The sequence below is a fragment of the Mytilus trossulus genome, chromosome 5 (genome assembly GCF_036588685.1).
Source record: "Mytilus trossulus isolate FHL-02 chromosome 5, PNRI_Mtr1.1.1.hap1, whole genome shotgun sequence".
In the NCBI taxonomy this organism is placed as follows: domain Eukaryota; kingdom Metazoa; phylum Mollusca; class Bivalvia; order Mytilida; family Mytilidae; genus Mytilus; species Mytilus trossulus.
The window spans coordinates 18,642,685-18,714,773 of NC_086377.1; the positions used below are offsets into that span (position 1 = coordinate 18,642,685).

At 31.7% G+C, this 72,089-nt stretch overlaps 1 protein-coding gene across 1 annotated transcript; it reads right to left on the reverse strand.

Annotated features, from left to right (window-relative positions):
- Window positions 1–1,546: 1,546 nt before the first annotated feature.
- Window positions 1,547–50,139, reverse strand: LOC134718624 (microtubule-associated protein 1B-like). Its single transcript, XM_063581268.1, has 12 exons — window positions 49,940–50,139; window positions 42,855–48,877; window positions 18,871–19,284; window positions 17,024–17,174; window positions 15,169–15,303; window positions 12,229–12,390; window positions 11,713–11,815; window positions 9,867–9,998; window positions 8,787–8,873; window positions 7,421–7,519; window positions 6,572–6,671; window positions 1,547–5,819 (listed from the first exon to the last, which is right to left on the reverse strand). Exons 1-11 carry the CDS (start codon window positions 50,073–50,075, stop codon window positions 6,599–6,601), a joined length of 7,515 nt encoding a protein of 2,504 aa, XP_063437338.1. The 5' UTR covers window positions 50,076–50,139; the 3' UTR covers window positions 1,547–5,819; window positions 6,572–6,598.
- Between the last annotated feature and the right edge of the window lie 21,950 nt (window positions 50,140–72,089).

The window sequence follows — 72,089 nt, forward strand, 5'->3', positions numbered from 1 at the left end:
ATTTATTTAATTTCATCAAAAATTGAATTCTTCTGAGTGAGTGGGGTTTTTTGATATGCTGACTCTAACCGTGTATTTTGATTTTAGATATTGGACCAAAATAGGTTATGTCTAATTTAAAATTTAAAGTTTTTAAGTTTAAGTTCTTAGACCACTTTCATTATGTGTCAGAAACCTGTGTTGTGTCAACTATTTTTTCCCAATTCAAATTCAGAGCTGTATCAAGCTTGAATATTGTGTCCATACTTGCCCCAATGTTCATGGTTCAAACTCTGCGGTCATATAAAGTTGCACCCTGCGGAGCATCTGGTTTCATTTGTAAAGGTGCATAACCCTAGATTAGTAAAATTAGCTTTACCAAAATTCAAACTTGATCCATGTTTTGAGGTTATAAGCATTGTGTATAAGTTTCCTAACATTTGGTTGAAGCGAACTAAAGTTAGAGAACGGAATCGAAAAATTCAGCAATTTTTCCTTTTGTAAACAGGCATAACTCTTGAATTGTAAAATTGGCATCACCAAAATTCAAATTCAATTTAAGTTTTGTGGTTATGGTCATTGTGTATAAGTTTCATAACATTTCATTAAGACAAACTAAAGTTATAGAACAGAAACAATAAATTCAGCAATTTTCCATTTGTAAATAACTCGAGAATGGTAAAAGTGAGGCCACCAAATTCAAACTTGATCTGTATCCTGTGGTAATAGCATTGTGTATAAGTTTCGTAACATTCATAACGTTGAGGCAAACTAAAGTTAGAGAGTGAAAATCAATTTTGGGATGTACTAACATACAAAAGCACAAGGGAAACACTTAATGCCCAATCTGCTATGGCTGGGGGGTAACAATTAGAAGAACTATTTGATTGTCAAGACCAATTTGGTTAACACTATATGTTAACTAAACAAAGTAGAGGTGAAATAAAAGCGTCCTTGTGATGTGATGAGGGACAAATATGACAAAACCAGCCCACAATTTGATTTTTGGTGTTTTAATGCCATTTTTCAGCACCCCTTTTTGGCTATATTGTGACATATATCCGTCGCCAGTGTAACATGATAAAACTTTGGCATAGAATAACAAGTATGCACGTAGGTCGAATTCCAAATTGTATTTTTCAATGGGATTCAACTTTATCAGAAAAGTATAAGAAAACATGGTACAACGAGCTAAAAACAGTGATGGAAAAATGTGAACTTTTGGAACTATTTAACGCAAATTATAGATATTAATTGACAGTGCTTCGTAAGCCTTTGAAGGCTGGCTGATTGACGTTGTATTAATGTATGTAAAATAATTGTTTTATCAGGTTGCACTATAAATAAAATTATATATATATATTGTGGCAGCCAAACACTGACCTTTGATATGAAAACTGACAATCCTAGTCAATTAAGATTGGAGTCAAGTGCTTCTGGACGTGTGGGATTAAAACTCACAACCTCTATGTAGACTGGCTAGTGATTACTGTAGTAACTACTTAGACCACTCTTCCACCAAGGCAATTGAAAAGAAGTGAGAAATATATAAAAAAAAAGAAGACAGTAAGAATCAACAGATATTTATTTAACAAATATTCAATAACAATTTACATGATAGAGCACCTATATAACTCTTGATTAAATTACATTTTGTAATTAATTGGGTTAAAATCAAACAATATTCACTGTAACACTTCCTCAATGTTTCAGATGTTTGCTATAAAGAAAAAATTTCCTTTGTAATTATTCAATGAAATCTGTGTAAACTGGAAACTTTTCTAACCAAAATTCATCAATGGGACAATAAAGGCAAATTTCATGTGAATTTAAATTATGTGAATCTCACATGAAATTCACATGAATTTCACCTCAAACGAGATTATACATGAAACTCACCTGAAATCAATTTTTTATGAGTTTCAAGTGAATCTCATGTGAAACTGATGTGAATTTCGCATGAAAATCAAGTACTTTTTTTTATGTGATATTCACATGAATCTTTAAAATAGAGTATTTCAAATAACATCTTAATTTTCAAATTTAATCAAAACCATGAAAAGTATAATTTTTTGTTGTCGTAAATTTCATGTGAATTTCATGTGAAAATTTCACATAAGATTCATGTGAATCTCAATTCATGTGAAATTCACCTAAAATTTTCACACGAGTTTCTGGTATAAGCTCAATTGAGGTGAATCTCACGTGAATTTTTTATGTGAATTTCATGTGAGATTCATGTGAAATTCTTGTGAGCAAACTTTCCCTGTGTAAGTCAAATAGGAGGAATCCAAAGGTTTCTCTGTATGGATAAATTTTTCAAATAAAAATTGAAGACATGAGAAAATTCGATAATCAAATGGGTTGATACATTATCTCCTAATATTTTATAGAAATATGTTTGCCAAACAATTTTTCTGTTTAGTACTGACTTAAATTCTTTGTTTCAATTTTGTCCATAATTATCCCTTTGAAAAACAATAGTTTCTCAAAAGTAACTTCCCTTTGGTTGACATGAGTTGTCTTTCTTGGAATTGTAAGTATTTTCTTATTTTGATGCAAATAAACAGTTTCTTATGTGCTTTTTTTATTATCACAAAGAAGTTCAGTTTTACACAGGTTAAGTAGTCTCGCGGGTATAGAAAATCAGAAAAAAATTAAATATTTTTTTTTTCATTACAAATTTTATTTATTACACAATTAGCTATTACTTCATAATATGGCACAAAAATCACCAAGAAAAATCGATTTGGTTTGTCCACAGATGACTTTTAAAATGTTCATATCATTGAAAAAGCTCCAAATTATCTCCCTTTGGTGCAAAAATGTCATTTTTGGACGTTAAAATTGAAATATCTTTTTCAACTCATCGGTGACCTATATTTTTTATTACTATTTTCAAACAAACTGTACATAAACTAAATAATTGTAAAATGTTAACGATTTCTGTAATTTAGTTCTTTTTTTATTTCGATATTACCAATATTTCTCCTATTAGTTCAACAGAAAAAAAGGACATTAACAAAAATGTATGCTTTTTTCGGAGGCAAATTGTGAGCTTAAATGAACGGTGACCCCATATTTTTATTTTATATTTCCATTAGATATAAGATAAGGTTTAATCATGGAAAAACATAGGAAAATCCTATATTAGAAAAAAAAAGTTGATTTAGACCCGCGAGCCCCCTTAAATGGCTGAATAACTTTTATTGCATGCTGTGACTGAGATGGTCAGATTGGACATGATTTCAGTTTTCAGTTGAGACAGATTTCATTGATTTGCCAAAGAAACTATTTTCAGTAACAACAAACAAAATTATGAAGATTATAACAAACACTATTGCACTCAGCCAGTTATAAAATAGATATTAACCGTATGTATAAAGTATATATCAACTTTGATGGTGAAATCCTTGAAAAAAGTTTAGGCAAACCCTTTACAATTCAGGTTCTTGTAAAAATATGGCAAAATAATTCCTTATGGAATAATGATTTTCAAATATGAATATAATATAAAGTAGTTATCTCAATATATCACACAAACAAGGAATAAGCCTGTATGGACAATCTGGTATTTAAAAACATGATTTACATTTTAAAAATATGTTTCAACATTGAAATTAAAAAATTATAATGAATTCAAATAAGATTAAGTGTGATTCAGAACAAAAAAACATCACAAAAATTTGCTACACTTATTCAAGAAAATAGTTTTCAAGACACTTAAACACAAAGCACAATTATTCTTTAAGATAAGTTAAAGTCAGTTAAACAAAAATCACATAATACACACTAATGGACAAGGGCTTTGATGTATAGTGTTCCATCAATGAGTCAAGCAGTTTATATATTGTGTAATTTTATCAATCACTGTTTTCAGTGACATCTTACAGCTGAATAATTCAATAAGGAGAATTTATTAGACAATCTATATTTACTTGATATACATTTATATTATATTTAATCTAATATGCAATGAAATTTTGAAACATGTTTTCTTAAAGTTGATTAATTTAATATCTTAATTGCAAAACATTATTAGTAATCAGTACTGCCATTACATATACAATTATTTTAAAGTATTTCATTTAAATTGGTCATATTAATAAAGATTAAGATAATATATATTTATAGTTCATAAAATATCAAACCTATTTTGGCTTACTGAATATGTCAAACAAGGGAGATAATTACAGTAAATTGCCTAAACAAGGGAGATAATTACAGCAATTTGTCTTTCATTTTATTTAGATATGATAATAATGCTCACTTTTTTTTATATACTTCACTGTTTCAGAATCTAATGCATTCTGGGTAATATTAACAAAAGCGTACACCAAAACGTGTGATTGGTTTAAAACGTGATAAATAATATACATTTAACCAATGATGTAAGTTAACGTTGTTTTCATTTTGGTGTACAAACAATGAGACTACCCATAGTCCTTTAGTTTCTGAATATGCAAATTCAGAGGGAAGAACATGTGAACCTTAATTTACTGTCAAATGATTGAAATTCCTTAAATCCTTTAAAACATTTTCATAAATAAACGGTAAATGACAATTGCAAAATCATCCCCAAATTCATTAACTAACAATATCGTCATAAAAATTATATATCAATTAAAAGAAAAAAACAATGCTTTTCTTTTTGAAGGCAACAACAGTAGTCTACATTTTTCAGTTTCAAACAAAAGGTTGCACACCTTGCTTAATTATCATACCTTAATTTCTAATTCAAGGTATCGAAAACAGACAGATATTAAAAAGGCTCACACATTTCAACTGGTGATAACTGTAAATTCAGAAATTATTGCGAGGTATTTATTATTGCGAAAAATGCGACAGAGTTGTAAACGCAATAATTTAAACTCACAGTTTGAAATATTTTACAAGAATTAAACAGGATTTTACTCACAATTGTAAAAACTAAAATCACATTTCAGTCTAAACTGACAAAATCATTATAATAAATGCACACAATAATTTCTGGATTTACAAGTACCAAGCTTCTGACCAAATATGAAGACAATACTTTCATAAGTTCCTGAGACAAGTGTTCTTCAACATATGAAAGAAAAAAGAAGCAGCAGCAAAAAAGAAAAAGACCTCTGAAGATATGAAATCATATTTTAAATCTTATCACTCTCAAGCTGTTGACCATATATGAAAGGGTCAAAAGGTCATAAGAAAAGTGTGATGAAAACATGTGGTGTACGAAAAGCTGGGGTATCATCACCCTCATAATGGAGTCATTCAAATGTAACATGTGCTATCCAAAAATGGTCGGATGTTGAAATCAATTTCTATTAAAAGACAATGCTTGAATCACATATGTTAATTTTAAAATAACACAAGCATTATTTGATAATTTCATTTGAACATTGGCAAGAGTAAATAAATAAATGACTGAAATTTAAATTGAACAAAATGACCGCTTGCATGAGAGTTATTTGTTTCTGGTGTATCATATATCTACAGCAGTATGATATTGATATATCTTTCTCTATATTTGTACCAACTTGCAAGAAAGTTTGTTTTCATTAATGAAATGGATCTGTTAAAAATTACAAACAGATATATTCCAATAAAAAATTTCATCTCATTCAAAATGTCAATAATCATTTAAAACAAGATCACAATAATAATCGAAAGAATGTATAATAAAATAAGTAAAAATATTAAAAATTATACAAATTAAAAGTTATTTCTTTTTCTTGGCTTTTTCTTTCTTTGCTTCCAGTTTCAGTTGTTTCTCATCTTCTTTTCTTTGTCTCTTCTCCTCACGAGTTTCCTTTTGATCAAGATAATTTGGATTCTTCTTAAGAAGCTCTTCAACACTAAAATCACACATAAAATAAAGTAGGTACATTTGTAGTATGATGAATTCATATTATAATGTCGTCTTTTTTTAAAGACCTTGGTCTTATGTATAAATGTTCTAAGTCCTGACGCACTTTATTCCCTGAATTACCCCAATCTTCTTAAACTCTTATTGTTGCAATTCTCATCCAATACCAATATAGGCATCAATGATTTTTTTTTTGAATTTACAGTATTTGTGTTGTTTTAAGTCATTCTATTGCTTGTTTTCATCAAAGGCTAATTGTGGCAAAAGGTAATTGAGTGTCATATTTTGTGAAAATATACATTGCTGTGCTCGCCTATTTACAATGTATACAAATGTGCAGTGGCTACCTTTTGACAAGACAATGTATACACATATGCAGTGCTTAACTTTTCACAATGTGTGCACATGTGCAGTTCATATCTTTTTACAATATGCACATGTGTAGTTCTTATCGTTTTACAAGGTATACATGTGTAGTAATTTTGTTTTACAATGCATACATGTGCAGGTCTTATTATTCTACAATGTATACATGTGCAGGTCTTATTATTCTACAATGTATACATGTGCAGTACTAGCCTTACAATATGTACACATCTGCTGTGCTTACTTATTTACAATGTGTATACATGTGAGGGCCTTATCTTTTTACAATGTGTACATGTGCGATACTTGCCTTACAATGTGTGTACCTGTGCTGAGCTTACCTATTTACTATGTGTATACCTGTGCTGTGCTTACCTGTATACGACTGTGCCTGTGCTGTATTCAGGAAGGAGTGTGAGGAGTAGAGGAAGAGGAAGAGTGAGCAGGGGAACGATGCTGAAGCAGGCTGTCATACCTTCAATTAATCAAAATAATTCATTAAAATACAAACAATTTCAGTTCAAATGTTGTGCCAGTCCAATGTCAGGAGCCTCTGGCCTTTATTAGTCTTGTATGTTTGTTTTTAATTTTAGTTCATTTATGCGCTTCAGAGTTTAGTAATAGATCCTTTTTCTTTGAACTAGTACAAATTTTTGGTTAGGGGCAAGCTGAAGCCAGCTTCTGGGTGTCAGATTTTCTTGCTGTGTTGAAGACCCATTAGTGGCCTTTGTCTTTTTTGCAGCTGTTTGGTCTGGTTGTTGTCCCTATTACATTCTCAATTCTATTTTCTTATAAATCAGATGATTCTCAAACCAATGAAAACTATTCAGTGCTAATTTTTAACGAAAAATAAAAGATTTTTCAATTTCGTGTTATGCCATTTATTATGATAATGAACTATTTTAAACATTCTATTGATAATTGCAAAACTTACTTATCTTAGCGAACCAATTATTAACCCGACTTTGGGAATACAAAATTTATGTAAATATTGTTTGTCATGAATTTGCTGAGCTGGAATATACTCTTATATGCATAAATTAATAAAGATAAAAATTGACAATGATTGAGGTGGAAATGCTTACATTTCGGTATTTTTTGAAAACCTCATTCCTATCCTAATTTTTCACTTGCTTGGTCAAATGTGCTTGTGGTTAGTGAAGGCTACCCTAATGGAAGGAGCAGATGATTACCTTAAGTAAAGGTTGAGTGTACAAAACTTACTTTTTAACTTGATCTGGGATGTATATATAATCAACAGGGACTATATTGGACAAGTCGTGCAATGTTCGCACAAACTTTAACTTGGAACTAAATTTTGAGCTGAAAAAAATAAAATAAAAAATATAAGTATTATTTAACGTGTAATAAATATTTCATCATTACTACATTGAAAAATCTGTGTTATTCAGATGCTACCTTTTAAATCAAAATCAAACACAAATTATTTCATTGTTGTGATGATTTTCAGTTTCACAAGCATTTATTTTCCCGTAAAATGCCTATATTCTGAGGTCAACGTTCTATGACCTCAAGTAGTTCATTAATAAATAAATCCTAAGGGTTCCATCGAACCCAGTGTCTGGCCTACTTTTGCTGAAAATCGCAGACTCAACAAAAATGAGGAAAAAAATCAATAAAAATATTCCTCTTGATACTATATTTTAATTGTAAGAAGCTTCTGTCCAAGTTTGGTAAAAATCTAGGATAGTTTATGAATGTAATAAATGTTTAAAAATTTAACTGCAGACTGTATGTAATGTTAACTGGAAGAAAATTTAAGTCCATTTAAAAGTAAAATACGGAAAAAATGGATTAATTTTTTTACAAAATTTACTTCTGTATACAATCTTTTGATCATAAACAAGCTTCTGTCCAAGTTTGGTACAAACCCAGGATAGTTTAAGAAAGTTATTAAAATTTTGAAAACTTTAACCACAGAGTGAATATTTGTGGCCACCGCTGCCGCTGACAGAATGTAGGATCACTTAGTTTCACTTTTTTGACAAAAGTTGAAGGTTTGACAAAAAGCATATGACGTGGGAGTAAAATCGGAACAGCCCTATCAATATATTCATATTTTAACACAGGTGTGTACTCAAAGTGTTGAAGGACGTCATGTTAGAATAATAGATATAAACTTGCATGCATCTTAAATCACATATTTTTTTGCAGGCCTGATTTAACGAAGTATTGGGGATTTATCTATTTTCAAAGATATCAATTTTTGAGGATTTAGAATATATCACATTTTCATGGATAATTGATTACATGGTTTTGTCTGCAATCAACAAAATACAAAATTTCATCTATACTCAGGAATAATAATGAAGCCACCGCAAAAGATTTACAAAAATATTGTAATGTACTGATAAACATTTTCTACTCTAATTAGTACCCTTCCAACATTTTTAAGAAAAGACCAATTGAAACAACTTTCTTTACATAGCTGTTATTGTAATTCACCAGTTATTTACCTTTTTTTGTGATTTATTATCTCCCCTTTTCTAAGTCTCTTACTGTCATTTCATATTTATTTGTCTTTGTGGCTTTGGGTTGCTGTCTCATAAACCAATATCATGTGACTTACCTAATAAATGGTTTTGTCATCAAGACGATTGTCCTCAGCCACAATGTAGGATGTATTAGTAATAGACCTTTTAAATTTTTCTTTAATCTACAAAATACATATAGTTTATATATATAGATAAGCATAAAATTGAGAATGGAAATGGGGAATGTGTGAAAGAGACAACAACCTGACCATAGAAAAGACAACAACAGAAGGTCACCAACAGGTCTTCAATGTAGCAAGAAATTCCCACACCCAGAGGCGTCCTTCAGCTGGCCCCTAAACAAATATATACTAGTTCAGTGATAATGAACGCCATACTAAACTCCAAATTGTACACAAGAAACTAAAATTAAAAAATAATACAAGACTAACAAAGGCCAGAGGCCCCTGACTTGGGACAGGTGCAAAAATGCGGCAGGGTTAAACATGTTTATGAGATCTCAACTCTCCCCCTATACCTCTAGCCAATGTAGACAAGTAAACACATAACAATACACAAATTAAAATTCAGTTCAAGAGAAGTCTGAGTCTGATGTCAGAAGATGTTACCAAAGAAAATAAACAAATTGACAATAATACTAAATAACAACAGACTACTAGCAGTTAACTGACATGCCAGCTCCAGACTTTAATTAAACTGATTGAAAGATTATGATTTCATCATATGAACATCAGGCACAATCCTTCCCAGCAGTATTTATTTTGATGATATTCCCCAACCAAATAGGGTTTCTATTTCTTAAAGTCCTAGTCATTTTATTCCACATTCAAATTCTAAGTGGTGATTAAACACGTGATATTCAAACCCTCAAACATGAATGATTAGACCGTTGGTTTTCCCGTTTAAATAGTTTTACACTAGTAATTTTGGGGCCCTTTATAGCTTGTTGTTAGGTGTGAGCCAAGGCTCCGTGTTGAAGGCTGTACTTTAACCTACAATGGTTTACTTTTTAAATTGTTATTTGGATGGAGAGTTGTCTCATTGGCACTCACAACACATCTTCCTATATCTTTGAACTAATAAAGTAAATTAGTTAAAAAAATTCTTTTGAAATTGACGAATTACAACTATGTTGCAGATTATTAAATGATTACCTTCTGTCTATCATTTGATAACATTTTTTCAGCCAACCAAAACTTGGCATTTGTCTCCTGGGTGTGGCACCATGGAAATAAACAATCATATAATCTTCTGCTACTAACAATTCTAACGTACTTATCACATATCTGAAATTAAGTCAGAAAGATAATTTTTGATAAACTTCAAATAAGCAATTAATAAATGTACACATCATCATGTTTTAACAAAGTCATACATAATTTTCTACTAACATCTGATTTTTCAAATTTTTTAACCAAAGGGTTATCTCCCTTAGAATATTTCAGATTATTTTCACATATCAGCTCTTACAATCAACTTTAATGCTTATACAGTGAAACTTCTCTAAACCGGTCCCTCTTAATACCGGTTCTCCCTTTATACCGGCCAAACCAACAAGTCCCGGCCGGCGAGTATGTAAATAAACGGTCAGGTAACCTTATTAAACCGGCCACCCCTTTAAACCGGATACCGGCCGTTATTTGTGTATTTGTGTAATCAAAATCAATAGAATATCACCTCATAAAACCGGCCTTCTCATTTGTAATCATTAGTCCATACATAATACTGTTATATAAACAAAGAAGTTAATCCGGTCAATTAGACACCTGCATGGCCACTGAGTAGTGTTTACCTGTCAATGTCAAATCAATACCCGAATAAATTATTGGTTGAGAGATTATGATCTTCACCCACGCTAATCAATGTTCATTAAATGTTTTAGCTTGGCTTCTTTATTTGATCATTTAAAAAAAATGTGTTTTAGGCAATTACAGAAATAAATCACTTTTTTCTTTCACAATAATTCGTAAATAGATATCGTCGGGATTAACTATTGCTGTGTAATTTAAAATAATGATACACGCATTAAAAAGAAAGTTTGAAGTTGTAATGGACATGTGTAGTGCTTTAATGTTTGTGTAGTGCTTCTGATAATTATGATTAGACATCGCATGGTACCGATGATGACAGAATGCCAACAACTTACAACAACATAATATAATTTAAAACTGTTTTGTTATATAGTTGCATTTTATTTGTTATTCCTGCAAAATAAAAAATAATAAAGATACAAATGATGTTTTAATATTTATTTCATAATTAATTTAGAATACAAAGCTAAATTTACACAACAAAACACACTTAAAGATTGAGCTACAATACATGGTTGAAAAACACAAATGCACACATATTGAAGGGAAGTAACTCTTATATTGAAGGGAAGTAACTCTTGTTTACTTCAAATTCACCAAACCGGCCACCCCTGAAAACCGGCCGAATCCCGTGGTCCGACGGGCGGCCGGTTTTGAGAAGTTTTACTGTATATCCAATATGTTTAACAACTGTTGGACACTCATCAATGTATCAATAAAAATTTAAGAATAATACTGTAAGATTTTCTGATACGCTTGTGTTTTTTTCTTTCATCAAAGAGCACTAGTTTCTGAACATAGTGGTGGTGAGTTTGAACCCTGTTCATGGCAAGGTGCTCTCTACTACCATTTTAATTGACTAGGATTGGCTGTTTTCAGCCAAAGATTGGGAATCTCCAATAGTTCTATGGCTTCCAGGTTGGGGTCTAAGCGTGCACGGGATTTTTTGTAAGCGTGACACGTGAAAGTCAAATTATTGTGTCGTGAAAACAGGAAAATAGGTCTAGCGGGACCCGTGAAATGACAAAAAATGAGAATTGCTTACGTACATAGTGTTAGCAGGATACAGGAATCTGACAAAACAGTAAGCAGGATCTGGGATCAAAACCCCCCAATGAGACCCCCTTTCTCATAACTTTTAAAAAAAATATGTTTTAAGATCAATGCACATAAAATATTGAAGACTTACAAAAATAAATTATCCATAACATAATTATAATCTTTACGACTTCTATCAGGTAAATAACAACCAGAAAATACTATAATAGCATTCAGTCCATCACCATAGTAACCTGAAAGTAAACAAATATAGTAGTCAGTCAGTTAACAAAGTAACCTGATAAAAAATGCAAACGTAACAGAAGACATTTCGCATAGACACCCCATATAAAATAATGTTAGCTTTCATTCAAAAGTGCTGACTATGCAGTATTGGTTTTGCTCATTGTTGAAGGCTGTACAGTGACCTATAGTTGTTAATTTTGTCATATGGTCTCTTGTGGAGAGTTGTCTCATTGGCAATCATAAAGAGAAACTTACTATATATTTATTATCAAAGGTGAGATAACAGTTTTTGTGAATTTATTCAGTTTTGGAAAGCTATGAGTTTCAATATTCAGTAAATTTCACCTTTTTTAAAGACTTGTATACAGACTTCAACAGTCACGAAAATATATTTTTCTTAATTCACAAAACTGGTACCTACCTCCATGTGTGAGAACTTTTTTATATGGGTCAATGACCTTGAGGTCAATCTTCTGTTGTTTCCCATTGATTTCTACACCTCGCCAATGTTTGGCATCCTGGTACTCGTCTTCAGCGCTGTATTCTGCGATAGGTTCTTTTGGAATGCTTACAGGTGTATCATCTGCGAAAGAAAATTAGAAAAAATAAAATTGAGAATGGAAATAGAAAATATGCCAAAGAGACAGCAACCCAACCATAGAGCAGAGACGAAGGCCACCAATAGGTGAATAAATCCAGCATCAGGATGCAGGCCTTAGCTGGCATGTAAATAAACATGTGTATAAAATAATGTTCAAAGTAGCTGCTACATCACTCGATCTTGGATATAAAGTTGTTGCATTGGCAATCATATGATATCGCATCTTTTTTTTAAAACTAAATTGCCAGCAGCAAAGCAGGTTTAGTAGCTGTTCCACTCAGTACGTTTGTCCATTGTCCATCTTTGTATATTTTTATTTTTTTTGCTGTATGGAATTAAGGTTAGAATTTTGTATTTTGTTAAGAGATCAATAATATTGAGCTATTGATTGTAAGCAGTTTTTATGCTCAAACAATTGCATTCAGCAACCCATATACGGTATTAAACTTCTTGTTATATTTACAAACTATTGCTATTCTATGCAGACACTAATTTGAAATTCCAAACCAAAAATCTATACTTTTTTAAACTGCAAAATAATTATTAAAAACATGAATATTTTATATTATCATAATACAGTTATTCTTAGTAATTCAATCTCTTTTGTCAATATTAAGAATTTTGAAACTTCAAGAATATCGAGTAATTTGTGCTTTATACTAAAAATTTTAGAATTTTGTTAATGTTATAAATCACTATTAAAATCTACATTTCTGTAGCTTTAGATTAATGTCTTTATGATTGGAAGTGTGATGCAACACATATCTGTAAGATTTATGGCATTTCAATACTTGCAGCTTAATTCTGACTGTGAATAAAAAAACAAAACTAAAAAATTCCTGATTTGAAGTAAAAAGCCATAAATGTCTGCATGATTTATGATGATTTAAGATTTGCAGCCGAAATCTGACTGAATAATACAAAAAAATAAAGAATTTATGAATATTTTATTGCTTTATCTTTATATTGAGATGTGCATTAAAACACATTCCTTAAGATTCTAGAAGACATTTTTTTTGTTTGTTTGGAAATAAACTTGATTAGTTTATGACTGAAAACTCCCATTTTATGCATCTCAATTTATCTATCTCTTAACTTAAACTCATTCCATTCATTCCAAGGCTATACGGTAAATAATTACTGTGGATTTATTTAGTATCATTGGGTACAAGTTATCATGGATTGAGATTCACTTGTATTTTATTTTATTTAAAGTAAGCCAAACATTTCCAAACAAGAATGTGTCCCCAGTACACGAATGCCCCACTCGCAATATTATTTTCTATGTTCAGTGAACTGTCACATTAGGGTAAAAACTCAAATTTGGCATTAAAATTAGAAAGATCATATCATAGGGAACATGTGTACTAAGTTTGAAGTGGATTGGACTTCAACTTCATCAAAAACAACCTTGACCAAAAACTTTAACCTGAAGCGGGACAGACGGACGAATGGACACACAGACCAGAAAACATAATGCCCCTTTACTGTCGTAGGTGGGGCATAATAATCAGTTTTACTTAACCTGGCTCCTTTTTTCTTCTTCTTACAAACAAACTCTCCCAATGAATGACTACAATAGCTAATTTTCTGTGGCCTTTATGATTTAGTACAACCGAATTAGTTAATCACTGATTAGTTTTCACTGATTAGTTTTTCAAGGAAAAATGTACAGTTCCTATTTAAGATGGTACCTAACACCTTGACTAAAATTAATTTGCCTTGTTTAATTCTCATAATTATTTTTACAAAATATTAACTTTTACCCTTTGAAAAGAATATAAAAGTTTCAATAAACTTCAATCAATCACTTCTCGCAAAAAAGTGGTTGGATATATAGCAGTTTAAACAAGAATGTGTCCAAAGTACACGGATGCCCCACTGGCACTATCATTTTCTATGTTCCATGTACCATGAAATTGGGTCAAAAGTCTAATTTGGCTTTAAAATTAGAAAGATCATATCATAAGCAACAAGTTTCAGGTTGATTGAACTTCAGATTCATCAAAAACTGCCTTGACCAAAAACTTTAACCTGTGGACAAACGAACAAACAGACGGACGGACGAACAAACAGAGCCACAGACCAGAAAACATAATGCCCCTCTGCTAATGTAGGTTGGGCATAAAATCATTCAGAAGCTTAATATTTCCTTAACAATACAATGTTATTAAAACGTTCAGCTGATTTTACAGAGTTATCTCCCTGTAGTGTTAGGTACCACCTTTTAAGGTTAACTCCCTATAAAAGCTATTGTGTAAGTTCACAGGGAGGGTTCCTTTTACCATAATTAAATAGGCTAGGTAAACATTAAGTAGTTTTAAATAAGCTTTTGTTTTCTTTGCAATATTGGTTTTGCCAAAGCCTTTTAGAAACTTTGTATTTAATTGAACAATTACATCATATTTCACCTTTATACTGGGCCCTGAAATTGGAACTCTAAGAATAATAATGAATCCAAAGTATGAGATTTGTCTGAATATATCATTATTCTACAAGGGGAGACAACTACTTACTTTCCCATTCTAAATCTCCAGGATTTTCTGTAGTATCTATATCATCCGGGGAAGCATAGTCCTCCTTAAGAATGTTGAAGTTAGCCGATATCTATAATCTACAAAGGGAGACAACTACTTACTTTCCCATTCTAAATCTCCAGGATTTTCTGTAGTATCTATATCACCCGGGGAAGCATAGTCCTCCTTAAGAATGTTGAAGTTAGCCAATATCTATAATCTACAAAGGGAGACAACTACTTACTTTCCCATTCTAAATCTCCAGGATTTTCTGTAGTATCTATATCATCAGGGGAAGCGTAGTCCTCCTTAAGAATGTTGAAGTTAGCAGATATCTTTTTCTTTTTACGAGTTGTCTGTAAAGATGTTGGCCTGTTTGCTAAAATAAAACACAAGACTATCATTCACATATCAATTTGCGATATACTTAAAACTGAACAAGAACTTGAATGCTTGAAAAATGGCATCACAGTGTTCAAAATCAAAATGATACTTGAATAACTAGTTTCTATCTAAGACATATTATTTTTCATGACAGAATTTCATCAATACTTGTGTAATAACCTTCATTTTTTTTTACATAAATAAGGCCAATAGTTTTCTCGTTTAAATTGTTTTACATTGTCTTATTGGGCCCTTTTATAGCTGACTGTGCGGTATGGGCTTTGCTCATTGTTGAAGGCCGTACAGTGACCTATAGTTGTTAATGTTTGTGTCATTTTGGTCTTTTGTGGATAGTTGTCTCATTGGCAATCATACCACATCTTCTTTTTTATATTTCAATATATTGAGGTAAAACTTGCAAATTGACTTCATCATTAGTTTCAGATTTCTGATTATTCAATGAAAGGTATCTAAGATGTATATGGCAATTCAATAAAGCCATGTTCTATCTCAAACCAAAGATTTGCAGTTTGACAATTAGGCAGGAAAGGAAACATAACTATAAGAAAACCCTCAGTGGAAATCATACCACATCTCCTAATTTGTATAAAGAAAATCATTATAAGTAAAGCCTCATTTGCAATCCTTATTTTTAAATTGAAAAATACTACCAGAAAAGCATCATGAGTGATCCTTATTTGTATAAGGAAACATCACTATAAGAAAAGCATTATTGGCAATCATATAGGAACAAAAACTTCACTATAAGAAAACCCTCAGTGGAAATCATACAGGAAAGGGAACATCACATAAGAAAACCCTCGGTGGCAATCATACAGGAAAGGGAACATTACTACAAGAAAAGCCTCATAGACAATCATATAGGAACAAAAACTTCACTATAAGAAAACCCTCAGTGGAAATCATACAGGAAAGGGAACATCACTATAAGAAAACCCTCAGTGGCAATCATACAGGAAAGGGAACATTACTACAAGAAAAGCCTCATAGACAATCATATAGGAACAAAAACTTCACTATAAGAAACCCTCAGTGGAAATCATACAGGAAAGGGAACATCACTATAAGAAAACCCTCAGTGGCAATCATACAGGAAAGGGAACATTACTACAAGAAAAGCCTCATAGACAAATCATATAGGAACAAAAACTTCACTATAAGAAAAACCTCAGTGGCAATCATACAGGAAAAGAAAAATTACTATAAGAAAAACCTCATAGACAATCATATAGGAACAAAAACTTCGCTATAAGAAAACCCTCAGTGGAAATCATACAGGAAAGGGAACATCACTACACATGCTACAAGAAAAGCCTCATAGACAATCATATAGGAACAAAAACTTCGCTATAAGAAAACCCTCAGTGGCAATCATACAGGAAAGTAAACATCACTACAAGAAAAGCCTAATAGACAATCATATAGGAACAAAAACTTCACTATAAGAAAAACCTCATAGGCAATCATACAGGAAAGGAAACATCACTATAAGAAAAGCCTCAGTGGCAATCATACAGGAAAGGAAACATCACTACAAGAAAAGCCTCATAGACAATCATATAGGAACAAAAACTTCACTATAAGAAAAACCTCAGTGGCAATCATACAGGAAAGGAAACATCACTATTAGAAAAACCTCATTGGCAATCATACCACATGTCCTTATTTGTATAAGAAATCACTAATCCTCTTACCAGGTCTTGTACTATCACTACTATCAGAATCCCCACTACTGTGTCTGGAGCGTGAATCACTGGAATCTGAATCATTGTCGGCGGTGACACCCATACCAGGTATAGGATCCTCGTGCCATTCTTCTGTCATATCCATAGCTTTCTTTACTGGCTACAAAACACAAATTGTACAATACTATAAATTCAGGAATTATTTTGAATAATGCTAGGTTAGTAATAAGAATTCATTTCTAAATCTGACACATATATTTGTCTGTGGCTTTTCCTGTAATAACAGTTCTATCATTTTTGTTTATCATGCAATAATTTCTAACTTGACAGTATTTGAAAGCAAAATTGCTTGATGAATTTTCTTAATTGATAGCAAAGAAACCATTCATCTCAAAAGTTGTCTTTAATGTGTCTGTACCAATTCATAAACCTAGTCAGTAGTTTTCTTACCGGTATGTAATATCTTAATACTTTTTGCTATTTGAAATATTAAGTGTCGATGCCAGATTTTTGCTAGTTTCTGTTAAATTAATTCACAGCTTTTAAAGATTTGGGATGAGTAACACTTTGGAACAGTGTATAGACACCTGTTTATTGTTGAAGATAGTATGCTTCCTTCTAAGATATCCTTTGGTTTTTTTATCATTGAGTTGCTATCTCATTGAAATTTTAACCCCATATTTTACTTTCGGAAGTTTTCCACCCCCTCTCCCCCACACTATTCAGTCCACTCCTACGACACAGTTATGATAATATAGGGTAAACTTAACTAGGAATTAAGGTTGAATAAATCAATAATGCAAAATTTTCTATATGCAGACTTTTGTAAAACTACAAAATCAAATATCCACAAGAAAAATACATTTTTTTCTAAAACCATAAAAATTGGTATCAATGAAAATAAATGAATTCATAACATCAATTGACATTAAGAAATTTTTTGGTCATGAATTTTGTTTCCTTTTTTCGTGAGAGTATAAAGCACTAGCCCTGTTCAATCTTTTCAGATCTTTGTCCCTTTGAAAATGATTAAAATGGTTGTTAATAAAAAAACAAATTGATCAAATGTGCATACAAGAACAGTTCAAACAACTTCAATGTAAAATACATCTCAAGCAATGAATTCCTGAAATCATTATATCCTGAATAATGTTTACTTAAAAGTTTACATATATCATGGAATTCATTTGATAACTCTCAGGACGAGGAATAATTGATGTATAATTATTATATTCTAATTATATTAATGCTATTAAATGCTAAACATTATTTTTTTGCCCAAAAATAAGTTGTATTCGACCCCTCATGCTTTAAAGTAAAATGAATTAAAGAATACAATTATACATACATTTATATATCATGTGTTTTGCAACCACCTTGAAGCTGTGCACCTATATGGTTATTAAAACTATTAGAGGAATTTTCCCACATTTTCCAAACTTGTTTTTAGATATTATTATTTTTTTTAAGCAAATTTACAAAAGGCTTCAATTTTATGTAATGAGCAGATGACTCCTCCTGCAGATTCAAATCAGAACATTGAAATTTTACAGAATGATTGTTCATGTATTAATTTCAGTTGCGCACCTGCTAATATTGAATCATTTGAAAAAAAATTCCCATTTTTACAGGCGTGGGAACTTGTCTTTTCCTAGAAAGGATCTGCTCATTTAGTCTGTTTAGGGGCCAGCTGAAGGACGCCTCCAGTTGTGGGATTTTCTCGCTACATTGAAGACCTATTGGTGACCTTCTGTTGTTGTCTCTTCTATGGTCGGTTTGTTGTCTCTTTGACACAATTTCCCCATTTCCATTTTCAATTTTAAAGTTACATTTTTCTATCTAATACTCTAACTTACCTTGACTACTTTAGGTTTTTCTGTTCCTTCATCTGTTTTCTCTTGTTGTTTCGCTGACGATTCTTCTACTTTACTGACAGGCTCTTTTGTCTTGTTCTCTGGTTTTCCTGATGTACCAACAGGTTCTTGTGTCTTGTTCACTGGTTCTTCTACTTTACTGACAGGTTCTTGTATGTCATTCGCTAGATCTTCTGATGTACCAATAGGTTCTTGTATGTCATTAGCTAGATCTTCTGATGTACCAATAGGTTCTTGTGTCTTGTTCACAAGTTTTTCTGATGTACCAACTGGTTCCTCCGACTTGCTCTCAGTTTCTACTGGTATGTTCTCATGTTCTTTGCTGACTGTTTTAGGTTCATTCTCAACACTTAATTGATTATCAACAGTTTCAACTTGTGTTTCTTTTAAATCCTCCTAAAATAAAATTAAATAGGATTGTCATTTCATCTGCATTTAGATGTTCTGGGACGTTACAATCTTTAAACAAAATCAGGTCTTGGCAAAAACATGAAAAGTTGCTTACAAGTCAGGAAAATATTGAATTATTTTTTCCCAATTCCAAAGTTTCTGATATCAAATGCCATCATTTCAACAAAATCAGGTCTTGGAAAAAACATGAAAAGTTGCTTACAATTCAGGAAAATATTGAATTAGTTTTTCTCAATTCTAAAGTTTCTGATATCAAATGATATCCTTACAAAGTGAAAACATCATTAAATACATTATAATCAAATTTACTCATTCCCATTGGAACATTAATCAAAGTTATCAAAATATAGTTATTGGATCATAATGCAATATGTTTCTATTGATTGGAAAAATTAGTGTCTACATATTGTATATGGTTTTTACTTCCAATTAAGTTAATAGATTTAAGTTTGACATGTTTGATGAAAGACACATGCTGAAGTTAGTAAAATAAAATGATTTCAAAAATATATTTTTCCTCAGAATTTGAACTTATTTAAGGAATATCATAGTGGTTTCATTTTTTTTTATCATTTGTTATCAGAGGGGGGGGGGGGGTAGGAGGGGTCCTGATCCCAAAATCCCAAGCTTAAAAACACGAAATCCCGATCTCCCGGATTTAAAAACTCGAAATCCCCAAGTACCAAAATTCGAAATCAAGAATTCCTGGATCCCGATAGGGTCAATTCAAAAATCTCGAGCTTAAAAACACCCGATCCCGTAGTTCCAATAAAGGTCCTATCCCCCCTCTTATCAAATACCAGTTTTATACAACCATAATTAAATTTTGATTGTGGGATGTGAAATTTTTTGACACAATAATTGCAGTTTATTTTCTACTGTAAAAAATCCTTCTCTAGTAAAAAGCATGTTTTGACCTATCGGCAATCCTCAAATTAAGCCTACCTAAGGCAGCAGAATACAACAAATGTCAGGCAGTGATTTTGGTACATCAAAAGAAATATCATAAGTGGATTCAAATAATAAACTTCAATGCCCTTTGCAATATTTACATAATCTGACATTTTCACTTTATATTGGAAATATCACATATACATACAAATTTTATTTATTAACTTTTGATAGTGGGCTTCCAACATGCCAATATTTTCAGTGTAAAATAAAAATTAGAGCTTTGTTTTTCCACAAATGTATGTCTCTGGATTATTTTAAATATGTTCAATCATTGAAAAGAAAAGCAAAAACAAGGCTCCGTGTTGAAGGCCGTACATTGACCTATAATGGTTTACTTTTTTTAAAATAAAATTGTTATTTGAATGGAGAGTTGTCTCATTGGCACTCACACCACATCTTCCTATATCTATATTTATTAATCATCCAAAATAACCCAGATATTTCAATTTTGGTAAATGCGTACTTAGAAAATTCCTTAAATTCATTCAATCTTTCATGATATTCACCTAAAGGAGCCTCACAGCATCATGGTTTGGCCTAACACCAATATTTATTTCATGAAACAATATTGGACAACAATCAACTTTCTCGTCTAGACAATTTCTGGCAAATGATACTTACAAATGAAGTCAACATACTTAATGGACATTTTATATACTGTATCAATACTTATCTCTACTACAGTGAGTTGTAATGACCATTGCTTAATGGACATTTTATATACTGTTTCCAATACTTATCTGTACTACAGAGAGATGTAATGACCATTGCTTTAATTACTTTTCCCAGTAATTTACAAGAGTTTTATAGCTGTGGTCTTCTGAGGGTGATTCTGGCTATTTTATTAAAACCAGTCTTGTCAATGTTTTTTTTTCTCTCTCATTAATTAAAATAAAAAGTAATTATCATAAATGTTTTAAAATTGTATGGTATGACCTCCTATGACCTTGATGTTTCTAACTCTAATTCACCAAAAATTCAATTCCTCACCATGACTGCTTTATAAGTACAGTTTGAATTTTGTGGATTAGTATGTTTATAAATCTACATATAAATGCCAACTGGAACAAATTTTCACCACAAATCAAAGACAAGATTTGACCTTTGACTTTTGTACATTAGACTTTTCAACTTTCAACTTGGTACAAGATTAATTGAAAGTGATTTGTTCCATTTTCCCTTTAAATTCAGAATTAAGATTGTTTGATAAGTTGTTAGTTTCTTAATGTCCAGAGGCAAGTATTATGTTATAATAAACAGAGGTTTCAAGTTTCACAATGATGTGACCAAAGTAACTACAACTACTGAGTACTGTAACCTGGTACAAGACTGATAGACAGACTCACGGACCAGAAAACTAATGCCCCCTTCTCCTATTGGTCGGGCATAAAAATAACAAAAAGAATCAGCTCCTCATTGCAATAAAAAATCACTGATGACAGGCATTTTCTTCATGACAAAGATATAACTGTTCTTTCTTTCGAAGTTACAGTCTTCAACATGGAACAAAACCTCGTTCTGTCTTACAAGTTCAATTGCAAGACAGACTGTGTATTTGTTTACAAAGGAATTATAGAATTTGGCATTAACTCTGACATATAATCTTAACATGTACTTAATGAATCCTAAAAAAATATAACATTTACAAGTTTTCCTTGATGATTATTAATAATACATGCAATCGCTGGCAGAAAATGTGAAAACGCTGGCAATACATGTGAAAACGCCTTCTCTTAAGTCTTCAGCATGCTGGGATTTCATTTTTTAACAATCAGATAAATTTATCAACAACCCACCCTGCCTCCTACAAAGATATTAAATTATTCCAGTAAATTTTGATTAAGGAAACAAAACTATGCACTTTGTTGATCTGGTATTATCTTAGTGAATCTTATCTCTGTTTGATATTAAGCATATTTATGATGCATGCTGGGAAATATGCATGGATTTTGCATTATTTCATGTCTTGAAATGTTAAACACACAAACTCAGATAAGTGCTGAATGATACCAGCTGTATATTTTATCACAGACACCTGTATGTAAATATCTCAAGACTGGCATAAATTCTTAGGTGTCAATTCTTCTGAAATCAGCCTCAAAATAAAATTGAAATGGAAATGGGGAATGTGTCAAAGAGACGTTACAACCTCAGCAGACCAAAGAGCAGAAAACAGCCTAAGACCACAAATGGGTCTTCAATACAGCAAGAAAATCCCCTACCTGGAAGAAAGCTTTTTGTTCAAAAATAGATTTTTGTGTTTGAGTTTAATTGGAAATCTACTGAAATTTTAGAAAGGCAAAAGTGGTCTAGTGGGTTCATCCTATTAGAATTCAAAGGTTCAATGAATTACACATTTTCAATAGGATTTGTATAGAGAAATTGGCTAAACATAGAAATCAAGTATACATGAATATGGAAGTTTTTCTTAATCTAAGAAAACTGATATCAGCGAAATTAATGGACCAACAGTATTGGTCTTTACAATCATGACAATAGGAACACATTGTCTGGATCGAAACATCACAATTATTCTTCAGCAGCTTTTAAAATCCAGACAGATGTTATTCATTTGAAAATGATTTTCTGATCAATGAAAATGTTTCTCTGATCAATGAACATGTTCACCAGATTTACAGTACATAAAACTGTAATGATTCTATCATCAACATACTTTTCTATTTATTTATGGCTTTTAATCCTTAATTTTATCAAGTTTTATCAGTGATATGTGTTAATTACCTCCCTTTTCTCCTGATATGCATTAATTACCTCCCTTTTATCAAAATTGTTTATTGTTTATTTGAACATCTGTAAGTGATTATTTGCAGTTGTTGTTTTGCACAGCACTAAAACTTATCTACCCAAAGGTTGCAGATTACTTTTTCATCTTTTTATACTTCATATGTAAAACTTTGAAGACCTATACAAATGTGAAATCAATCACACATTAGGGGACCTCCATTTTCAAACCATCAACGATTCAAGGATCACCGAGCAGCTTAAACATTGTTAAAAGAAATTCTTCAATATCAAAATGAGCTCCATTTTGTCATCAGTTTTGAGAAGCATTGTTTGAACTGCATGTTTAATTACCTGTTTACAAATTAGGCAAAGTTCTATTTTCAAATCAATCAAGAACCATAAGTGTTCTTTGTCAAAGTTTATGTTGATTTTTTGACAGTGACAACCTTGAAAGAAAACTTTGATCAAAAACTTTGAATCACAGAACAGTTTTTCTTATACTAAGGTTTTTGATAAAAAAAAAATTGGTGACAAATGATGACTTAAACAAAGTTTACCAGTCGAAGAAAATTTAAACATTAAGATTATTTCTGGCAAAAATTGAACAGACTTTGGATCAAAGAAAGTAAAAATCTATACACTTATTATCTAATCTACGTCACAAATTATTGTCTGGCAAAATCTTTTATTTCACTTTTCTATCTGTGGTGTATTCAAAGTGCTTAGGTAATAGTTTTGTTTATTTCATTAACAAGTTTTATGATATTCTTAATTGGGAAAGTGCAAGATCTGGATTGGCTTAAACATTTAGTAAAACCCATATTAATTGTCTTGAGAATTTCAAATTAAGGATTTAATCCAATTAAGCATGTAGCTAGATTCCCAGATACATATTCCAATATCTGTTTCTGTCTTTAGAATGACTTTTTGTAGACTTTCACTTAAAATAGCAGTTCTGTAACAGGAAGTTAGAAGTAAAATGAATGAATTCACAAGACAGAATTTAGATGAGAGTCAAATAGATATAGGAAGATGTGGTGTGAGTGCCAATGAGACAACTCTCCATCCAAGTAACAATTTAAAAAAAAGTAAACCATTATAGGTCAATGTACGGCCTTCAACACGGAGCCTTGGCTCACACCAAACAACAAGCTATAAAGGGCCCCAAAATTACTAGTGTAAAACCATTCAAACGGGAAAACCAACAGTCTGATCTATAGAAAAAAAACAGAAATGAGAAACATGTATATTACATAAACAAACGACAACTACTGTACATCAGATTCCATATATGTTTTTTTGAATACTCTTTATACAGTCTTCAATCTATTAAAGCCCTACATAGGGAAAATTTCATATCTTCTCTCCATTATAAAACGGTTACTGTGGATATATAAATCGTATAACAAGTTGCTGCATTAACAGTAGTCATCATGAAGGATGATTTTAACAACTGTATTTAATTTTGCAAAGTCAGAAAACCATTTGTTTTTTAACCATTCATTCATTTGAATATTGTTAAAATTTCTATTTGAATATCCTTTTTATTTATGCATATTTTACGTTACAATGGAAAACTGGGTTATCCCCATTGGATATAAAAGTACCATGAGTAACAAACAACCCTCTTGTCTAGTCATGTTTAGTGATCTATACCTTTGTACATGTTGCAGAGCTGTCAAATAAAGAACAAGCAATTAGTCAGATTTGATGGACTATCTAGTCAGTAGACAATCTGTAGAGTTGTAAAGTCTAATTATTGTACATTTCTGTCATAATTCATGACCAATAATGTACTGAGAAGGGGTTATAAAAAGAAGGTTGAACAGATGAAACCTACTAAGAGGTTTACAAGATACAATGTAGATATAAGAAGATGTGGTAACCTATGAGGGCCAATGAGACAACTCTCCATCCAAAAAGCAAACCATAATAGGTCAAAGTAGGTCTTTAACACAGAGCCTTTGGTTCATACCGAACAGCAAGCCATAAAAGGGCCCAAAAAAGAGCCTGAATTGCTCATCTGGTAACACCCCCTTTTATTTTTTGAATCAACCCTTCTCCAATGAAGCTGTGGTTTATATATGATCTTGCAACGATTCTCACTCCTGAAGCTGCCTTTTTGGTGCCTTCCCCACCTTTCAAAATACAGTACATATATGCTAATCTGATCAACACAAGATCTGCTTGTTCTCAATTTTTTAGTGCCAGAGTGGTCATAATACAAATATAATGGCACATTTTCCTGGTCTTAGGTCATCAGATTTTGTTATTGAAATAACACAACCAGCAATTGGTCCTCATGTCATAATATCACAATCCATTGACATAGGTTTAAAACCAGCTGTATAGATAAATTTTCTATTTAATTTAGCAAAGATATTTGGATGCACCCACTGTATTAAACAAATTGTATGTGTCATGTGTGTGGGGTAGGATGAACTTGTGAATTGGCTTTTTTTTTTTAATAAAATCCCTACTACTAGTATTTGATGCAGCATGTACAAAGTGCAATCTCTGTACATCAGTATGTATGACTAAAAATATGAACACCCTGTCATTAAACATGTTAAAAAATTTTTTTTGTGTACATATGTTTAACCTATCCCTGTATCATCTGTTTATTATACATTCTTCCTATTGAATCATGATGGTGACCAATGTTTACAAACAGAACACAGAGGTATGCTGGCTATCAACCAGATCCAATAATTAACTGTATAGCTTTGATCTTTAACATCATTTATAGCTTCTACTTTGATAATTTCTTATAAGATATCATAAAGCAGAACTGTCTAAACTCTCAGATTCATGTAAAACAAAGAATAAATCTTCTCTTCATTGTAATATATTCTTTAAACTGACGTTTATAATGCATTGTTACATGGCAACAATTTCTATTCATGGTAGAAACAGGGTTAAAAATTACGTACATTTGGATGGTATATTTAAAAGCTCAGTGAACATAATTTGTACAGAAAACCACTGACCTTTGGAGGGTAAAACCAACAGAATATCCAAGAAAGTCAACCACAGACCTTAATTTGTAGGGTAGATTTCACAGAACATTAGACAGTACATATCAACGACAAGTCAACCACCATAGGCGAATACAGGGGGCCCTGCCCCCCCTTTTTCGTAGGAAAAATTATTTGATTATATAGGGAATCATTGAAGCATGACTGGAGTGGCCCCCCCTTAGGAAAAGTTCTTGATCAGCCACTGACCACATAGAGCAAACCACTGACTTTTGGAGGGTGAACCTCACTGAACACTGACCTGTGGACAGCTCCAAAAGAACATTTGACTTAATATATTAACCACTAACCTTTAAACAGCAAACCCCACAAAAGGTAGAAAATAAACCTAACTAACCTTCAAAATGAAAATCGGCTCCAAACGCACAAATAAACTCCAAAAAGCATATTGGCTGCACCAAAATTGAAGCTTTCAAAATATCAGCATATTATATCAGCATATACAATTCTAACTTTCCAGACTATTTCTGTAATGCTATTGCAAAAACTGCCCCTTTTTATAAATTCCAGAATCTGTGCCTATTTATTATCTTTGAAAAGGAGAAAACCATTAACTTTTTATATGTTTTCCATACTTTTTTTAATTCAATTCTTCTTTCATAACAGATATAACAAAGGAAAGGTAATTAAGTGTCAAATCCTAAATCAATCATCAAATCATAAACAGCTTCTGTATAGATTATAGAGAATTAAACTAGGTCTGAGAAGGAACAGATTAACCTTCCAGATGTTTAACACCTGGATACACAGTGGCTGGCAATACACTAAAGAGGAGGCTGACATGGCACTGTGGTAAACTGTAAAACATGGGGTGGTCAGATGATCTGGATCAGAAAAGACATTAAAAGTATTAAATATGGGATAATTTGATTATTAAGATTATAATACTTCAGGCAGAGGAAAAAAAATGTTGAAGACTGGTTGTCACAGTAAAAAAGTTCAGTGTTAAATAAAATATTAAAACTTGTCCTTAAACACAGGAAGTACAATAATCCAGCATATGTGTTATCCTAGATATATGAAAAATTGTCACTTTAAAAATTACTGAAATAAAACTACAAAGAATAAGCCAAAATGACATACCCAGTCAAGTATAAAATCCAGAACAGTACTTTGCTGTATATAACATCCAGGATAGCACTATGTTGTATATTATTTATGAAATTATATATGAAGTCATCCTAATAATAATTATCACTATAAGTGGGAAATGCTACATTTAAGTGGGATATTTGATATAATTAGATGTTTAAGTGTTATATACAACAGTACACCATGTAATTATCTGACAGGACAAGTTATGGTCAATTACAAGGCCGTCCATAGCTATATATACATATAAACAGGGAGGTCATTAGTTCTCATCATACTCCCGCTTTACCATTTGTTTATATCTGCTCCAAATTTTACTTTTATGGGTTTATAAATACATTAATAATTAAAAGAGAAAGTACCTTATAACCAGGAACTATTTATTTTCATCTAAAATTAGAAGGGCAATAATTCATACTTTAACTACCCTCACTAAAGAGAGTAAGCCATTTTAAAGAGGGGGGGGGGGTTCTAACCCAGGACAAAGGGGGGTTTAACTACATGTCCCTATTCAAATGCATTGATCGTCCAAAAAAAAGGGGGGTTCCTACCCCCGGAACCCCCCCTCTGGATCCGCGCCTGGTAAGCTATGGGGATAGTTAGTTTGATATTTTACCAATCTTAAACTTTTAGCCATACATGCATGGCTAATTCTTTACTTACAAAATGTAATAGTAGAGTTAATAGATTATAGACCCAGAAACTATCAACAAATGATGAATTGGTTTTCAATTTTTCAATTAAAATTATACCAGTGGTTTCTTCTTTCTGATTTTTACTTCATACAACTATCAGTGGTTTGAATTTATTTTTTAAAGAGACTGCTTTCAGTTTGTAAATATAATAGAAATAAACAAGAAGCTCTGTTCACAAAATATCTTATATAATAAGTAAACCTAAATGTAAACCAAACCTAAATGTTAACGAATTTTCAAGTGATTTTGCTTGCATTCATAGGTTCAACTTTAGGATTCATTAATAAAAGTAATAATATATCCTACCATGGCATCTATTTCTATAAAGGTCCACTGTGAAGACCAATTTGTTTCCTTGTTTACATGTTTACAAGACAGATATTTTAGTTCTAGTTCAATAATTTAACTGATGAAAAATATAAAAACATTTTTGTGTACAATTATACAATCCGGAAGCTTTCAAAAGCATATATCTTTATATAGGTAATTTAAATATTGAACAAAAGATTTAAAGGGACAAATAAAACATTGATAGCATATATAACCTCACCTATAGCATATACTTTCTTTTTAAAACAGGTAAACAAAATGTATTATATTTGTTTATGGTCTACCCAGCTGTTTGCATATGTCCATATCAAGGTGAAATCATGCCAATTTTATTCTACACCAAAAGATATACATTTTTTCTTGCAGAATATATTTCTTTAATTTCTTTTATTAAATAAGACTGTTTTGCGTAACCATATTCAATTTTAATTCGGAGAAGCTTATTTCATCAGGAGGGATGCCTGCAGGCCTGCTTGAACTGTGAGGCAATGATTTATGACTTATTGGAACAGGCACAAGCCCATCTATTGTGAGAAGGTAAACCTGGTAGTGATCGAGTGCTAGCTACTGCTCACTGATGATACCCCACTGAAATATTTTGGTAAACAGGAAGTTGTTGAGTTACGAATATAAACCCTGAAACCAAATTTCAGAAATCCTTGTCAAGTTGTTCCTGAGAAAAATGTGCAAAAATGTTCAACTTGGCTATTATGAAATGTTCGGTAAACAGGAAGTTGTTTAGTGATGAATCTGAAATCACATCACACAGTATAACTGAATTATATAAACCCTGAAACCAAATTTCAAAAATCCTAGTCTAGTAGTTCCTGAGAAAAATGCGACGAAAATATTCATGGGACCGATAGACTGACGGACAGACAAACAGAGTTAAACAGTATACCCCCCTTTTTCAAAGCAGGGGTATAACTAGATTTTCATTTTCATCCCATAATCCCATTAAGTGGTTTTAGATTTTGTTGCAGCTAAATTAAATTCTGCTTTTTTATATTAACAGTTTTGCAATAGACAGAAAGGATAAACAATTTGCATTCTATATTTAACCAGATGCTCCGCAGGGCGTAGCTTTATACGACCACAGAGGTTGAACCCTGAACGGTTGGGGCAAGTATGGACACAACATTCAAGCTGGATTCAGCTCTAAATTTGGATTGTGATTAAATAGTTGACACAGCATAGGTTTCTGACACAGAATGAATGTGTTCTAATGAACTTAAAATTTTTGTTTTCTCTTACAGCAATTCACTATGCTGTTGAATATTAATCCTCTCAAAAAAATGTTTGAAGAAATTTTCTTTTTATATATGAAATTTCAAATGAGAAAAATTGAACCAAATTTTTTTCATCACATCCCCCTTTCCCTTATTCCAAAACTAATCTCAATTAAAATTTCTTATGGAGTTTGCAACAATAACTACTCATTTAAATACATCATAAAATATTAAGATGTAAAAAAACTGCTTGTTATCACTGAATGGTAAAGATTATTTTAATTTATCAGTTGGTAGTAAAAAGTGAATATACATTGTATATTGTATATAACAAAGATTTAAGTTGATTCTAGACAAAGAAAGATAACTCCAATTAAAAAAAAATCTTGCTATTGCACAATATTGTGCAATTAGATATTTCTTGCTTACTATTCTGGACAAAGAAAGATAACTCTAATTTAAAAAAAATTTGCTATTTCACAATATTGTGCAATTAGATATTTCTTGCCATTGTGCAATACTGTGCAATTAAAAAGACTTGCTATAGCACAATACTTAATATAATAATTTTAGATCCTGATTTGGACCAACTTGAAAACTGGGCCCATAATCAAAAATCTAAGTACATGTTTGGACTCAGCATATCAAAGAACCCCAAGATTTCAATTTTTGTTAAAATCAAACTTAGTTTAATTTTGGACCCTTTGGACTTTAATGTAGACCAATTTGAAAACAGGACCAAAAATGTAGAATCTACATACACAGTTAGATTTGGCGTATCAAAGAACCCCATTCATTCAATGTTTGATGAAATCAAACAAAGTTTAATTTTGGACCCCGATTTGGACCAACTTGAAAACTGGGCCAATAATCAAGAATCTAAGTACATTTTTAGATTCAATCATTTTTTGTCAAAATCAAACTAAGTTTAATTTTGGACCCTTTGGACCTTAATGTAGACCAATTTGAAAACGGGACCAACAGTTAAGAATCTACATACACAGTTAGATTCGGCATATCAAAGAACCCCAATTATTCAATTTTGATGAAATCAAACAAAGTTTAATTTTGGACCCTTTGGGCCCCTTATTCCTAAACTGTTGGGACCAAAACTCCCAAAATTTCATAGATTTCTATTAACTTAAACTAAAGTTAATGTGCAAAAACCAAGAAAATGCTTATTTGGGCCCTTTTTGGCCCCTAATTCCTAAAATGTTGAGACCAAAACTCCCAAAATCAATCCCAACCTTCCTTTTGTGGTCATTAACCTTGTGTTAAAATTTCATAGATTTCTATTCACTTTTACTAAAGTTAGAGTGCGAAAACTAAAAGTATTCGGACGCTGCCAACGTGAAAGCAATATACGACGAAATTTTTTTCAAATTTTGCGGTCGTATAAAAATAGCTGTGGTGTACAGTCAACGAGATAGCAACTAACCAAAAGAAATTTTATTATACACATCTCTATACATTGGCGAATCCAGGGGGGGGGGGGGGTTCTTGGGGTTGGAACCCCCCTTTTTTGGCCGGTCAATGCATTTGAATGGGAGCATATAGTTGGACCCCCCCCCTTTTCAAATGGCTGGATCTGCCCCTGCTATACAATATGTCAGATTTGAAATTACTAATATATTTCAAGTAATTTTACTTCAGTAACAGATAAAATTGAGAATGGAAACATGGAACCTGTCAAAGAGACAACAAAAAGAGCAATCAGCAGAAGACATCCCAAGGTCACCAATGACATAAAAAGGAAGATGTGATATGATTGCCAATGAGACAACTGTCCACCAGAGACCAAAAAGACACAGACATTAACAACTATAGGTCATCGTACGGCCTTTAACAATGAGCAAAGCCCGTACCGCAGTAATGAGTCTTGAACACAGCAACGTAAATCTGCACCAAGAGGCAGGCTTCAGCCCGAGGCTTCAGCTGGTCATAAACAATTTTTTTCCCTACTCAGTCTAAGCAGCTCAGCGAAAAAGGGACTCCACAATAAACATAATGAACCAAAATTAAAAATACATTTATGACTAAAAAAGGTAATTTGAAGATACAGTCTTCACGCCGAGTGGCAGCCCTGGCAGCCCAGGCTGGTAAAATTGCTCTTGGGCCTGTAAAAATCAGACCTACAGGCCAACCCTTACAGAAATGAAAAGTTTGCTGCAATATTGCAACAATATAGCGGCAATATTGCGGCAAACAAATTTGTTTGCAAGAAGTGTTTGCAAGAAAGTTGCAGGTTGTTGCAGCTACCTGCAATATTCCCGCAATGTTACTGCAACAAAATTTGTTTGCAAGAAAATTGCAGCAAGTTTGCTGCAATAATGCAAGAAAGAATTTGTTTGCCAGAAAGTTGCAGGAACCTTTTCTTTTATTATTTAAGGAAAGACTATTTGCAACAACTTTGCAAGAAAAATTTCTTTAATAATGTCAGACATGTAGTAATGCACCAATATTTCAAGCATTTTAAAATATTACATTTTTAAAGATTTAAGGTTCAAATAATACACAACGTATGGTTTCTTTGAACATTCAGTTATGGAATTACTTCAAATTATCTAAATTTGTTATGGTCATACTTTATTTTACTCAGATAAATCTGGATATTTGAATAATTTATTTGAAATAATCTTCAAATAACAATTAATGCTGATAAAGAATTCCTAAACTGCACGTTTATTACAATTTTAGATATTTTGTAAGGAAAGAATACTTTGGTATTCATTTCAACAAATTTAATCTAAATAATTGAGTCATAATACTTTTTGTTCTATATGTATTATTATGCCTTTTTGTCACTTTTTTGTGACATTTTTCTATAAACAATATTTTTAATTCTAATATTTTCCATCAAATGAATTTAGCCTCACCTGCAGTTTAATTTCTAGTATCATTATTTTAAAATTATTTATACACAAATTATCTTTCTCATCTCAATTAGTAATATGAGCTGGTGATAGAAATGTAATGTGCACATCTGGTTTTCATTATCTGTGGAGCTGTAGAGACAGGAAGTACCATAAATTAATGTACACAGAGTTTGAGGCCAAATTAAGGGCAGAGCATTTCTTGTTAGTATATATTTCCATTATAACTTATAAAACCAAAGATAAAAAAGATGTATTTATAATTATTTATATATTATAATAAATAACAAATATTCAAGATTTAGGCAATGGATATTTATAATTATGGGCAAATTTCAAAGGGATCACATTGAAACAATACCCTAAGCAACCTTGATCAACATATATTCAAAATTTGAACTGGACATGAACATGCATACAACAAACAAAGATGTCTTCTATCAGGAACAAAGTAATATGAATTTTGCAATGGATGTAGACATGTTAGATCCAAAAGATCCAATTGATTCTATTGTCACTGGGTAATGCAGATGCTAGCCTTCAGTTGACATGACTCTTGGATTCAGGAAGATTGGTGTTTACACACAATTTGGACAACATCTTTTGGTAAGTAAAATGGAGTTGAATGTCCACCATTTTGAATAAGTGCATGCTCTTTAACAGTTCAAATAGTGATAAATAAAGAGTCTTCTTAATTTAATAGAGTTGGCAAAAGTATTAGACAATAGATTTATGCACATGAATATTATCAATATTGTGCAAGACAGGAGATATTTTTTTAAATCTTTTAATTACTGTATGTTTTAGAAATAACATTACTTATATTGAAACAAGAAATCTTCTAATAAAAGCAGTTTGGTATTAAATGAGAGATCTGTGATTTAACTGTGCCAATAAGAGGTTTGTCAACAAATGGCAACAATGTATATAGCTTTCATATATATATATATATATACACAACTTATCACAAAAATTAACATTTTAAAGAATAGACTAGACCAATTATGTTATAGTTCAATGAAAAACAAATATTCAAAAAAAAACAATAACAACCTAGTACTGACATGAGGTTAAATGTATTCTATAGTTATATGCAATTTCTAGAAGGACTTGATCACTTTTAGACTTTGGCGCTTTAAGTGAAACAAATTCACGCGTAGCGAGTCATTTAACAGTGAGCACCAAATTTGTTATGTTATTTTGAATAGACAGAAAAAATATTACAGTCATTTCTTATAATTTAATACTAAATTCCATTTTAAACCGTAAAAAGCTATGATAAAACGTTGATGATATCACGGTCACAAGACTAAATTATGTATATGGGCTGATAACAAAATAACGTCAGCCAATCAGAAGACAAGTTACATCCAAAATTAAACCATATAGTAGTAACTTATATCTGTGTATCTTTATAATTTTAGTTATTTTTTTTATGTCTACTAATTAAAATTCTTCAACTTTTATTTTGCAGTATTTTTGAAATCAGAAAATTCAACTTTAAGGACAGTGAGACTTATAGAGAAACAGAACTGAAAGCTACACAGATGTAACACGACAACCTATAGAGGACAGAGACCATTTTCAACCTACAGAGGACAGAGACATTTTTTTTTATTATTAAATCATAAATTATTAAATGTTTAGTTTTTAATTCCAAATTTTACACCTGAATTGTTGAAAGATTTGCTGCAATGTTGCCGCAATATTGCAAGAAATTAATTTTCCTGCAATATTGCTGCAACATTGCAGATAATGAACTTGCCGCAATATTGCTGCAACAATCACAGCTACTGATTTTCCCGCAAACATTTGCTGCAATATTGCCGCAATTTGTTGCGGCAATGTTGCAGCAACTGTTTGCAAGAAAACTAATTTGCATACGAAAAATGAATATTTGCAGCAATATTGCCGCAACTATTTGCAGCAACATTGCCGCAAATATTTGCAAGAAGCCTTATTTTTCTGTAAGGGAACAGAATCTAACTAAAAAAAAAATCAAAAATTGAGCTCTGGGCCTGTAAATTTAGCAGTTCAGCGTGAAGACTGAGATATATATAGACTTTATTCAAAGTTAAAATTAAGAATATTAGCAAGATGTAGCAATGAAGATCACTGAAAGGGAAGAAATATAGATATTTCTCTCTTGTGATGAAAGTTCCCCATCATTAAAATGTGATTATGAATAAAGCTATGTTCTCTATCTGCCCTCAGCTACCTATTGTTCAGTCTTATGGCACAATGACAAATATTCTGCAAAATTCAAGCATATATATGTAACAAATTTATATCTTTGTTCTGTTAAAATCTGCAGGCAGCTGCCATAAATCTTCCAGATTACATAATCTATTCTCACACTAGCACTTAGTTCAGAGAGAAAACTTTCTAGGGTTATTTGTCATAATTATTGACATTCTTGGCATTCTTTGAAACATTTTAAAAAGTTTTCAGCAATGAATCATGAATTTTATTTTACATCTTCACAATCAATTTAGTTTGTCACTTTTTTTATGAATACATTGTAGTTGATATAAAAAAGAAGATGTGGTATGTTTGCCAATGAAACAACTTTCCACGAGGGACCAAAATGACACAGAAATTAACAACTATAGTACTATAGGCCACCGTACGGCCTTCAACAATGAGCAAAGCCCATACAGCATAGTCAGCTATAACAGGCCCCGATATGACAATGTAAAACAATTCAAACAAGAAAACTAACCGTCTTATATGTATAAAAAAATATGTCTATCGAATTTCTGGCTTAAAGATAAGTGCCATCAGAAACTGAATTTGGATCTCTAATAGTAGTAAGTTAATAAACTGAAATGACTGCTGTTGACATGGTGGAAGAAATTTTCATTTCAAGCATTGACTCATCAATTGGCGGATCCAGGGCATGGACCCCCCCTTTTTATTGGACGATCAATGCATAAGTTGAATGAGGACATATAGTTGGAACCCCCCCCCCCCCTTTTTGTCTTGGGTTGGGACCCCCCTTTTTTAAATGGCTGGATCCGCCCCTGCTCATCTGACCACCACAAAGATCAAAAAGCATCTTAGATAGACAAAAGAAACAAAGAATGCAATCTGAGAGTTAACTCACATTTACTGACAACTAGTTGAAGACCATGATTACAAATAAATAAATCATGTTCTCCCAGACGACATTATCAATCAGTACACATCCACAAGGAATTGTGTTTAAAGACATCATTAACTGTCTGTGAAAACATGACCCTATTCAATGCCAAAATATAAGTACAAAAAATTGGCATGGTTTAAAACCAATAGCTTTCATAAATGCAAGGCAATACATGTGCAATTGCTTTTATTAAAACTTTAATTTAGTTCTTGCAACAAGAGCATAAGAGACAACAACATTTTAATAATACCATAGGCGGATCTCTGGGCCCCCTTAGTGGGGAAAATTTGGTTGATTATAAAGGCAATCACTGAAGCATGACCTGTCATCCCCCTAGGTCAGTCAGTGCCCTCCTTATGAAAAGTTTTGTATCCACCACTGAATACTATGAGATTTAACTGTATACATTACTTTTTTGTTCTTAGAAGGTCAATGATATCTTATTTAAATCAAATATACATAGAAGAATCTTGGATGTTTATAAATGGTTTCACTGTTTTTGTATAGGAATGATCAAATAAGCAATCTGTTTACAGTAGACTACACTAAATTACAAACTGCTTTATTGCATAGCTCTTCTAATTGCAATTTTCTTCTGCACAAAACCATTTTCTTTTCAACTAATGTTGATATAACCATCTGCACAAGTGGCTTTTCGTTTAATTGCACAGAAAATACAACCATTTATAATTTGCAAAAATCTTTAATGTAAAAATAAGAAGATGTGGTATGATTGCCAATAACACAACTCTCCAGAAGGCACCGAAATTAACAACTATATGTTACTGTAAGCTTTCAACAATGTCAGAGTTACACCCATACTGCATAGGAGTCTGAGAAAAGAGTAAGCCATAAAAGGCCCTGAACTGACAAATGTGTAAAACAATTCAAACAGAAAACTAATGGGCTGATTTATGTACAAAATAATGGTTTGCAAGTCATGTTTCATTCACAGTTCTCACCAGAATAAAGTGTCATTCAAACCAGATGTCATATCCACTTCAAAGTGTTCTATATCTATCTCATTAAACATACCATAATTATCTACACATGTAAAAACAGTTATACAGATCCCTTCAACAGCCATGACACAAATCTCATAACATTCTCTACACAATGGAACATGATTTCCCAAAAAGTATCAGTGGGAAAGTCAATACAGAAGTGACCATATTGTATTGTATTGTAATATAGATTCCTAGCCCTAAAATTTAGCACTTTTAAAATGCAGTTCATTAAATTGGCTTTTCTGAATTATTATACTGCATGGAGATTGTTTTTGATAATAGCATCTATGTCTATGAAATGAAAAGTCAACGAAGTGGTTTAAAACCACTTGGTTGTTTGTTCAAATAAAGTGTACCAAATATTTCAATTTCTAGTAAATGCATGTATTAGCTTTGCCCACCTCTTGGATGCTTGGTGAAGACCAATTGTTTTTCTATTTTATAGAAACAGAAATTGTATAAGAAAGCGGGGCCTCTTTCATAATTTTGGCTGTTATCTGACTTTTAACTGTTGCTGAGGACCCTTCGAGAAAGCTACAGGGTTCAGAAATATAGTTTCAGACATTTAAATTAGGCTTCAAGTAAATCATTCGCAAACATTGAAAAAAAATATTGTAAAGAAAATAAAACCTAAAACAACACATACATGACATACATGACGTTACTAACTGTAAATTCAGAAATTAATGCGAGGTTTTTATTATTGCAAAAAATGCGACTGAGTTGTAAACGCAATAATTTAAACTCGCATTTTGAAATATTTTATATGCATATAACAGGATTTTTCTCAAAATCGTAAAAATCTAAAATGGCAAAATCGCAATAATAAATGCACGCAATAATTTCTGAATTTACAGTTTTAAGAATCTATTTCAAGCAACATAAGCCTGTCAAATCTTACAATCTTTATGGACTTGTACTATTATAAGGCAGACATCAGTTACAGTTCACAGAAAAATGTGCATGTAAATATTATGCACCACTGACAAATGTACTGCAGATATCGGGCTCGTAGTACTAGAATTTAATTTACTCAACTTTTAGTAGATCTGAGACTAGCCAAATAATATGTATGTGACCAGTTATTTAGGGGATTAAGATTCATAAACAAACCCAGCATGATACATGGTCCAGGGTAATTGGCATCAGCATCATGTCTGATAAGACCACAGCTACATTTATTTTAAGTAGCTGGAAATTCGGGCTTATGTCTAAAGAGTGCAAAGGGATTCAGACCCCAACTCTCTTGAAAAAAAGTATGTAAAACTAGACTTTGAACATTGAATTTATCCCAAATATCCCCTTTGGCATGTTTGGAGACAATGTGACTACAGTCTTGAGAGACAGGATCATGTTATCTAAATATAGTCACTTGCATGATAACTTAGTACCATATTAAATTTAACTTTTCAAAAAGTTGCTTGACACTTGCAAGAATGGAATTATATATCAGGACCAATAGACTATAGTCTATAATGGCTTTTTTGAAAAAGGATAGAAAAACAAAATTATGTACTCCTCTCATTAGTCCATAGAATAACATCAGCCCCACACAAAAAATAAACAATAAATATTTAACTTACTAATTCTGGTATTTCTTTTATTACTTTAAGATAATTCAAATATCCTTAAACCATTTACATTAACTTCTCATTCCTAACTGCTGCTACGGAAACTGATTTCACAAATTGTAACAACCTGTTAATTCCAGTCTGGCATATATTTATTTCAAAGTCACGAATATTGAAAAATTAAATCAACTCACCCACTAAAATGTTATATCTGCTGACATTTATAACTATTCATAACATCCATAAAATATGTTCCAATTACACTCACAACAAATATATATATCAGTGGAAAACTTAATAAAAGCCACAAAACCTATAGAACCACTTTCTATGATGAGATCCCAGTAGAATATGCAACATATCCCTCCATTATGTAAAAGACTGTCCTCAGTGATGTAATGAGATAAATAAATACTCCCAATGTTTACTGGTCTCATTAACTAACATGTAAATAATCTATGTTTCCTGTTGCTGATGATGTGTGAGGCTTCCCACAGGGGATTAGGCTAGTGGGTGATGATGAGTGAGGCACAGCAAGGGGGAGATAATCTCATACTTCCTGCTAAAAACTTCTTTTTAATTAACTTTGTGCAATGAGTTAAGGATGAAATTAACCTTTTCTTCATAAATGAACAGACAACTTCAAAATATTGCAGAAAATGTCAAGAGGTCAGAGTCAAAGGTCAAGCACTTTATTTGACATTTTGTTAAGTTGCAGTGAATAGTGTAGTGTCTAGTTAAAAATTTAACATCCTTATAGACACTTTTTAATAATAAACTGCACCCCTGCAATTAATATGAAGCAAGTTATATGACTGAACTTTTAAAAAAAAATTCTGAGTCTCAATTGTTTTAATATGACTACATTACATTGACAAATGATTATCAATTAAAGTTTAATAGAAAGAAATAAAATTTTCACATTGTTTGAAGGCTGTTGTTGCTTAATTAAACTAAGTAAATTTTTGTCAATCTAACTATTTGGAACAAATTATATAAAATAGAATAAAAAAGCTTTAATGCTGATTGAAAACTAAAATTATACTTTTGCCTACAACAAAAAGGAGGGGGTAAAAATACCAAGAATTTATTATCAATTTTCACAGTTAATGTTTGATATAAAAAGGAGATGTGGTATGATTGCCAATGAGTCAAATATCCACCGAGTCAAAATAATGTGAATGTATACAACTTATCATCTGATATTATTAAAATATATAAACAACAAAATTTAAAATCTAACCACATAAATAATAAATTAAAAATATTTTATTTTTATCTGACAGATCAGTGGTTTCCTATGAATACATTATAAGTAGAGAATTTCCTGTATACAGATTTATTTCAAGGGCTTTTAGATAAATATTTTTATGAATAACGAAGATAAAACACAAAAAGACAATTCTATCAAAATATAATTCAATTTTGAATGTAATGCGTCTTCTGATTGGCTGTCGTTATTTTGTTATGAGCCCATAATCATAATTTAGTCATGTGACCGTGACGTCATCAATGTTTTTTCATGGTTTTCTACTGTTTTAAATGGAATTTAGAATCAAATTATATGAAAACTGTAATATTTATTCTGTCTATTCGAAATAACATACAAAATTTGGTGCACACTGTTAAACAACCCGCTACCCGCGTTATACAGTATGCATCAAATTTTTTATGTTATTTCTTCATAGACAGAATTTTTTTTACAGTCATTCCTTAAATACTTATACATGTATAGTTAGTTGTTTCCTTTATTTGCCCCACAATTTTTTTCATCATCTTTTTTTTTTTTTTTTTTAAAGTTACGTAGTTTGATGTCAATTCCTATTGAGTTCATATGGGAAACTGAGGACAGCGTGGAAACTTTAATTAGCTTTTTGCACTTTTGACAATGACAGCCGTATGTAAAATGATATTTGATTGGAGATGCTGTGGGATAGGATTATGACATGTCAACCCTTATAGTGTGCAAGATATCAATTAAACTGATTATGCCATGCAATAATTTTATTATCAAATTACAAGTATATTGGTCAATATTCATGGAATTGTAAAATGAGAAAAATTATCATTTTTGTCTACTGTGGATTCATTATTATTCGTTGGATACCAATTTTAGTGGACTTTGTCGGTACAGGGCAACCATGAATTTACATGTTCAACGAATTGCAAATTTTCTGTATGAACAAATGCAGACTTTTGGAAAACCACGAAATCAAATATTCACGTAAATGCAAGTTTTCCTCAATCCACAAAAATTGGTACCCATGAAAATAATCCACAGTATGTTTCATGAGGTTTTGTCTTGTTTAGGTTGCTGACAATGTATACTTTAACTATCCTTTTGTTCATGTTTATTTAAAGGGCTGTTCAATAAAAAAAAAAAACAGAGACAGGATGATACCTCTTTATATTACCATGAATAAAATTTTAATTGTCTTTTTCAGGCACTTGCATCAAAATAAATGTCACCAAGCAAATGTTATTAGCAGTCCACCCTCTCCCACCCCTAGTACAATAAATACTGAAACAAAAGCAAGAAGGGCTATAAATCTGTTTATATTTCAACAACCCAGGCCTAAAATAGAATATTGTTTGTTTCCCCAATCCCGACCGAACCTGCAAAAATTGTGCTACCTGTAAAATTTTATTGTCAAAATTAAGTCAAATCTTATTTTAATCATTTTGGATTTTCAAACTTGTCAGATCGTCCAATAATGTTCAAGTTTTTTGGAAAAGTAATATTATTTCCCTACCTACCTACCCACACCTTGCTTGGCAGGGTCTGGATTGGGGAAACAAACAATATATTACTTTAGGACCTAGTCCCTGACTGTCCCATTGCCTGGTTGGATATATTTCCTTGCTTATCTGAATTCTTTAATGTGACAAAAGACTGCATTCTAAAATCTAAACTAAGGACCAACACCTAAGAAAGACAACTCTAAATATTATTTTGCAAATAAACACAGACAAAAGTGATCAAAACACTTTGTTCAAAATTAATTGTACAATTTTGATTTTTATATTCTCATATGCCTTTCAAATACACATGTTTCTCATTGATAGTATATCATATCTAGATGTTCCAGCATATGCTATTGAATATATGTTTGTGCTGATAAACAGAGAAGCTAAGTACACACCAGAATATCCAACCTTTCATTTTTTCCACTGTCTATTGAAATTTGATGAGAAAAGAAATTAAAGATAACAAAAGAAAAACAAATCCTTTCTTTCAAAGCTTTTTGTGGATCCCCAAAAAATAATTTCTATAGCTTATAGCCAAGTTCTGTAGAAGTTAAGTTGAATCATATAGTACAGCTGAAAATGATCATTTCATATTTCATAACATAAGAAATGTAAGGCCAAAAAAAATATATGTGTTTCCTGCATCCAGTCATAAACAAGAGGCTCTCAAGAGCCTGAATCGCTCACCTGAATTTTTTTGGTTTAATCTCTCATCAATGATTATTTTGGCTTTTCAATTTATTTAAATGTTCTTTGAATCGTCCTTTTTTCTTCAAAAGCAAAAAAAAATCATTTTCTCCTATGTTCTATTTTAGCCATAGGAGCTATGTTTCTTGACATACAAGGAAATGAAATATAAAATTTATACTAGATACTCTGAAACTCTGAAACTCATTTAGCCTAAGTTTGGCTGAAATTGATACAGCAGTTTCAAAAGAGAAGAGTTTTTAAAGTAAGTCAACATGATGAACAAATTGTGAAAAAAGTCTTTAAAGGGCAATAACTCCTAAAGAGGTCAATTGACAATTTTGGTCAAATTGACTTATTTGTAGATCTTACTTGCTGATCATTTTTGCTGTTTACAGTTTATCTTTATCTATAATAATATTCAAGATAATGACCAAAAACTGCAAAATTTCCTTAAAATTACCAATTAAGTGGCAGCAACCCAACAATTGGATGTTTGATTCATCTGAAAATTTCAGGGCTGATAGATATTGACCTAATGAACATTTTTACTCCATGTCAGATTTGCTCTTAATGCTTTCGTTTTTGAGATATAAGCCAAAAACTGCATTTGACCCCTGTGTTCTATTTTAAGTAACGGCGGCCATGTTTTTTGACGGATCAAAAATCGAAGCGCACATACGGACGCCAAGTGATGAGAAAAGCTCACATGGCCTTTTAGGCCAGGTGAGCTAAAAACTGTTTGGGCTTCAAGATACTTTTAGTGTATTGACAGAACTTAAAAGATAACATGTTTTCTCCAATTCTTATCACAATTTTTACAGTCCTGAAATTCAGGGGAATGGTTTATTTTTAATTTCCAATGTTCTGACAACTTTGCAATGAATTAAGTCAATCATATAATTTAACTGAACAATTAAGCTGAAACAAGACTCCCAGATTTATCAAAATGATTCCAAATACTTTCTCTTAAATACTTTCTGGTAAAGGAATACAGGGGTGGTGAAAGGTGATTGAAATCCTTAACAGTGCTGGTAATCAAAGTTGGGGTTGGTTGTGAACTTGTGAGGCAGGAAACGTATATATATTTTTCTTGGTCTGAAGGTAAAAATTCTTGATTAACAAAAAGCATGCAATAACCAATACAAGCAGGCAAAAATGATAAATTTATTAAATAAAATATATAAAATATAGTTCATGCAGTGACAATACAGAAGTGCTTGGGATATAAGCATGCAGGTTTGAAGAAACCAACCTTAACAAAAACATCCATGCATGAAAAGTCACCGTTAATTGAACTTAAAGCATTCCCGTTGGTAGGATTGGTACTATTTTCTTCCAAAGGATTTATATCTATACATGCAAGGAGTGTGTCAGCCTCAAATACAGTTTCATCAGCTTGAGCAAGGGTTTCATCTGCCTCAGCTATTATTTTTCCTACCTCGTTGTGGGTTTCTTCGATGAAATTATCCGTTACTGAAAATCTCTGTTTAGTGTTCTCTGAGTCGCCATCACTAGCGATGCTGATACGCCCAGCGCTTGTCATGTAAATTTCCTTAGTTCTTTTTATTGAATCAATAGCACCATTTTCATTTGAATTAATTCCATTTTCATCAATCACACATGTCTCTGATATTATAGTATGTGAATTGTTTGAAGAAGAGTTTGATTTTTCTGAATTATCTCCCTTTAATTCATCATGTTCTATTTTAAAACCTTCAGTTTCAGCACCTTGTAAATTTTCATTGCTAATAAACTCTTCATCTTCTTTATTTAAATCAGTTTCAGTTTCATCAAATTCATTTCCTTCATCAACAAATTCATTTAATGAATTGTTCGTGAATTCTAAATTACTTCCCTTTAATTCACCATGCACTTCATTAACATCTTCAGCTACTGCACTTAGTAAATTTCCATTGCTAATTAATTCTTCATCGAGTGTATTCAAGTCAGTTTCAGTTTCATTTTCACTAATCTCATTTCCATCACCCACAAGTTCATTCAATGAATTGTTTGAAAATTCTAAATTATCTCCCTTTAATTCACCATGCACTTCATTAGAACCTTCAGCCACTGTACCTAATAACTTTTCTTTGCTAATTCCATCATGTTTATTTAAATCAGTTATATTTTCACTAATTTTATTGTGTTCACAAACAAGTTCATATGATGAATTAATTGAAAATTCCAAATTATCTCCCTGTAATTCGCCATTTACTTGCTTATCATTATCTTCCACTACTGCACCTAGTATATTTGCGTTGCTCATGACCTCAGCATTGTGATTATCATTTTCAGTACCAACAAGTTCATTTGATGAATAATTTGTAAATTCTAAATTATCTCCCTTTATTTCACCATGTTCTTTATTAAAAACATCCACTTCTGCACCCAGTAAATTTTCATTGCTTATAGCTTCTGAATCTTGATTATTCAAATCAGGTTCAGTTTCATTTTCATCAATTTTATTTCCTTTATAAACAAGTTCATTTGATGAATTATTTGTAAATTCTAAATTATCTCCCTTTATTTCACCATGATCTTTTTCAAAAACATCAACTTCTGCACCCAGTAAATTTTCATTACTTGTAACTTCTGAATCTTGATTAATCAAATTAGGTTCAGTTTCATTTTCATCAATTTCAACTCCTTCATGAACAAGTTCATTTAAAGAATTGTTTGTAAATTCTAAATTGTCTCCATTTAATTCTACATGTTCTTCATTTAAACCTTCAGCGGCTCCATCGAGTAAATTTTCATTGCTTATAACTTCTGAATCTTCATTTTGTTTATTCGAATCAGTTTTAGTTTCATTTACATCAATTTTATTTCCTTCATAAACAAGTTCATTTGAAGAATCATTTGAAAATTCTAAACTATTCCCCTTTAATTCATCATGTGCTTGAATCTGATCTTCAGCTTCTGCACCTAATAAACTTTCATTGCTCATATCTTCTTCATCTTGTTTATTTAAATCAATTTCATTTCCTTGAACAACAAGTTCATTTGATGCAAAGTTTGAAAAATCATAATTATCTCCCTTCAGTTCAACATTGTTCAAATGTTCATCTACTCCTCCTGGTAATTCTTTGTTGCTCATAAATTCTTCATCTTGTTTATTAAAATCAGTTTTAATTTCATCATCAGTTTCAGTTACCTCAACAACAAGTTCGTTTGATGAAATATTAGAATCCAAATTATCACCCTTTAATTCATTATGTTCAGCGACTCCTTCTGGTAAATTTTCCCCGCTAATAAATTCTTCTTTATGTTTATTCAAATCAGTTTCATTTTCATCAATTTCAGTTACTTCAGCATAAAATTCAATATTTTCTTTTTCTTTCGTTTCAAAAACATCAGGGTTCAAACCACTAAGCTCCATTTTTATATCAGAAATCATATGAGTAACCTCCCCTTTGATTTCTGAATTTATCAAATCAGTTATCTCCTCTTTGATGTCTTTTATCTGTTGGTCAGGTGATAGCACCTGATAGCTACCCTCTGTTGTAGTTGACGTCTGCTCTGAAGATTGACTACTATACATTCCTTGGAGGGTTTGGACAAATTCAGTATCGTTGCCCTCCCCCTCACTTGATATATAATCCAAAGTTTCAGCCTTATGATAAGTTGATCGAGCGTCTGGTGTAGAGGTCTCTGCCTCATTCTGTAACTTCCCGTAATTATCAGTCTCTCCCTCTGATGATATGTAATCCAGTGATTCCTTTTTTCTATCGCTATAAGGCACAGAATCTTGGGATTGTTCCAGAAAATCAACATTTTCTGATTTTAAAGGCGACAAATTTCCAGCCTCATTTTCTGATGATATAGAATTAAAAGACTCCATTTTATCTGTGTTTTCCATTCCATCATTGGTTTTATCTGAAATATTATTTAGTTCATTAAAATCCTCGTCTGATCTTACAGGTAATAAATTTTCAGCCTCATTTTCTGTTTTTAAGGTTGACAAATTTTCAGCCTCATTTTCAGATGATATATCAACAGACTCTATGTTTTCTATTCCAATAGCAGGTTTAGGGAAAATATCACTCAGCTCATCAAATGCATTGTCTGATTTCAAAGGGAACAAATTTTCAGCCTCATTTTCAGATGATATATCAACAGACTCCATTTTATGTGTGTTTTCTATTCCAATAGGTGTTTTATCTGAAATATTACTTTGCTCATTTAGAGCATCTTCGGATTTTAAAGGTAAAATATTTTCAGCCTCATTTTCTGATTTTAAAAGTGACAAGTTTTCAGCCCCACTTTCAGATGATATTTCAACTGACTCTGTTTTATCTGTGTTTTCTATTCCAACAGCAGGTTTATTGAAAATATCACTTAGCTCATCAAATGCATTATCTGATTTCAAAGGTGACTTATTCTCAGCCTCATTCTCAGATGATATATAATCCACAGACTCCATTTTATCTATGCTACCTTCTCCAAAAACAGGTTTATCTGAATTGTTACTATCTGTAATATCACTTAGTTCATTAAAAGCTTCCCTATATTTAAAAGATGATATATTGTCAGCCTCATTTTCAGATGATATATCAGCAGACTCCATTTTATCTTTGTTTTCCATTCCAATAGCAGGTTTATTGAAAATATTACTTAGTTCATCAAATGCATTGTCAGATTTCAAAGGTGACAAATTTTCAGCCTCATTTTCAGATGATATGATAACTGACTTCTTTTTATCCAAGTTTTCTATTCCAATTGCAGGTTTATCAGAAATATTACTAAGCTCACTTACAGCATTTTCTGTTTTTAAGGGTGACAAATTTTCAGATGACATTTCAACAGACTCCACTTTATCCAAGTTTTCTATTCCAACAGCAGGTTTATCGAAAATATTACTAAGCTCATCAAATGCATTGTCTGTTTTTAAAGGTGACAAATTTTCAGCCTCGATTTCAGATGATTTTTCAACAGACTCCATTTTATCTGTTTTTTCTATTCCAATTGCAGGTTTATCGAAAATATTACTGAGTTCATCAAATCCATTGTCCGGTTTCATAGGGGATGAGTTTTCAGCCTCATTTTCAGATGATATATAATCAACAGACTCCATTTTATCCAACTTTTCTGTTCCAATAGTAGGTTGATCGAAAGTACTACTTAGTTCATCAAATGCATTGTCTGATATCATAGGTAACAAATTTTCAGCCTCATTTTCAGATGACATTTCAACAGACTCCATTTTATCTAAGTTTTCTATTCCAACAGCAGGTTTATCGAAAATATTACTAAGTTCATCAAAGCCATTGTCCGATTTCAAAGATGACGAATTTTCAGCTTCATTTTCAGATGATATTTCAACAGACTCCATTTTATCTAAGTTTTCTATTCCAACAGCAGGTTTATTGAAAATATTACTAAGTTCTTCAAATCCATTGTCCGATTTCTTTTCAGATAATATTTCAGCAGACTCCATTTTATCTTTGTTTTCCATTCCAATAGCAGGTTTATCGAAAATATTACTCAGTTCATCAAATCCATTGTCCGATTTCAAAAGTGACAAATTTTCAGCCTCATTTTCAGATGATATTTCAACTGACTCCATTTTATCTATGTTTTCTATTCCAATTGCAGGTTTATCCAAAATATCACTAAGCTCACTTAAAGCATTTTCTTTTTTTAAGGGTGACAAATTTTCAGTTGACATTTCAACAGACTCCATTTTATCCAAGTTTTCTGTTCCAATAGTAGGTTCATCGAAAGTACTGCTTAGTTCATCAAATGCATTATCTGATTTCAAAGGTGACAAATTTTCAGCCTCATTTTCAGATGATATATCGACAGACTCCATTTTATCTATGTTACCCTCTTCAATAGGAGATTTATCTTGAATATCACTTTGCTCATTTATACCATTTTCTGATTTTAAAGATTCAGCTTGAATCAATTCACTTCCTTCAAAATCTAAAATAGTTTGATTATTTATCTGGTTTCTGTCATGTTGATCTAAGTTGGAACCAGCAGAAAAATCAAGCAGTGTTTCTGATTGGTTATTGAATGAACTTTGAACCAATTCCTTTTCATTGCGTACATCCATTTTTAAATCCCTTGCAAAATTTTCCTCAATTTTTTCTGAACTTTCAACTTTTGAATCACTTGACAATTTTGAACTACTGGTGGAAGATAGGTAATCATTTGATTCTTGCGTTTCAAAAGATGACATCTGACCATTTTTTGCTGACTGAGCAAGAAGTAACAACTCATCTGATTCCAAGCTTGCAGCACCAGAATTTTTATCAATACTTGACCGAGGAGTATCTAAACTTCCTTGATTAGACCAAATGACAGTTTGTCCGTCTTTACTAGGAATAGAAGACACAGTATCAAAACTGGTCTCTCTTGACCAAGTGACTCCACTTTCTTCAGTTATATCACTACTACAGTCTGAAACAATATCCTTGGTTACAGTAGTAGTTGCCGTAGTAACAGTTGCTATAGCACCAGATATGACATGTTGGATAAGCTCTGCAGCATATTCATCAATAGCACCATTGGGTTCATCCATCTCAGGTTCATTGGATTCTACCATCTTATGTTCACTGGGTTCTTCCATCTCTGGTTCATTTGATTCTACCATATTTGGTTCATTGAAATCTTCTATCTTATGTTCATTGGATTTTTCCACCTCAGGTTCCTTGGATTGTTCCATCTTGAGTTCATTTGAATGGTCCATCTCAGGTTCATTGGATTCTAACATCTCTGGTTCATTGGATTCTACCATTTCTGGTTCATTGGATTCCTCCATCTTAGGTTCATTGGATTCTACCATCTCTGGTTCATTGGATTCCTCCATCTTAGGTTCATTGGATTCTTCAATCTCTGGTTCATTGGATTCTTCCATCTTAGGTTCATTTGGTTCTTCTATCTTAGGTTCATTGAATTCTTCCATCTTAGGTTCATTTGGTTCATCCATCTTAGGTTCATTGGATTCTACCAACTCGGGTTCATTGAATTCTTCCATCTTAGGTTCTTTGAAATGGTCCTTTGTTTGTTCAATTGATATTTCAATCTTAAGTTCATCGGATTCCTCCATCTTAGGTTCATTGGATTGTTCCATTTTAGGTTCATTTGGTTCGTCCATTGTAGTTTCATTCAATTCTTCAATTTTAGGTTCATTGCAATGGTCCATTGTAGGTTCTTTCGATTCTTCAATCTTAGGTTCATTGGGTTTTACCAACTTGGGTTCATTGGATTCTACCATTGTTGGTTCATTGGATTCTACCATTGTAGATTCATTGGATTCTACCATTGTAGGTTCATTGAAATGTTCCATTGTTGGTTCATTCGATTCTTCTATCTTAGGTGCATTGGAATGGTCCATTGTAGGTTCATTCGATTCTTCAATCCTAGGTTCATTGGATTCCTCCATCTCAGGTTCATTGGATTCCTCCATCTCAGGTTCATTTAACTCTTCCACCTTTGGTTCTGTATCCTCATCAACTACAATACATCATGTTCATAAATTATTTAAACTAACATATAAATGAACATTTATAACGTAGTATCAAATATTTCCTGTGTATTTCCTTGTAAAATGAAAAAGCAATATTTGCCAATAGTTTTACTAATTACATCTATAAATATGCCAAAAATGAAGAGGATATTCAATGAGTAATAAATGTTGTGTCTTGACTTATATTTCATTCTATACTTCTTTTTTATGGCTGGTACAGGCAAGAGAGGTTACGAATAAAATGATATTTGAATGCTATCAAACAAGACTGAATCAAAATGAAGTATATGTGGTGTAGGCCTTTATCTTATTTTGTCAATATCTCGGATGGACAGAAACAAACCATTATTTTTCAAGTTACCTGACAGACTTATTTTTACAACAGACTTAGACCTTTTAATTCCAGATGGGAGTCATTTTGAAAAACCCTGTCGGCTTTGGATGTCAAAATTAGATTATTGTTTGCCTGGCATAACTTTCTGTAATAATTTCATGATATACTATTGTGTTTTTGCTTTGTATTTTACTTTATTTACTGAGTGAAGAACAACATTAATAACATGAGCAACATGACGGGTGCAACATGTGGAGCAGAATTTGCTTCTCCTTCCAGAGCACCTGAGTTCACCCCCAGTGTATGGTGGGGTTTGTTTTGCTTAGTCTTTAGATCTCTATGTTGTGTCTTGTGTACTATTATTTGTCTGTTTTTGCTATGACATTGTTTATTTTTGATCTATGAGTTTAAAATGTCCCACTGTTTACTGATGGTATTTTTCGTCACTTTTTTATGTGGTAATTTTCCATAAGTCAATTATAAGTAACATATTGAATTAAATCAGTTCTTCATTTAAATTATATTCTATGAAACAAATCAAAAACTGGAAAATCAAATTCAACATAAAAAAAACAACCTTACAAAACATATTTTTTCATTTATGGAATCTACCAACAGAAGATTTTATACCAGGCGTTGGTTCACTAGTGTTTTAATTTGTTTAATTTGTTTATTTTTTTTAAATATTTTGCATTTGTAATTAGGAAACACATACCTTTGTCTGGCGTATTTCGTAGAAGTATTTCCTGTCTAACAGTCTGTGGTTCCTCTCCACTGATTTTACGGAAGCTTATACTCTCTACAATTTCTTTTTCCTCTGATGCCTTCACAAGGTCAAGGTTACCAAGCATTGGATCCACACTAGACAAGTAATCTGTTTCAACAGGTACTTCCTCAGGTGTACTAATTGAACCTGTAAATTTGAAATAATAAATAAGATTTCTTTAGAGTTTTGTCACAAAAAATGATATCCTCAGGCTTATGACAAGTCTGAATTTCGATAGAATATATGAACAGAAATCAATAAAAAAAAATGTCAAGAAAAAAATGTATATGACTTGTCACAAGCCTTTAGATACTATGTGTTTTTAATGAGATTAAATTAAAAAAAACCAAGTAAACCAGAAAATGATGTGATTATGATTCAAACTGGTACATCAAGCATGCTCAAATATACTGGTACATTAAACACTTGCTATTAAACAAAATACAGTAAAACCTTAGAAAAGACAACTAGGTTCATTGTCATTAATTAATATGGTTCAGTGGAAAATTCTTGTTCCTCATTTTTTTTATCATAGATTAGACTGTTGGTTTTCCTGTTTGAATGTTTTTTTACTAGTTCGTTTTTTGACCCTATATTGGTGTGAGTCAATGCTCAGTGTTGAAGGCTGTACTTTGACATATAATGGTTTGCATTTACCAAAGGCGACTTGGATGGACAGTACTAGTTGTCTCATTGGCACTCATACCACCTCTTCTAATATATTCAAATTTCAAGATAATGTGTCAGAGATTTTTTCCTACAGCCTCTAAAGTAACTGAACCAAAAAAAACAATTTGAAAATCAGACTTAGTCAAACCTTTATCTAAAGATAATTTAGGTCATTTACTGGTCAACCTGTAAAGTGGAAAGGGATTAATATAAGTTGCAATAACTTGTTTCCCAATCCACTATAAACAAACAACTTAAACCTATTTAATTTATGATTTTGTAATTTTATAGTTTTGAATTTTGTACATGTCAATTTTGTAAGACACCTGGTATAAAGACAAGTAAATCAAATAAGTTTGAAGGTTTAATTAAATATTCAAGCTAAATATATATATGTTTCCCCTGATCTGTAGGAGACATACCTGTATAATCAGCAAACTTTTGAAGTGAATTTATTTTGCAAGTTTGGAATTTTTGTCCTTCTTAAGGAGCCCAATTTCTATCCTTTCTTCACTTTTAGAAATATTTAGGGAAGCAGATTTGATTGATACATAAATTGATATTAAAAAACCTGTGTATGTAGAGAGAAACAATTTAGAAACAATTTACCTGTAGAAGATAAAATAATTTACCTGTAGAAGAAGAAACAATTTACCTGTAGAAGAAGGGTATTCTAGTATTTCCAACATTTTATTCTCTTTGAAATAGTTTTCCTCCATACTAACAGGTGATATGGCTGTAAATTCTTCCTTTTCTGTTTCAGAAGGTAATTCATTCTCTGGAAAACTATTTATAGCATCCTCTATCAAATTATCAGTCAGATTTTGAGCAAATTCATTTATACTCTGGTGTAAAACAAGATCCTCAGTTTGTAAATGATCAGCATTACCTCCCTTTGATTCAACATTCTGAAAATTATTGTCATTGTTTGAACCTTTTGCACTGTCGTTTGGTGACTTTCCATCAAAACTTGATGAACTAGAATCGGTTAATCTACTGCCTCCATCAGAAGGTGCATCAAAAAAAGAAACCAACAGATCCTCTGAAGTTGTCTCCCTTTTAACCATTTCCTGAGCAATGCCTACAGCTACAACATTATTATCTATATCTGTAGGATTTAACATATCTGATGTATCAAACATCAACAAACCAGAATCAGTTATTTCCTTCACTGCAAGACTATCTTCATCAGCTTCCTGTTGAGTGTCAGAAGCATCATCTTCAATATTTCTCAGAGTTTGATGTAATTTATTTGTGTCTAAAAATGTTTTGGAATTTTTTTCTAGCAATGATAAGTCTCTATAGCTATTATGAGGGGTGAATGGTGTCACTTCACCACTTTCTGAACGTAATCTTACTATATCATCTTCTTCGTCTAACCTTGACATTTCCATTGATGATCGTTTTTGTTTTATCCTTTGCACCATTTCCATGCTGTTGAAGCTTGGTAGCTGGTGATCTTTAGCATACTGGTCAAAAGCTCCATCCATGTAGCTGTTTGATGGTGTGTAGGGTACACTATTGGGATCATTTTCTGTTCCATCTGCACTTGTACTTTCTGTTGATCGTAATCTGCCTTTTTTCTCTCGTATTTTCTCCAGCATTTCTGCACTATTCAAACTTGGTAATACAAATTCCTTGACATGAGCATGACCTGTAGAATCTATAAAACTATTTGGCGGAGTAATTGGATAGCTGGCAAAGGCTGACCCTGGTTCAGAATTATGTGCTGACGACCCCTGAGAAACACTGTTCATCCCAGAGTGTGGTGTTTCAAGTGTTTGTGAACCAAACATGATATCAGCTTCATTGAATTCATCTGTAGCTTGCTCACTATCAATATTAATTTCTGGGATATTACTGGGCAAATTATTGACAATTATTGGCGTGTTATTTGATGATGAACTAAAAGGGTCGAATCCTCCAAGTAAATCAACATTTGAAGATGAATCGAATTGACTGGTTTGTTCTGAGGTCCCTACTAGGTCAAAGTTCAAATCTAACTGATTCTGGGAGTCTAAAGGCGACCCATTGAACACATCTGTATTGTTAATTTGAGCATTATTAGTAGAATTTGTTCCCGTAAAAATATCAAATTCATCCACTAAATTCTGGTTTGTACCAGTTTCTGACTGGCTTTGACTAGACTGTTGACCTGCAAAATTCAACAGGTCAAAATTGTCCAATGGCACTGAAGCTGCAAACTGGTTTTGACTAGTTTGATCCCCTGAGAGGTTAAAAAGGTCAATACTATCCAATGGTTTTTCAGCAATCCTTGATTGTTCATCACAATGACTAATCACTTTTTCATATTCATTGACAATAGATTGAACTATGGGTAGAACAACTTTCCGTGAGGCTCTCACACATCCTTGTTTATAGCAATTTAGATTTTGTTTATCTGTTGTAACAACAGTAAGTTCCAAGACTGGATCCTTGTTAGCTGATAACTGATCACATATCTGAAATATACAGAATAAAATGAAAATCATGAAAATCTAAAGTGAAGAATTTTAGAATTTTAGAATAAAGGAATTGGTGCTAATTACAAAAAGGATTTAATTTAATTAACTACTGTAGTGATTTTTTTGTTTTCTAGATGTTCTTTTAATTTGTTTTTTTCAAGCTCATCTGACTAGATGATCATTGTCTTTTTTGAATGTTTTTCACCGTAATAATCTTAATTAAATGCACTATCCAATTTTTTAGTAAGGGTTATTAATAGCTTTTCTGACAAAATTGAGAATAGAAATGGGGAATATGTCAAAGAGACAACAACCTGATTTTTTTTTATATTTATGTCCATGCAATTAAGTCTTTTAATCAAAACCGTGAATTCATAAAACAATTTGTTACTCCTAACTGTTACAAATATAAATATCATTTGGAAGCCTGCTAGTCAATGACTTAATTTTGTTAGCAGTGAATAATTGTTCGCTTTTTGCTCAAAATCCACTTCTGTAGAGTATACAACTACTATTAAGCGATAATTTTCCATCTTAAGGTGGTACCTAGCACTACAGGGAGAAAACTCTGTAAAGTCAGCTAAACGTTTTAAATACGTTGTGTTGTAATGGGGACACTAGGCTTCTCTATGATCAAAATTGGTGTTTGTCAAACTGCTATATAACCAGTGTAATTTTTCTGACAAAACGATTGGTTCAAAATTTTTGATTTTTTTCATATTTTTGTTAAAGGATCAAAATAAATACTTTGTCAAAATTTTATGAAAATTAAACGAGCCAAACTAATTTTAGTGAAAGTGTTGGGTACCACCTTAAAAGCAAGTTTCTAGACTGCATCTCTTCACAGTACATTTGTACTATCATCTTTCTGTCATCAAAGTGAGAGGTTTAGCTAGCTTTAAAACCTGGTTTAAACCACCATTTTCTACATTTGAAAATGCCTGTACCAAGTCAGGAATATGACACTTCTTGTCCATTTGTTTTTGATGTGTTTTGTCATTTGATTTTGCCATTTGATTAGTGACTTTCCGTTTTGAGTTCAGTATTTTTGTGATTTTACTTTTTCAATTAGATTGAAGTTGAGAAACTACCTCTTGTTTTCAAGTGAGAGGTTTAATTCACCAGGTTTAATTCTCCATTTTTTACATTAGAAAAAGCCTGTACCAAGTCAGTAATATGATGGTTGTTATCCATTCGTTTGATGTGTCTGAGCTTATGATTTTGCCATTTGAATACAGATTTTTCCCAGAGTTTGTTATTTTTGTATTTTATATTTTTTACAACCATAGAAAATCTACCAGTATCTCTCACCTTTTGTTGTAAAGTCATTTCTGTAGAATATACAGCTATATCTCTGACCGGTTCTCCTTCTGTGACCTCATGAATCATCATTACAATGACCGCTATCACTGACCGGGACTGGACAAAGCTGGACAAATCTTCCATCAGGTTCTCTCTTGATAAAAAATCCTGTAAATGATAAAGAAGATAGGGTTAATTAAAGAAGTAAGAGCAGATTTGTCAACAAGACAGCAAATATGGTTATTGCATTATAAATGTGCAAATATGTGAATGCTGTAAGATAGGAATAGTATATGGGGCTGAAATATGGTCAAATCGGAACTTCGACATTGGGGGGTTTGGCGAGCAACATTGTGACCTGATGTCTCATTTTAAAAAAATGTAACTTAAATTAGAAATGTTTAAAAATTTACTCAGCAAAATATTTATATATTCTTACACATAATGATTATGTATAAGATGTTAGCTTCATTATGAGATGATAGAACAGGTTTTTTACAGAAATTTATGAAATTAATGTCAAATTTGTCTCAGGAATTTGGAATCACACTTCCTAAAATTTAGTGCCAAGCTTAATGTAAGTATGCTTTACATGCCTGAAGGACACCTCTGGGTGCGGGAATTTCTCGCTACATTACAGACCTGTTGGTTGGTGAACTTCTGCTGTTGTTTTTTTCTATGGTCGGGTTGTTGTCTCTTTGACACATTCCCCATATCCATTCTCAATTTGACTGATTATGTTATGCATTTTCATATATCTAGTTTATTGAATATTTTTTTTATTCTTACACATAATGGTCATGCTCAAAATATCATTTTAAGATATGATATAAAAAAAAATCCTGATTTTTCCAAGGGAAATTTGGAATGTAGATTTGTTGTACATTACAAAATTAGAACATGGTATAATTTACTCTATTTGCATGTTATTAACAATGTTTTGAAATTTATTTCTTAATATTTATAAAAAGTAACAAAAGAGGTCAAAGGTCACCATTGGAGAGTAGGTAACATTCATGTTTAATCCATTAATTCAGTACTTTAAGTTCAATATCCAATGGCAGCAGACCTCACAATACATCTGTGTTCATTGGTTTATATAGTAACTATTTCAGGTGAAGAATGCTTATGGGGTATATACTCTTCAAAACTAATGCAAATACTCCAGAATTATTACTACATTTTTCTTGCATTTTTACAAGATATAAATAAAATAGTTTAATTATAAAACTTTTACAGTTATTTTTAAATAACCTTTGCTAACATTTAAACATGAAAGGAAATTAGTTTCTGATCAAAACAGGGGAGATAATCCAGCATTTACCTGTATCAATCAATACAAGTATTACTAGTAAAACTACCGATTTACTTTTCATGTTCAATTAAGATTAATGTTGTCTTGGGGCATTTTTTTTTTTATCTGGTCAGATATTATAATAACAATATAGTTGTATTCATAGAATTTAGATACTTTTTAACATTCATTATTACAAAAAATTGAGGTAGAATTCCCCCATCAGACAAATAAGTAAAACATTTAAAGGGATGCTTGTATACTAACAAAATTAATTTTAATCTGACAACATAATATGCCTGTCACATGTTAGAATTATTATCTGCTATATAATCACTTAATCAAGTCTTACGTTTTTTTATTGAGTTAAGCCTGCCAATTGATATTTTATCGTAGGTTTTTCTATGTTGTGATATTATGCTATTGTTTCAGAAAAAGGGAGAAGGTTTGGTACCATTAAATGATGTTTAATCCTGCTGCAAATGTTTGCACCTGTCCTAAGTCAGGAATCTGATGTACAGTAGTTGTCCTTTGTTAATGTAATTCATACATGTTTCTCGTTTCTCGTTTTTTTTATATAGATTAGACCGTTGGTTTTCCTATTTGAATGGTTTTACACTAGTAATTTTGGGGCCCATTATAGTTTTTTGTTTGGTGTGGGCCAAGGCTCCGTGTTGAAGGCCGTACATTGACCTATAATAGTTTGTTTTTTTTAAATTGTTATTTGGATGGAGAGTTGTTTCATTGGCACTCACACCTCATCTTCCTATTTCTATCATATATGGTATTTGACTTATTTTTTCATTGATATTTTATTACTCCATTACTTACATTTATATCATATAAATAAGCAGCATAATACAATTGATGTCAGAGACATGTGATCTGTATTAAAGGGCTTTTTGGTAAAACGAATCACTGGAGCTTTAATGGGCGGCAGTTAGTATGGGTCATTGTTTACAAAATTCATTGGAAATTTTTTTCAACATTGTAAAATCTCAGACTTAAATCTTTTAAAGTTATAATATTTTGCATGTAGGATGTAACATTGTTCTATAAAAAAGAAACAAAATATTATTTACCTGTAGACTTATACTGACAGAAGACATGGCTACTTTAACACTGTTCCCTGGGACAATCTTTAAATCTTTCTCTAACAATTCTAACGTTGTCAACTCTGAAAAGTATACAATGTCGAAATAAAATAATGTTTAAGGAGATTATTATTCATTTATGATTGATGAATAGATATTTATACCTGCCAACTTTTCAAAATGCGCATGCCATCGGGGTTTTGCAAGCAAAATGGCTCTTGTAGTCATATCATGGCTATGAAACCTTCAAGGGGTCTTCAAATGTATTTTAATGTTGTTTTTTTGGCTTCTTCATACTTTTAAAAGCCTATAGCAATTATACAACTACTGTTTTGTTTAAAATTGTGGACAAAAATGTTCTCACGAAATTGCCATTTGAGAGCTTCCATGGAAGAAATCCCCCGCAAATAGTGACAGTTGGCAGGTATGGATATTCAACAATCATTTCATGCAAAAAAAAAGAAAATTAACATATGCATATGATATAAGTATCAGTTGATTAATTTTGTTTAGGGGCCAGCTGAATCCCACCTCTGGGTGTGGGATTTTCTTGCTGTGTTGAAGACCCATTAGTGGCCTGCTCTTTGGCCAGGTTGTTATCTCTTTGACTCATTCCTCATTTTCATTCTCAAATCTATAACAATGAATAACAAAAACTTCAGAATACAGGAGACAAAAATTAGATGTCAAATTGACAGCAAACCAGTTCTTTTGTCAGCGCTTTTAGGCTTGTTTGACCTGCTACATTTACTGTGGATTCATTAATATTCGTTGAATACCAATTTTCATGGATTTCGTGGGTACAGGGAAACCACGAATTCAAATGTCTAATGAAATACAAATTTTCTAAAGGATTGTATGCAGACTTTGCCAAAACCACAAATTTAAATATCCACGAATATGCAAGTTTCCCTCAATCCACGAAAATTGGTACCCACGAAAAATAAATGAATCCACAGTAGTGTATATTTTCCAACCTATCAAGGATCATTAAACTCATATTTTACCAAATTATAACTTGATTTTGCCTTAGGAAAACCCAGTTAAAAATCTTCCAAAGTGAACATGCACTTATTGAAATGCTAAATAGTTTTCTGTTTATAAAGTTTCTAAATATGACGTAAGGAACTTGATACGTCTGAAGAGAATGTAAATGTTTCCTCTTTTGAAGATAATAAGCGAGTTTCTAGACAATAAGACATTGTTGTCATCTCAAGTCAATTAACTGATGAGGACAGCATCAATATAATTATCATTATACCTTGAACAATACCATGGATATATATAAATAAATAAAATTGGTTAGGAGCGTTGTCTGTGTAAATATCTCTTTAATGTCTAACTTACCCAGTGCTAATCAATGCCAAATATAGGACTTAAAATGTGTTCAATGGTGAACAATTTGTTGATGTCATTAAGACATCAAACTATGCAACATATCAGAAGGTTTTGTCAGAAGATTGAACAGCAGGACACAGGACAACAGATCCATTACTGTTAATTCAGAAATTATTGCGGGCATTTATTATTGCTATTTTGACATTTTAGACTTAAATGCGATTTTAAATTTTACGATTTTGAGAAAATATAAAATATTTCAAAATGTGAGTTTAAATTATTGCGTTTACAACTCTGTCACATTTTTCGCAATAATAAAAACCTCGCAATAATTTCTGAATTTACAGTACATGACAGGTTATTATGGATGCATTGAAAAATGCTTATGCTGAGTTAAAAATGATAGAAAGTAAAGGTCAAACTAGCTCCAATAATTCATGGCTCTCTAATATCATTTTCTACAGTGAAAAATTGGGTATTGACCTAAATATATGTAAAAATTTAGGAAAAAATAAATTTAAAAACTTATTGAAAAAACAGCTCAAATTAAATTTTCAAAATGATTGGGAGAAAATGCGAGATTTTTATTTACAGAATCAAGGCAAATTATTTTTCATTCAAAAGGTCATTTGACTATGAAAATTATTTAGATTTAAAGCACCCACAAAAACATTTGTTAACAAAATACAGACTTAGCAATCACTGTTTAAGAATAGAAACTGACAGACATGAACGAATTACCAATGTATGTGGTAAATATGAAATATTACCTCGACATGAGAGGATATGTTTATATTGTAATTCAAATTGTATTGAAAATGAAATGCACTGTCTTCTGGAATGCCCTATTTACAATAACCTCAGAAGAGATATCACTGATTATATCAAAAAATACCCCAGTTTAGATAGTTTAAATAGAAATGATCTTTTTGCATGGATCATGATTAATGAAGATAGCAGATTTTTATCTATTTTATGTGCATACCTTGATAAAGGCTTGCAACTAAGAAAATCAGAAAATTAGTAAAATACTCTAAAATATATCAAAATTATCTCCCCTTGACCACTGATCCTTTCTTCATGCATTTGAATTATTATTTTATGTTTCTTTAATCACTCTGTAATGTTTATGTCATGTTGTAATTAATGTTATGCTCTTAATGGGCCCTTTAATTTGGAAAATAAAAAAATATTGTATTGTATTGTATTGTATAACTATTCCCATGGATGCATAATTATTCCCATGGATACCAATTTTCATTGACTTTGTTGACAGCAATGAAAGCACTATTCTTTTGGTATTTGTGTTTATTGCTGTGTATAAAAGGAATTTGTATCAAAAATGGATTTTGGAGGCCCTTTATAGCTTGCTCTAAGGTGTGAGCCAAGGCTCTGTGTGAAAGACTGTACATTGATCCTAAAATGGTTTACTTTTGCAAATTGTGACTTTGATCGAGAGTTAATTGTCTCATAGGCACTCAGGCCATAAAAAGGAATAGGTTGGTTTGCCCTAACCCTACCTACCCAGAAAATAGCTGCCTACTCAAAATCTTTTATTGTCCTGATGTTGTTTTTTTTTATATTCAGATAGGCATGAGGACTAATAAACATCTGATACTTAAATTTCTCTTTGTCAAAAAAAAAGAAGAAAATGCTTACCTACCTACCCACTGTCTCGATGTTTAGGTAGGGTTTGGGCAAACCACAATATTTTTAAGTGTGGCCTCATACACATCTTCTTATATCTACTCAGATCTTTCTTTTCTATTATATATATATTACCACTAATATCTGTTTTAGCTTTCTGTATGGTGTTGTAGAGATCATCTCCATTGACCTCAGGTAACATCTCCTTCAGCTTGTCAGCCATGGCTACGTCTTGGTCTGTCATCTTGTGAGCGGCAGGACTTAAGTTCACTGTATCAATAAGGATAGCACCTGAAAGTAGATGTTTCATTTTAAAATACTACAGTGAAACCTGTTTAAACCAAACCTCTTCAAGACTTAAGATTGTGTTCGGTTTGGGCCAATATTTGATTTTATCAGGTTCACTACGCATACAAATTTATATGACGGTGCTTAAGAACATGTTTGGTATATACAGGTTTTCGGTTTATGCAGGATTCGGTTAAGCCAGGTTTCACTGTACCATACATTTGGAACTTTTCATTTCAATTATTATTTCAATTGTTTACTAGAACAATGGACACACGTATGAGGTTTGTTATTTGCATTTAGGAACATTAATTACATACAAATAATTCTATCACAATATGAAACGCTTGCAGTTTTTCATTTTTCGTAAAATCCATGCTGTCACACGATTTTTGCAAATATAAAACATTCCAAAAATCTATTGATTTTTTTTATTAGAAAGGGATGGATATAATACAAACATATCAGTAAGATGACCTATAGTTGTTAATGTCTATGTCATTTTGGTTTTTTTAGGACAGTTGTCTCATTGGCAATCATACCATATCTTCTATTCAATTCAATTCAAAATATTTTATTGTTCAAATTTCAAATGTACATTGAAACAAAGGGATTGGACAAAAGGCAGTGCCTATACAAATCCTTTCCCATACAAGATGGATTAAATAACATGCATGATAGTATATAATTTTCTGATAAGTTAATAGATCATACGTTGTTGCAGTGAGTCAGGGGAGGCAATTCCCCCACTTCTTGAAGTATTTTCTTTTTTATATATACCACCAGTAACCACTTGCACTATGTATACAATACTGTGAAGTAACGGCATAAACAAACAAGTTATGAAACAACAATTTTGAAGTTCATATCTTTTAAAAGACGTATTTGACTTATGCCAAAAAATTGAAGGGATGGGAGGAGTGAAACATAAAAAGACCTTGGCACATTGTATCTCCTGTTGATAGGCTTAGTCATTTAGGGGCCTTTTATAGCTGATGCGGTATGGGCTTTACTGATTGTTGAAGGCCGTACGATGACCTTATACTGTGAACCAACTTATTTTCGCGGATACTTTATTTCGCGTTTTACCCTTTGTAGACCACTTCGCGGCTATTTAATTTCGTGATTTTCTGAGTAACTTGATGAAGTTTAATAAGGAATGATCCATGTTTTACATTTCGTGAAGATTTATATCCACGTTATTTTTCTACTCGCAAAAGTCACGAAAATAAATAGCTCACGAAAATAAGTTGGTTTACAGTATCTAGAGATATCTAGATGGCAACATAATGCCTAAATCAAGATCTAAATTGTTATCATTATATTAAGCTCTAAATTGCTCATGAAAAAAGTCATGAAAATAATTAAAACAGAAACCTTAAATGACTTACTTAACCAGAAGACATCTTGAAGATAAGGGGATGGACCTTTATTGGGACGCCAGGGATTGGGCATTTTTAAGCTCAGGATTTCGGGATTGATCCTTTAGGGATATAGGAATTCTTTTTTCAAATTTCAGGTTGTCAGGATTTAAATTTCTTAATGTGTCTAAAAACTGTTCTGAATAAATTAAACAAAAACTTAACAACTTAAAAACAACAAGAATTTAATATAAATTACTCATATTTTACTCATTAATGTACTGTAAACAACGTAAAAAGCGTACTGAGTCTAGACCAATTATGAATAAACTAACATTTATTGATTGACCTAAAAAATACCATTCTCCAAATAACAAAAAAAAACCAATCAGTTCAATAAAACATGTCTTTACTGTACTTACAAAGTAAATTTTCCTATCATTGAACTTTTACTCGAGCACATGTGTTACATACATTTTCCTGTTAACAACTCCATGTTAAATTTACAATACTATATGAATATTATTTTCAATCAAATTTATCTTGCCATCTTAAACATTTTAAATCTAATATTTGGATATAAAATAAATGACCTATATATAATTGTAAGATCGATTCAGGTGTCATCTGTTTTGTATTGAAATGCGAAGATAGATAATACTCAATGTTAGGGCTATTCAAAAGTGTTGTATTAAATTATAACCCTGATGTTACGGCTATTTAAAAATAGTTGTATTAAATTATAACACAGATGTAACGAAAAAGGAATGCGGAATGTTTGAAAAATTTCAATTTTAAATCCGTTCAAATGTATTTAAATTTTATAAAAAATTAAGTGTAATTTCATCAATAATGAACTAAAGTAAATATAATATGAATATTAAAACTAGAGGCTTCAAGGAGCTTGTGTCGCTCACATTATATTTTTGTTTACAATTGATGCATGAAATAATGCAACCATCATACTTTTGCTTTAGTTTCAGAGATATTAATCATATACTGAATTTTACCCCTATGTTCTATTTTGAGCCATGTGGGCCATGTTTGTTAGTTGGCAGGGTCATTGGACACATTTAGATACCCTATTCAAAGGTGACATGTGTTTTGTATTGAAATAAATATAGATAGCACTCAATGTTACCGCTATTTAAAAGTGTCGTATTAATTTATAACCCTGATGTAACCAAAAAGGAATGCTGAGTGTTTGAAGAATTTTAAATCAGCTCAAACATATATTCAAATTTAATCAAAACTTGAGAGTACAATTCCTCAACAATGAACAAAACCTATTCAATAAGACTATAAAAACAAGATGTTGTACTATTGCCAACTTCCAAAGTTTAAATGATGAAGTTAAAGGAATTATAGTATGTCAGAGTACAGGGCTAAACACTAAGAATAACCTTTACTGTATAGCTAACTACAATAGACCACTTTCGAGTTCATCCGTCATCGGATAAACTTGTCAATTATGCACGCCTTTGTGAAGTCATTTACCAGATAGAGATGGGTCGCCTGTATCCCTGCACTATCAACGTTCATCAAGCGTCTTACTGATTGTCATTGTGCAGAATAAACTAGAAATACCAGGTGTTTCGTAGGTACTTAATCACAATTCCCTAATGACAGCAGTGTTGATTGTCAATTTTGAGAATTCAATTTGCCGCATATTTCGTACAATATAGAGTTATAGTTTTCCAACCACTCGCTCAACATTGGAACGGAAAGGACGAAGCACCTAAACACACAAATGATGTTCACTAAAACCAGAGTTTTTGACGGAAAATGCATCGAACTTGAAAATGGTCTATTTTAAGAATTTTATTGCATTATTGACTTCAAGCTAAGGAACCCCATTCAAACTAGTAATAAGGCTGTCTATAACTTGCAGTGAATCTGGAACTTTTGCTCTCAATATGTATTGAAAACTTTGACTCATAAGAACAGCTTAAATAATAATGTTCCTTTGCTTAGTTTTGTCATGGTCATGTACAGATTTTGGAAACTATGAATTAATACACAATTACAAGTTAGAGGCTGAGCTGGCTACAAAACCAGACCTGCATTTACCACCATTTCTTTTTGGTAAAAACTTGTACCTTGTCAGTTATTTTCCAGTTGTTTAGTTTGTTGATTTAAGGGTGCCTTTGGTTTTGACAGGTTTTACGAACTTTCCCTTTTGAAATTACCTTTGTTAGTTAGGTATTCTAGTATTACATGCAGGGTCAGATCATTAAAAGAAGCAATTTCAACGATTATGTCCCCTTTCAAATGCATCGATTGATCGTCAAAAAAAGAGGAGGATTTCAAAACCTTAGGGTACATCCCTCCTCTCCTTGGATCCACCACTGACTTATTTTTGGTATACATATTTCACTTGTTTTCACTTGTTTTCACTATGTTTTCACCATAACTTACCATACAGGAAGGTAAGAGCTGTCGGATCAAAGGTCAAATCTGTTCTTTCAAATACTTCTTCAGCAACTAATGTAGCACATGATCCAACTTTGGCTATGTTGATCTTTACTCTGTAATGAAAAAATAGGTCAAATTAGAAATCTTTTATGACCTTGACCCTGACCTTGAACTAAACTGATATCTGTATACCCTATATATGGGGAATGACAGGCTGGGTTCTCTAAAGTAAAATGAAGTCTAAGAAGATTGACTTCAATTTAAACATATTTTAGTCTCTACTTGAGTCAATGAACAAAACTAAGTTAGCAATATTTAAAGGTTAAGAAATCTGATAGAGTTGTTTATGTAAAAATATCAATAAAAAGTATAATTATTTTTCATTCTGATCCTTCAAAATGTCCATCACATTTAAAATAACAGTTGTATGAAAGCTTTTTTTGTTGATACCATTCTAAACACAAACATATATTCCATAAGACAAATTGAAATCTTTATTTTCAAATAAAGTGTTTTGAGTGCATTCATGTAAAATTAAAGCAAAACTATTTTTGACCTCAGTATTATGTATTTGTTAACATAAAAAAATCAGGATTAACAATCATCATTTAATCTTCACTTGAACCTTATACTTTTGCGTCTTCACACTATTTGTTGATAAACAGTGTACTGAAAAGATTTGTAGGTTTATTATTTAGCTGTCTACAGTTTTTCAGCATAATACTTTCAAATAAAATAATTTCAAAATGCTCGGCTTTATTTTGTTGTATATTTTATATGTTTATGATGCTTTGTGTATCTTATATATTTCATATTAAAAAAGCTTTCCAGAGCTTAGCAGAACGTTTATATGTTAACAATCTGATTGAAGATTGATGCTTGGAATTTTCTGAGGAATTCATCATAAGAAAATGCATTTATATAGGAATGATGTTCAATTTCCACAATTTTACATCAACACAACAAAAGACTGAGAAGTTAAACGGTGCTCACAGCCAGACAGAACATAACTCAGAACTAAACCCATGTTTATTGGTATCAACACTTTATCCCAGAAATCAATCAAATATCATCAACACTTTATCCCAGAAATCAATCAAATATCGATCAGTGTCATTGAATTAATAAAGAATTATGAGCTGACGAACCGATCACTTTTGTATTGACGGTTTGATAACCAATAATTCCACTAATAACAATTGATATACAATTATCTGGTTCCAATAATGTATGGTTCCCTGCTGAATGACAAGTGCTTGGTGTCCTTGAATCTTAACAAAACAAAGTAATATGAGATAAACAGAAAATATGGTGAAGATTCTAATGATTACATGAAAATATCTGAGGGATGTTTTTTCTCAATGTCATTGTGTTTTGTTTTTCACGTTTTTTTTTTGTTTTTCGTAGGCTGAAGAAATGTTTTGTAATTGAGATATAATTGGATAATACCACCTTTGTATTGGAGAAACAATTGGCGCTTATCAGCTTAACACCTTATAAAGCTTCAGTATTAATTTCCTTTTTTATCTAATAGCAAAGGTTTGATACATGAGTTACCCTTGATTATAATCATAAGCATTCAATGCATTCAAATATTGCCGTTAGAAAAGATACTTATTTGAAAGTCAGAACAGTTGAAAGATTTCATAGATTATCATACATTCTTTTTAAAATTAGGCAAAAAGGGTGGAAGGTTATTTAGCAGTCAGAGGTCAAGGTAGGGTGATTAGCCCCCTTTTAGAGATGCATCTAAAGTTAATTTCAAACTTTTTAGCTGTTCCACTACAAATGTTGCTTAGTTTGGGGACCTGTTGTCTGTTTCCCAGTCGTGATTGAAATTCTCGACAATAATATTTGTAAATTCCGAAGGCATACTGAATGTTTTACGGAGGGAACCAACCTGATACCCCTCTCCTCTTGTTGAAATCCTGAATCATCATTTGTTTATTATTACAAAGTGAGAAAAAGTGAGAAAAATTAGAGCTATTTATTCCACATACAAGAGTGATTAAACACAATCACCCACACAAGCTTTTTCCAACTGAATCTGCAAACAGTTAAGTTAAAATGCTTACCCCTGAGTAAAATTATACACACAGTTCCAATATCATAATGTTTCCAGTATACACATGTAGTATAAACACAAAGAAAAGCAAACTGTCCTTCAAGTAACACACACATGTATCAAGTTTAGTTATGACAATAATGATGAAGGGGGAAAACAACAGGCTTAGATGTAAAGAGGCACTTCTAAAAAACACATTTTTTGACATACAAAGGATATGATCTAGAAAAGTGCTATTTATAGATCTATAACTTTAAGTACACATTTTAATATTATAGCACTGAATCATTTTAAGCTATATTTTCAAATCTTCTTATGCATCTATAGGAAAGTGTGGTAAAAGTAGGATGGAGGGACAGAGGCATATTTTAGGGATCTAGCCCCTCCCACTTATAGAGCTACAAACATGGTAACACATTGACTTTTTTTCAAGTCCCTGATTTTGTTTCCTCCTTTTAAAATCCTATATTTGCACATGTAAGGTTACCCACAAATATAATATTGCTTTGTTACCTCTATCAGATAACAGCTTGTTATTACAACATTGGGGGTCTCATTGGGGGGTCCCCGATTCTGGATCCCGCTTACTGTTTTGTCAGATTCCCGTATCCCGCTTACACTATGTATGTAAGCAATTCTCAAAACTAATGTCTATTTCCAATCTATTTTACATTTCAAAAGGCCATAACTCCTTTGAAGTTGAGTGGCTCTAATTTGAGTTGTAGAAAACCATTTATCTTATAAGAAGTCTAATACAATGTAATTCTTCATTAAAAGAAATAATACTACTAGTGGGATATAATTAATACTACCTCCCTCTTTTCAGGACTACATGAGATATAATTAATACTACCTCCCTCTTTTCAGGACTACATGAGATATAATTAATACTACCTCCCTCTTTTCAGGACTACATGAGATATAATTAATACTACCTCCCTCTTTTCAGGACTACATGAGATATAATTAATACTACCTCCCTCTTTTCAGGACTACATGAGATATAATTAATACTACCTCCCTCTTTTCAGGACTACATGAGATATAATTAATACTACCTCCCTCTTTTCGGGACTACATGAGATATAATTAATACTACCTCCCTCTTTTCAGGACTACATGAGATATAATAACCTCAATCAGCTGAACATTGAATTGATTACTTTGACAATCTCTCCACATGATGAACCAGACAAGAAGATATAATATCATGCAGAGACATATAATACAAGAGATTCGCAACTCTAATACAATCCAAGTAACGATAAACGAAATCACGAGAGAACAGACGTGATTGGGATCATCGCGGGATTATGATGTTACCTGGATGCAGATGAGAAAATTCCGCCATTGTTGTTAAGAAGGACGATACGCTTAAAGATTTGTTTTCTCGTTTATGTCGATAGTTTTCACAGCTGAAGCATGTAAGTATATTCAAAAGATGCGTCTTGCTAGTTCTACCAATTTGTTTATACTTTAATGTGCTGAAATGATGGTAATAATCCAATGCATACCAATTTGAATTCGTTCCGTTCAGCTTCCCCTCTTTATTGCTGTAGAACCGGTGTTGCCCACGATCTTTTTTCATAAAACTTAGAAATTTACGATTATATGTGCTATTTTATAGTGTTATTCCACTCACGATTGTTATCCCGTTAAAATAAATCTATTTTCGTATATTTTTATCAAATAGCGTTTTCATGAAATACCATCAGAGGTGATTTATTTTTTTCACATTGATACCCAAATCCAGCTATTCGAGAACTACCTTTTTTTCATGAAACTTAAAAATTTACGATTATATATACAATTTTAAAGTGTTATTCCACTCTCGATTGTTATCCCGTTAAAATGATACTATTTTCGTATACTTTGATCGAATAGTGTTTTCATAATATACCATCAAAGGGGATTTATTTTTTCACATTGATACCGATATCCGGCTATGCAGGACTTACCTTTTTTCATACAACTTAAACAATTATAGAGTAAATATTCTTTTTAATGAGCCAGTATGAATTCCAAATGTTATCTTGTTAAAATAAGATCAATAGGACATATATTTGTATTTGCATGGACATGTACACATTCCAAATTAATTTCTCTTTTCCTTGTAAATTTTCCCCATCATTCTCTATTCTTTATTTATTTTAGCACCCCATCATTTTTCCATCTTGATATTTTGATAATATATTTCCTCTTGTCCTTACTTCTCTGATTTCAATTCATGCAGTTATTCTGATACTCTTTTATATGAATGAAGGACAGTGTCAAAAAGTCACAATTCATTTTTTTCTAATTATTTTCTTTGAACAAAAACACTTATTTCGATTCATGAACTGTTGTATAAAACCAACTTTGTAAACAAAAATTATCAAAAACATATCTACATGTAAGATGATCAAATAATTGTTAAAAAAAAAAATGTCAAACTGGTTTGGCACTTAAATGGTTTCATGGTGCCAAGAAGTCTTTCTTTTTTATGATTAAATTTAATAAATCTTCATTTTTCAAAAATAATGACACATTTCTTAAACTTTAAAATGAATATATGTATTAAAAAGTGAATATTTAAAGATATTTCTCTTATATATACAAACAATTATCAAAAGATTATTTGGGATTTTTTTGTCTTGTGACTTTTTGTTCTAAATTTGTGACTTTATGTCCTGTGACTTTCAGTCCGTTATGCTTTTGTAAACCCCTTCTAGACCCTCATGAGACCTACAAAATATGTAGAAGCAGAGACTAAATAAAGTTAACGTTGATGTCAGCAACTTACATTGTATGTTCACGGTACCACGTTTAACAATTGACAAACATATCAAAAATGTGTACCTTTAGCAAGCTTGAAAGGTCTATACATGACAAAATGAAATTTTAAATATATTTAGCCAGAGACATATAATACAATATATGTCTCTGATTTAGCATAATAAAAACCGGCAGAATGTTGTATGACATACATGTAGGAAGTAAAGTTTACAAGTAAGACAAATAGTCTATTCAACTCTATCTTTTTTTTTAATTTAGAATGCCTAAGAGGAAAAGATGTAGAAATTAACAAATGGAGTTAAAAAGAGAGTAATCCTCGACCATGAACAGCTGTTGGTACCAGTACGGAGGAGACATCTGTTCCAGTTTCAATCCACACTGAAGATGGAAAGAGAATAAAAAAATATGAACGCTTAAATGTGATTGTCATGCCGTTTCTTTTTCTAGCACCAGTGAAAGGCACAGAGCAACTGATTGCACAAGAAATTGAGATATTTGCAGTGAATGAGATGCACAATAAAGATGAAGAATCTTGCCATCTCCCTTTCACTGTATGCAATTTATTACAAGTTACCATCGCTGATACATGTATATATCCTTAGCTGTACAGATACCGAAATTTGCATAGTTGAACTGTACCAGATCAGTTGCAGGGAAATGATCATAAAACTCTCAGTTATCATTGACAGTAACATTATGAATAAATGTTTGATAATAAAAATATTATTTATACCTGGAATTGTTTTTGTTCTCTCACATTTTGGTTTAGTTATTGAAAAAGGATGGAATAATGTGTAGTGATATTCTAGATATATTGTATACATAAATACATGTACATGTTCTGATTCTCAGTCTGACTGGTCCTTTTCATTTCAAAATACTTGGATGTATGTAGGTGGTTTTTTTACAGATGTAATTTGGTTTATTCAAACGCCACACCACATAAATTGGTTTATAGGTTTTATTAATATGATTACTGTGGGGAAAAAACAACAAACAAGAACATAGAATTGTACGGCTTGTGATTATGGTTAAATCTATTATCATGCCTTTATTATGTATGTGCTTTCCCAAAGTAAGGAGCCTGTAATTCACTGGTGTGTTGCTGTATATATATCATATTTGGATTTTTTTTCTTATTATTTTGTTCATAAATAAGACAGTGAGTTTTTTTGTTTGATGTGACTGTGTTAAACCTTTTTCTTAAATAGACCTTGTATAGTCGACAGTGCCATACGCATTGCTTAGAGCCTTTTGGTCACCTTAAAATGTTGATGTCTGTATCATTTGGTTTCTTGTGGAGAGTTAGACATTATATTGCATATACTGTACAGAAAAAAAGAATGTCATACACTCGCACATCAATATGTAAAAAAAAATATGAAATATTTGCCACTGGACGTTAAGCAATTAAATCAACCTGATCAACAACAACAAAAATGAAATATTTGCCACTGGACGTTAAGCAAGCGTCAATTAAATCAGCCTGATTAACAACAAAGGAAGACACCTTTTCGTGCAAATTGTATAAAATTAAAAAAAAAGGGTTTTAACTAACAATCAAGTCAAAATTTTGTTTAACTATTCACACATGTCCATGTCTGTTTCAAAATTAAAAGGAGATTTTAACTAGTCTAAAAGTTAAAAAAAAAAAAGGGAAACATGTACATTACGCTTACAATATGGTTAATCCCTTTATATTCGAGGTCAAAAGTGAGACTTATATTGCAATTTTCTATTAAATGATCATTAAATGTAAGTCCTAACTAAATACACAATCCGTGAAAAGGAGAAACCATAAATTTACCGACAATCATAAAAACAACTGAATGCAAGCTCATAATGTTTCGAAAAACACAATTAGAAAACAATTTACAGACGATCATAAAAAATCAACCCAATACAAGCCAAATTAATAATGAACCCAGAAAGTAATCATTTTTTAATGATCTATACAAATTATAAATATAAGACAAAGTCGATCATGAAAAACGATATTTATCAAACAAACGAAGTTTTTTTTTCTACACATTATTTAATTTTATAATTTGTAAATAATATTTTCGGAAGGAGTGTGTACACCTGTGGTGTAACTACTTCGTGTGTACCAGGTGTCAAATAAAACTCATTTTAACAGGTTGTGATTTACCTGACCATCGGATAATTCAAGCCGAATATACATGTCACACTGTGACATTATGTCTCCGAGACAGGTGTATATTTAATAGAAACCCATTATGAAACAATAAAATAAAATTAACTCTGATACAAGACATACAATTTATTACGTATTAATTATTTAATATCGTATTTTTAATACAATATCAAATAATGTCTCTTTTGTCAATAATACAAATAATCAAAATTAAAATGACATTGAAATACATAATTACGTATGAACTAAAACTATTCAATTAATTATGTTAAATTTAACACTGAAACAGTTAATTCATGCTTCAACTTCACCATTTCTTCTAGTACCTTTAATACTTTGATAAAGACTTTATTAACCACAGAAATCTCGCGAGATTTAAATCTGGCCGAGTGAAATCACGGGATTTCACCGAGTTGCCAATCTCTTGTATTATATGTCTCTGTATCATGTAATGTCAACCAGAAAAGAAGATATAATATCATGTAAGGTCGACCAGAAATATTGTCTCACGTAATGTAGACCAAATAATGTTGCTTTCATTCCTTGTGGACACATAGTTTCATACAAATATAATAATCATTTTTATCTAGATCAGATTTTGTTATAATCTAAAAATAATTAGTTAGCAATCTTCCCCTAAAGTAATTTACTGAAATTATATAAAGTAGAAAAGATGTGATCCATAATAATCATAGATATAAATTGCCAAAGAAACCAGGGCTCTCAGTCATTAAACTTCTGAGGGTACAGAATTCATGCTCAAAACAGAAATTCCATGATTTTGATTGGTTGAATTCTGAGTCTGAGGACTATAATCATAGTCATTACTTTTATGACCCCAAGGCCTGATTTCTCTTTCTCATTATTGTTGAAAGAAAACTCAAGTGAAATATTTTTTTCACCAATTCACAAGGAATAATAGCCAGAAGACCAGGTAATAAAAACAATTCAACAAGTATTATCAAACACTTAATGAGAATTTTACTTTTCTTAATTAGCAAAAATGTACTGACAAAACCACTCAAAATATCAAATAACATTGTGAATATTGATTGCATCATGTCTGCATTTTAGGTTACAATCTGTCTGTTCTACTTTCTGTTTTAAGGAGGTAGACCTAGGTTAAGGGAAATAACTCTTAAAATCATCAGTACGTTTGTGTCAACCATTTTCATAAATATATTCTAAACTTCTAGGTTACATAGATTATTTCCAATCTGTTTCAGGTAAA

Bases quoted from the DNA above. Each gene is read 5' to 3' on its own strand.
- LOC134718624 (XM_063581268.1), bottom strand. From the start codon at position 50,075: ATGCTTGGTAACCTTGACCTTGTGAAGGCATCAGAGGAAAAAGAAATT. The intron at 48,878-49,939 runs GTATGTGTTTCC...GATGTATTGTAG, and splicing joins ACGAAATACGCCAGACAAAG to TTGATGAGGATACAGAACCA. The intron at 11,816-12,228 runs GTAGGTACCAGT...GTTTACTTTCAG, and splicing joins AAAAGTTCTCACACATGGAG to GTTACTATGGTGATGGACTG.